The sequence below is a fragment of the Oryctolagus cuniculus genome, chromosome 1, assembly GCF_964237555.1.
Source record: "Oryctolagus cuniculus chromosome 1, mOryCun1.1, whole genome shotgun sequence".
NCBI classification, from domain to species: domain Eukaryota; kingdom Metazoa; phylum Chordata; class Mammalia; order Lagomorpha; family Leporidae; genus Oryctolagus; species Oryctolagus cuniculus.
Window position 1 is genome coordinate 229849556 of NC_091432.1, and position 70844 is coordinate 229920399.

Below are 70844 nucleotides of genomic sequence, written 5' to 3' on the forward strand. Positions count from 1 at the left end.
TCATTTGGGGAGTGGACGAGATGGAATATCTCACTCTCTGTCTTTCCCTCTCTCTGTGTCTCCGCGCACCACTCTGCCTTTCAAGTAACTGATAGTAAGTTAACATTAGAAAGGAAAACAATAGAATTCACATGAAAAATATACAAGTAGGAGTAACCAGAGACACCGGAAGAGATCTGCTGTCAAGGATACGAACTCTATGCTTCAGGGCCCCCAGACCCAAAATGAAGCTTTCTGGTCCCAGGGAAGTAGGTACCAGATGACCCCGAGAACCAGAGCCTAGTCAGTACACAGCTTCAGTCTGAGTTAGAAGTGCCGTCTTAAGCAAAAAGGTGTGATAGAACAGTGTGTGATAGTAGACCGACTATCCGACACATTGTGGGAGACATTTTCAAACTGCTCATAGTATTTCACTTCTCAGATCGCAAATAATTACAAAGATTAGATCAGTATCATCTATCAGTTTATTTTTGATGACTATTCATCTGACATTTTTGCTTCAACAAGAAATATACACACTACTTTCAAATATCCATGAGAAATTTTAAAAAATTAAGAGGATCCAGGGGGCCGGCATTGTGGCACAGAAGATTAAGCCAATGCCTGTGGTGCCGGCATCCCATATGGGCGCAGGTTCATGTCCCAGCTGCTCCACTTCCCATCCAGCTCCCTGCAAACGGCCTGAGAACACAACAGAAGATGACCCGAGTGCTTGGGCCCCTGCACCCATGTGGGAGACCCGGAAGAAGCTCCTGTCTGCTGGCCCTAGCCTGGCCCTAGCCTGGCCCTACCCTGGCCCTACCCTGGCCCTAGCCTGGCCCTAGCCTGGCCCTAGCCTGGCCCTACCCTGGCCCTACCCTGGCCCTACCCTGGCCCTACCCTGGCCCTAGCCTGGCCCTAGCCTGGTCCTACCCTGGCCCTAGCCTGGCCCTAGCCTGGCCCTACCCTGGCCCTACCCTGGCCCTAGCCTGGCCCTAGCCTGGCTGTTGTGGCCATTTGGGAAGTGAACCAGCAGATGATTCTCTGTCCCTTCTTCTCTCTGTAACTCTGCCTTCCAAATACATAAATCTTGCTGGTGCCATGTCTCAATAGGCTAATTCTCCACCTGTGGCGCGGGCACACTGGGTTCTAGTCCTGGTCGGGGTGCCAGATTCTGTCCTGGTTGCTCCTCTTCCAGTCCAGCTCTCTGCTGTGGCCCGGGAAGGCAGTGGAGGATGGCCCAAGTGCTTGGGTCCTGCACCACTGGGGGGTAAACCAATGGAAAAAAGAAAGACCTTTCTCTCTGTCTGTCTCTCTCTCTCTCACTGTCCACTCTGCCTATAAAAAAAATACATAAATCTTTAAACAAAACAGCAAAAACAAGCCGATCCAGTACCTCCCCCAAATGGAGAGATTGTACAGGCCATGTTTTTCTGATCTCAATACAGGGAAACTAAAAATTAATTACAAAGAAAATAAGACAAACATCTTGGAAATGAAAAATCACTCAACCAAATAATTATTTTTGCACAGTAGGAAGCCAGGCTGTGGTCGCAGGGTATTCAGAAAACCAGGCAGTGACAAGAGCACATAAACACTTATGGGATGCAGCTACTTCTGTACCCACAGGATAATTCACAGCTCCAGCTGCGTTTATTACTACGTGAGCAAGGATCAAAATAAATGAGCTAAGCATCCCGTGCCAAACAATTTGAGAAAGAACAGATAGAAAACAGGGGAAGAAAATGAAGAAGGACAATAGCCGTGACTGGCGATGTGGAAAAATTTAAAAGCAGACAATGACTGACAGACTCAAACACTGCTTCTTTAGAGAAATCTCCAGAAGAAATCATTCTCCGTTAAGATGGATCAAGACAAAGGCAGTGTAACAGGTGGGAACGGTCAAACCACACACAGGGAGAGTATTTCCGAATTATAAGAGAATATTACATGAAGGGCTCAAAAGGAGTCCCTTTCTAGGAAAACGTGGAGTAGTAAAACGGAAGCAGAGGCTGGCGCCGCGGCTCACTAGGCTAATCCTCCGCCTAGCGGCGCCGGCACACCGGGTTCTAGTCCCAGTCGGGGAACCGGATTCTGTCCCGGTTGCCCCTCTTCCAGGCCAGCTCTCTGCTGTGGCCCGGGAGTGCAGTGGAGGATGGCCCAAGTGCTTGGGCCCTGCACCCCATGGGAGACCAGGAGAAGCACCTGGCTCCTGCCATCGGATCAGCGCGGTGCGCCGGCCGCAGTGGCCATTGGAGGATGAACCAACAGCAAAGGAAGACCTTTCTCTCTCTCTCTCTCTCTCTCACTGTCCACTCTGCCTGTCAAAAAATAAAAAAAAAGGAAGCAGAAATATACAAAGAACAACCAAGGTGAAGGTTTGGGACGTGGTTAGAATCAGCCGGCCCACGGATGTGGTAGAGTACTCCTCCAGAACCAAGCCGGGAACTTTCTGAGTCGCTGAGTTTTATACTTTTATGCCAGAGTATAAAAGAGATGGAACGCTTCCCCATTCCTGTTATGGAGCTTTGTGCGAGCGCCTTAGATATTCTGGGTACTAGTCAGAGTATGAACTCCGTGGAAAAGCTCTCTTTTGGGATTTTGATGGAACCATATTGAATCCATGTATCAATTTAGAGAGAACTGCTTGGTAGCGAGCGTGGCCAAGTCTGAAATGCATATTCGTCAGGCTTCTTAAAAAGACTTCCAACAACACTGGAAACCTCCTCCAGGACAATGTGGCACCCGTCTTGTTAGATTTCTTGTTAGACCCCTTCCTTCTGGGTCTTGTTGTAATAGGGTTGTTTTTAATGAAAAAATGGGATGGCTAACAAGCACGCAAGGAAGTGCTCCACGGCACCAATCATCAGACGGACGCCAATCAAAGCCGCCACGAGACTCCAGGTCACGTTCGTCGGGATGCCCGCTGTTGAAAGGGCAGAGGACGACACGGACAAGGATGTGGGGAGATTGGAACGCTTGTGCTCTGTTGGTAGGAACGCAGCACGGTGCAGCCACTGCACGGCTATTGCTCAAAATACTCAAAACAGGATCATCACGTGACCCGGCAAGCCTCCTTCGGAGTATGTCTCCAGAATGGAAAGGGGAGCTCAACGGGATACCTGCACAGCCAGGGCCACAGCACTGTCGGACACAGTACCGAGCGGTGGACGCAACTCCAGTGTGTGTGCACAGAGGAAGGGACGAACGAATGTGGCATTTACTCGTCCTTACAACGGAATGCTATTCAGCCTTAACAAGGAAGGGAACTGTTTTTTGAAAAGATTTTTTATGGAATTTTATTTATTTACTATTTTGTGTAAAGGGGGGAGAGAGAGAGAGAGAAAGAGAGAGAATCTTCCACCCACTGGTTCACTCCTTGAATGCCAGCAACAGCTCGGACTGAGTCAGACCAAAGCCAGGAGCCAGGAGCTTCTTCTAGGTCTCCCACACGGCTGCACGGGCCCAAGGACTTGAGCTATTTTCCACTGCTTTCCCAGGCCACAGCAGAGAGCTGGATTGGAAGAGGAGCAGCCGGGACTAGAACCAGTGCCCATATGGGATGCCGGCACTGCAGGCAGCGGCTCTACCTGCTACACCACAGCGGCAGCCCCGGGAGCTCAGTTGAAGGCTCCCACACGAGTGGCAGGGACCAGTGTTCGAGCCATCACCTGCTGCTCCTAGCGTGCACATTAGCAGGAAGCTGGAATCAGGAGCTGGAACCAGGCCTGTAACCCAGGCAGTCAGATACAGGATGCAGGCACCTCAAGCAGGATCCTGACTTCTGTGTCAAATCCTGGCCCAGGGAGGAAATTCAGACCCATGTCACGGCGTGGCTGGACCTGGAGGATGTTACGCTGACGGAAAGAAGCTGGTCCCAGAAAGGCTAGTACCGCGTGATTCCACTTGCAAGAGGCATCCGAAGCAGTCAAGTTCGTAGAGATAGAGGGTAGGATGGTGGTTGCTAAGAGCCAGGAGAAGGAGTCAATTGGAGACGTTGTTTTCTGAGTGTGGCATCTGTCAGAGCGCTAACGCCCCACAGTGTGGATGCATTTAACATCCTGAAGTGCACGTTTAAAAGGGGCTAAGGGACAGGCATGTGGCCCAGTGGCTGGGACGCCAGTTGGATCACAGGACCTGAGTTTGGGTGCCAGCACTCGGTTCCAGCCTCCTATTGCTGTGCACCCGGAAGCAATCGAATCCCTGCCACCCACGGAAGACCAGCATTGAGTGCCTGGCTCCCAGCTCTGGCCCCTACCTTGCCCTGGCTGTTGTGGCATTTGAGTAATGAATCTCTCTCTCTCTCTCTCTCTCTCTCTCTCTCTCTCTCTGGCTCTCAGATTTAAAAATTGGTTGGTGGATTAAGATGGTTACTTTAATACAGTTTTTGCCACAATTCAATGCTTCTGATTACAGGAGACATGCCGAGTTTTGCTCCTGGAGCATAGTGTTTGCATATGGTACAGCCACGGAGCTGCTACTTCGGCTCCACATCTCGTACTGGGGCTCCCACTCAGTCAAGTCCTGGCTCCCCTGCCTCCGGTCAGCGTCCCGCCTATGCACCTGTGAAGGCAGACGATGACGGCTCAAGTGCTGGGGTTCCTGTCGCTCAGCTTGGGAGACCTGGGTGGAGTTCTGGCTCCTGGCTTCAGCCTGGCTTGCCTTAGCTGTTGTGGCCATTTGGGGAGTGAACCAGCAGATGGAAGATTCTCTCTCTCTCTCTCTCTCTCTCTCTTTGTCTCTCTCTCTCTCTCCATGCCTTTCAAATAAGTTTTAAAAAATTTTAAAAAGAAATTAAATAGTTCAGTATATCGGTCTTGCATCACTCAATCCTTCTGCATGTTCTAACAGTTTGTAAATGGATTTGTTTTTTTTCAAATGTAGACAATTATCATCTGCAGGTCACACGAGTTTTGTTTCTTTCTGTTCAACCTTATGTTTCTTTTTCTTGTCTTATAATGTGATCCATAACTTCTAGTACACTATTAAATAAGATTGTATTGAGGTATATCTTTGTATTGCTTCTGATTTTAAAGAGAACATCTCTAACTTTTCATCATTAAATACAATGCTTGCCATAGGTTTTCACTGGTTCTCTATTTCTACCACCAGTGGCAGCTAGCTTGCCTCCATCCCTTTTCACCAAAGGAATCAAGCGTTAGAGCTCAGCGACATGAAAGTAGGGCTTGCAAAGCAGGGCTTGTTAAAGAGCCTGTGCCATCGAGAGGAAATGTGGCACTCTCCTTCCTTGGTTTGGGACTTTATCCCTAAAGTGTGAGGGGCATTGACTGGCGATGTGACCATGATGCTTATAATTGGCATTTTTAAAAATTTATTTGACAGGTAGAGTTACAGACAGTGAGAGAGAGAGAGAGAGACAGAGAGAAAGGTCTTCCTTCCATTGGTTCACTCCCCAAATGGCTGCCAAGGCTGGAACTACACTGATCCGAAGCCAGGAGCCTGGTGCTTCCTCCTGGTCTCCCATGCAGGTGCAGGGCCCAAGCACTTGGGCCATCCTTCACTGCCTTCTCGGGCTACAGCAAAGAGCTGGACTGGAAGAAGAGCAACCGGGACTAGAAGCCGGTGCCCATATGGGATGCCGGCGCCGCAGACGGAGGATTAACCAGTGAGCCACGGCATCGGCCCTGATTGGCATTTTTGATTGGCAAAATTAAAAATGAATTTCATAGCTGGAGCTCTCTGCACATGTGGCTTCCCAGCAAGCACCAGGAATGCTCCCTGGTGGGGGAGGTGTGTGTGTGTAAAACCAGCGATAACGATCATGTAACGAAGCACAGTTGCTCCAACGTCAAACTGGGTCTCACAGCTCATGCGTCGTAAACCAGACTTCTCTGGTTTGGCTGAGTTTCCATTTTATCAGAACGCTTGAACCACAAGTTAAACCACAAAGTGGGCAGTCTTGGGTGGGTCTCCACAGAGAGGAGGGTCCTTTCCCTCCCTTGGTCCTTCTCCAGTAGTTCACTCATGCCTAATTGTGTACCTGCCATTCCCCCCTCAAAAAATAGGAACCCAATTCTTTGGAGCATTTGGGCGATGACCATTCGGCTGCTTCGTGCTGTTTAGGGACATTGTTGGCTGGCTTGGGCTCTCATATTTGCTGCTTGTCAAATAGGGAGGGTCTGTTGATGATTTCCATTCAAGGGTCTACAATGGAATTGATGAGGTCATCCCTCTTGGAGCTGGATGGACGCTGTGGGAAGAGATACAGCAAACAAGCTGGTGGAAGAGACATGGTCCAAACATACAAAGAGGGCGGCACCGTGGCTCACTTGGTTAATCCTCCCCCTGTGGCGCCGGCATCCCATATGGGCGCCAGGTTCTAGTTCCGGCTGCTCCTCTTCCAGGCCAGCTCTCTGCTGTGGCCCAGGAAGGCAGTGGTGATGGCCCAAGTGCTTGGGCCCTGCACCCGCATGGGAGACCAGGAGGAAGCACCCAGCTCCTGGCTTCGGATCAGTGTAGTTCCAGCTGTGGTGGCCATTTGGGGGGTGAACCAATGGAAGGAAGACCTCTCTCTCTGTCTCCTCTCTCTCTCTCTCTCTCTCTCACTGTCTAACTCTGCCTGTGAAATAAATAAAACAAAATACAAAGAATGAATAGGGAAGAAAATAAGGGGATTATAGGGCCCAAGAGAGTCCAGAGCCAGCTACTGACCGACTCCAAGATGGAGCCCAGCCATGAGGATTCAACCACATGTTTGTTAAGATTTTTAAATCTTGATGTGCTCTTTGGGAATGGCGAGATTTCCCCGCATTTGTCCAGAAGCAGTGAGCTTCAGTAAGGAGGGCACCGGTGCCCAGTCTCAGCCGCTGGGCTGTCAAGTGCCTCCTGCTCTGGATGGCCACCTCTGCCAGGGGTTTGGCTGCACTCTTGGGCCTCTGGTGCTCCCACAGTAGCCTTCTGGGTCTCCTGGCGCCAGGGGAAGTTTCTGATGCGCATTAGCAGTCCATATCGCCACAGGCCAGAGAAGACCCCTAAGATGTGACCCACCCAGACCTGTACGTTCTAAGACTGAGTTGTTTGATGCAAGGGTCCCAAGGTTGGGGATGGCAGGGAGTACTGGGTAAGCATCTCTTTTGGCCCAGGAAGGGGAAAAATTTTTCCATAAATGATCCCAGATTGGTACAGAAATCGGAGGACGAGACATTGGACACAGGTGGGGATGGGGTTGCGGTGTCCTCTTCCCTGGGTGGGGGGAGGATCAGATAGCATTGAGAGCCACAGAGAAAGAAATACTCAGAACCTCTTCAGCCAACTCCTGTGGTCCAGCCTCCAAGCCAGACTGACATATGGTCTCTTTGCAGTGGCAAGTGATAGGCCAGTGTGCTAGGGTCCCACAGGCTCCAGGGGTGGGATGAGAAAGGATGGGTCCCTGGAAGGAAGTCCACACACAGGGGTTGTGAATTAGTTGAATGATGAGGGGGGTGCACGGGAGGCCAGGTTGTGAAAGAGTCGAGTGAAAAGGGAATATTGGGGGCCCAGTGTAGTGCAGATTTCCTGGGGTGAATAGGCTGTAAGGTTGATGGGACTGCAATGGGTTCCCCAGGCCTATGAAGGGTTTGATACTTGGTTCATTTAGGGGCAGGAAAGAAGGGTGAGCAAAGTGTCCCAGACCTTATGTCGATTCCCCACCAGAGAGTGTCAGATGCCTTGAACCCTGTTTCATCATTGCCAGGGACCCCCACGGTGTTGTCCCAGAGAAAGGTGAAGGATATGTTGTGCAGACTGACATCCAGAGAAACCTAGGAGGAGCCAACGCTTCTTCGTGATTAAAGCAAAAGGCAGCCCTCCCAATAAGAGAGCTGACAGTGCCCACTGTGCCTGTGGGTTCAGCTTATTCCAGACAGGATCGCTGGGTCATGGCTCGCCCTCTATTCTCCTGTGTCAGACCCCAGGGTATGGAGTGTATGAAAAGCCAGCCTGTCTGCCCAAAACATGGACTGGCTCCGTTACAGTTACTGGGAGATCTGGAGGAAAATCTATGTGGGCAAAGCCAGCATTCCATTAGGTAAATGGTGGAAGCGGGCTTATTAAGGGCAGGTGTTGGTGGGGGTCAAAGGCAGGCATGGATGAGATAGGGTGAGAGACAATAGGAGAATGACCAGCATTTCTGAGAATTTTAGGGTGGTCAGGTTAGCGTCTTGGAGTTCCTCGACTGAGGCATAGCAAAAGTAAAATAAAAAAGATCCCCACCCCAATTGGAAGGAGGATTCCCCCAAATGGGGGCTCACCTGTACTGGGTAGAGGGGAACACGGGGCCCTTTGAGGTGTATGTGTAGCCCTCTCTGCATTACATTTTACTTGACCACATTCTTACTGACGCTACAAGATGCTCCTGGACCATTCTGTATATTTCCTATGCCAGCACTAGAATGAGTCGTTTCTCCAAGAAGTCATTGGAAAAAGGTTGGCGTTAGAAAGTTAAACTTAGCAGCCGGCGTCGTGGCCACCGTGTGAAATGCAGGCACCCCATATAGGTGCCTGTTAGTGTCCCAGCTGCTCCACTTCCAATCCAGCTCCCTGCGAATGGCCTGGGAAAAGCAGTGGAAGATGGCCCATGTGTTTAGGCCCCTGCCACCCATGTGGAAGAACCGGATGAAGCTCTTGGCTTCTGCCTAGCTCAGCCCTGCCATTGCAGCCATCTAGGGAGTGAACCAGCAGATGGAAGATCTCTCTCTCTCTAACTCTTTCAAAATAAATAAATTATCTTTAAAAAGTTGCATTTAAATTATTTAAGCAAATAAGATATTTAGGCACATTGATAATGATAAGTCTCCTCCAAAACCCGAAATGTTTTAACTCTGAATCACTTCTCTGGGTTTACTGGATGCACTCGTCTAGTATTTTAGTCCCATTTTATTTCCTTAATTTCAGAGGCAGAGAGGCAGACAGAGTTCCCATTTGCTGGTTCACTCTCCAGATGCCTACTGTGGCCAAGGCTGAGCTAGGACAAAACTGGGAATAGGGAACACAGTCCAGGTCTCCCACGTGGGTGGCAGGGACCCAACCACTTGAAGCAGCACCTGCTGTCTCCCATCTCAGGATGCAGGATAAGAGAAGTGGGAATTGGGAGTGAATCCAGGACCCAAACCCAGACGTTTGGATAAGGTATATGGGCAGCCCAACCATCATCTTTAAGCCCAGCGCCCACCCCTGTCTTATTTTTTATCCTCCCCGATCCATCATTATTGTGGATCTCCTACAGTCCAAGTGGTGTTTAAACATGTCTTTGTTCACCGTTGCGCTTGCATCCTCTACTGCTTCCTTCTGTTTAGTTTCATTCTACAGGAAGCAGAGCCCCCAGCAGTTCATTTAGAAGTGGTCTGAGAATGGCACTTATTTCATCCTAGACTTTAGTTACAGTTTAGCTATGCAGGCAGCCCTCTATATTTGCAAGGATCCAACCATGATGGAAAGTATTTGCAAAGATTTCTAGAAAACACCAAAAAAGGCAAACTTGAATTTGCTGCATGCCAAGTACTATACAAATCCATGTGAGTGAAGCCGTCCAAGTCTCTCTCTAGCACTCAGTTGAGCATTGTTTGCACAGTATCCCATTTGAGTACGGTGTAGTGAGGTCTGTGCTGGGTGTATCTACTTGAATGGGCTTTTTTCCTTGTCATTATTCCCTTAACAATAGAGTATAACAAATATTTACATAGCACTAGCACTGCATTAGGTATTATAAGTAGTTTAGACAAGATAAGAGTCGGAGAACTCAAGGGGCTTCCATAGCCTTGGAAACTCATGACTGGTGCATAGGGAGATTACTGATGCCATAAACAGGAGTGTCAATTTGTAAAGTCAACAACAGGAGTCACTGTGCACTTACTCCTCATGTAGGATCTCTGTCCTTAATGTGCTGTACACTGAGGCTTAATGCTATAACGAGTACTCAAACAGTATATTTCACTTTGTGTTTCTATGGGGGTGCAAACGATTGAAATCTTTACTTAATGTACACTAAACTGATATTCTGTAAAAAAAAAAAAAAAAAAAAAGAAATTATCAATTCCCAACTTGACTCTCACTGGGATTAAACATGACAATAGGTCTGATCTGATTTCATCATCATTTAAAAAAAAATCATCTATTATTTTTCACTTTATGTTTCTGTGTGGGAGCAAACTGTTGAAATCCTTACTTAAGGTATACTAAGCTGATCTTCTGTATATTAAGATAATCGAAAATGAATCTTGATGTGAATGGAAGGGGAGAGGGAGTGGGAAAGGGGAGGGTTGTGGGTGGGAGGGACGGTATGGGGGGGGAAGCCATTGTAACCCATGAGTCGTACTTTGGAAATTTATATTCATTAAATAAAAGATAAAAAATAAAAAAAATAAGTAGTTTAGAGATGATTTAAAGTATATAAGAGGATGTGTATAGGTTAAAAGCAAATACTATACCTTGGAGCTGGTGCTGTGGTGTAGTGGGTAAAGCCACTGCCTGCAGGGCCGGCATCCCATATGGGTGCCGGTTCGTGTCCTGGCTGCTCCACTTCTTATCCAGCTCTCTGCTGTGGCCTGGGAAAGCAGTGGAAGATGGCCCAAGTCCTTGGGTCCATGCACCCATGTGGGAAACCCAGAGGAAGCTCCTGGCTTCAGATTGGCCACCTGGGGAGTGAACCAGCAGGTGGAAGACCACTCTCTGTCTCTGTCTCTAATTCTCCCTGTGTAACTCTTTCAAGTAAATAAATAAGTCTTAAAAAAAAAAAACAAATACTATACCTTGTTTTATGAGAGAATTGACCTTCTGTGAATTTTGGTATCTGATGTGCCTGGAACCAATCCCCCAAAGATACCAAGGGACATGGCACAGATTTCTATGTCATCACTTTGAAAATATTATTCCATTGTCTTCTGGCTTCTATTGTTGCCAAAAGTCTGCTGTCAGTCTAATTCCCATTCTCATCCATCTTTCTTTTCTCTTTTATTATTTTTGGAGTTCTTTGTTTTTGCTTTAATGCCCTACCCTCTCATCACAGTGTGCCAAGATATGAATTTACTTATTTTTTATATAATCTTCTCAGAACATCTTGGACTTGCTGAGCTGTGAATATGTAAAATTTGTGTTATTATTTCAAATTTTCATAAGATGCAGGTAACATAAGATTTTTTTCATCTCAACTGTTCTGAAGTTTGTGGTTCAGTAGCATGAAGTCTGGTCACACTGGTGTGCAGCCACCACCTCCACCCACCTCCAGAACTTTCCATCCTGCCAAACTGAACTCTGCCCATTCAACAGCAATTCCCAGCCCATGGATCCACCATTTACTTCCTGTCTCCATGAATCTGCCTGCTTTAGGTACCTGTAGAACCCTACAGTACTTGCTGTTTTTGTGGCCGGCTTATTTCGCTTAGCATAATGGTCTCAGGGTTCATCTGTGTTGTAGCAGGCATTGTCATTTCATTTTCCTTTCAGGCTGAGTAATGCTGCATTTTACATTATGTCAAATTTTGTCTGTCTGTCCACCTATTGATGAACACTTGGGTTGCTTCCACCTCTTGGCTATTGTGAATAATGTTGCTATGAAAATGAATGGGGACATCGCTCTTTGAGGTCATGTTTGTATTCCTTTTGGTTTCAAATAACAACTGGCAGTGGCTTCGGGATCACATGGCAATTCTATCTTCACATTTATAGGAACAGCCTTCTTGTTTCCCGTAGCAGCTGAACTGTTTTACTTCCCCACCAACAGCTCACAGGACTGCAGCTTCTCCCTGTGTTCATCAGCGCTGAAGATCCAGTTTTGCGCTAGTAGCCATCCTGCTGGGTGTGACTGGTGCCTCCTAGCTTTGCTTTGCATTTCCCTCATCATTTGTGAATCACGTGCTTACTGATGAGTTGTGAATGTTTACATCAATTCCGAATCATTCTCAACCATTCGCTGTTTCTCTCATTCTCTTTGTTTCTTCTCTTCTCTTTCTGTTCCAAAAAATCCTGACTTTCCCTGGTCTGCCTTTCATCAACCCCTGGATTGCCAGGTCCAGCTTCTCACCCGACTCATTCCAGCGCCTGGTCTCTTGTCCCTGTGTGGGCACGGATTTTCTCGCTTCCCTTCCCTTGGGCAGCTTCACAGTAGTCCAGGCACTTAGCGCTCTGGTTTCCAGTTCTCACCTTACTTCCTGCCTCTGGAATGTCCCTCTACTTTTCTGTAAGCACAGGTGTTTATTACATTGCATTGTGCATTTCTAAGTATTCGTGGCAGGAAGATTTTGGAGATATCTGATCCACAGTATTTTCAGAATTGGAAGCCCTTCCAACTCATTTACAAAGCTAAATAAACCTGACAAAAGATAGCACAAAATACGAAGGCTGCAGGCTAATCTCATTTACAAATATAGATGCAAACATCTTAAATAAAATATTAGCAAATTGAATCTAGCAATATATTAAATGAATATCCCACAATGACCAGGTAGGGTGTATTATTGGAAAGCAAGGGCAGTTCTATTTCCAGAACTCTATTAATATAATTCATCATATTAATAGGCCAAAAGGGAAAACCATGGATGATAAAAAGGCATTTGATAACATTCGGCATCCGTTTCGTAGAAAAACCTCTTGTGGCAAAATAAAAATAGAAGGATTCTTCTTTAGCCTAATAAGAAAGTCTGCCGGGAACACCCCTTCCTTGAAGAGAAGGGGGCCCCACTGGGGTGATTCTGAACCCCGGGGTTCAGAATCAGAGAGGGACCCCAGGGCCCTGTGCAGCCCCCTCCTTGGCCCCATGTTGAGAGCGAATCTCCAGGTTCTGTCTCCTCTGACTCAGTTGGAGCAAAGCGTTCCACTCCAAGCACACGTTAGGGGCCCAGAGAGACCCACACACCTGCTACGCTGGGCAGGCTGCTTCCAGGTGCTGGGCTCCGCCGAGCCTCAGTTCTCAACTTGTGAAACGGGGCAAAGAGCCTCTCTTCCCGAGGCCAGCAAACAGGAAGTGTCTGGCGCACAGGAACGGCTCTGAGGACGTGAGTCACGTGGTAGGGGCACTTGGAGTTCATGGGAAAGTGGAATCCATAGATAAGTTTATTTTGGTGCAAAAAGTTTCGAAACTCATGCATTGTTTTTTTCATCATGTGCATTCTGTGCGCTCCCCGAAAACCCTTCCTACCCATGCGTTTCAAATGTTTTGCATAAAATCAGACTTCTCTCTCTCTCTCTCTCTTTTTTTTTTTTTTTTTTTTTTTGACAGGCAGAGTGGACAGTGAGAGAGAGACAGAGAGAAAGGTCTTCCTTTTGCTGTTGGTTTACCCTCCAATGGCCGCCGCGGCCGGCGCACCGCGCTGATCCGATGGCAGGAGCCAGGTGCTTCTCCTGGTCTCCCATGGGGTGCAGGGCCCAAGCACCTGGGCCATCCTCCACTGCACTCCCTGGCCACAGCAGAGAGCTGGCCTGGAAGAGGGGCAACCAGGACAGAATCTGGCGCCCCGACCGGGACTAGAACCTGGTGTGCCGGCGCCTCAAGGCGGAGGATTAGCCTAGTGAGTCGTGGCGCCGGCCCGCAGACTTCTCTTTCGATTTGCTTTTCCATGAACTTTGAGAAACACCCTTGCCCTTTCCTCCTCCCCTTCTCTCCTTTTGCTCCGTCGCCTCCTCTGCCCACTGCTGAGTCCCCCTCCCTTTTGGGAACTTCGTGACCCCAGCCCCAGCTAGCTCAGTCTCCAATGAAGCCCAGTGGGTGGGGGGACTTGGGGACCCCTGCCCCTGAGTTAGGAAGGGGTCTGGCTGAGGCTGGCCTGGGGGACTCTCCTGAGCGCTGTCCTGGGACAGATCAGTGAACCAGGATCTCTAAGGGAGCCCTGGAGGCCTCAGGCCCACCCAGAGAAGCTGGCCCATGCTGGGGTTGGGGGAGTTCCTGTGCTCTGGCCCAGCAAAGGAGGGCCTGGGGGGGCAGTGGACCCCAGCTAAGGAAAGGGAACTCGGCTTTTGTGGCCTGCTGGCCTCCTAACCCTGTCTCTTCCTTATGAGTTCCTCCTCTTGGGTCACAACCCCACGGCTTGCCAGCAGAGGACCAAAGCCAGACCTTGACCTCCAGGCTAGCCCTGGGGTCCCTGCTGATGGAACCTGCCTTCTGTTCCTCCGACCCCCTGCGCCCCAGCCCTCTGCTCCTCTCTCATCCCCCTCTCACCTCACTTCACCAGCACTTCACACTCTCCCTGCTCCCACGCAGCTCCCGCAGCTCACAAGGTCAGTGTCAATCCTTTCCCTGCACGAACCACGCCTTAACGCTTTGAGGCCCTGGGGCCTCGCAGGGCCCCCTCTAAGGGAGGGCTTAGCTAATCGGAGAGGAAACAGTTGGCCCAGAGTGCCCTTCCAAAAGCAAACCAGCCAATCCGGAGCCCCGATACCCACCCTGCTCCGTGGTGGAGCTCTGACCACCTGGGCCTCTGCACCTGCCCTCTCACCCCAGGGCCGGGGGCCACACAGACGGGGAGAGCCCTGAGCTCCAGTTTCTGCTGAAGTGACTCAGACCAGTCCACGCCAAGCCTGCGGACCTGCCTTACCTGCTCCTTCCCATGGAACCACAATGCTGCAATGCTCTGGAGGCTCCTCCCCCTAGAGCCCATGAAGAGAGTGACCTTCTGTCCAGTGGGGACCATCTCCTATCTGTGGGCCTCACCATACCTGGACAGTAAGCAGAGTATCTGGGTTCCTTCCTGGCTCCACTTCCTGATGCCAGCTCTCTGCTAATGCACACCCTGGGAGGCAGAGGTGATGGCTCAAGTATGTGGGTCCTTACCTCCCACGTGGGAGAGCTGGCTGGAGTTCCTGGCTCTGGTTCCGGCCCCTGCCCAGCCTTGGCCACTGTGAGCATCTGGGGAGTGAACCAGTGGGTGGGAGGGCTCTGTCTCTCTGCCACTCAAACAAGTAAGAAAAATGTAAAGTAATAAAAACTATATTTGAAAACAGTCAGAGTAGGCTCCATTGTGCTGAAGTAACAAGCCAGTCTCTGGGACTCTGGCTGGAACACACGAAGCTGCTTGCTGACCTCCGTGAACCTGGAGGCCCAGGGCGTTCATGCAGCGACTCGGCGACCCGGGATGCAGGAAGGCGCACTTGCTTGCGGCTGTCCCTTGGGAACACAACTCCCACAGGGCAGCCATACGTGAACCGCTGGGGGTGGGGGGCTGGCATTGGGGTGTCGCGGGTTAAGCTGCTGCCTGTTATGCTCCTATCCCACATTGGAATGCCCGTTCTGGCTGCTCCACTTCCAGTCTAGTTCCCTACTAATGCACCTGAGAAAGCAGTGGAAGATGGCCCGAGTACTTGAGCCCTTGTCACCCACATGGGAAACCTGGATGGAGTTCCTGGCTCCAGGTTTTGGCTTGGTACAATTCCAACTGGTGTAGCCATTTGGGGAGTGAACCAGCAGGTGGAAGATCTTTCTCTCTGTCTCTCTGTCATTCTGCCTTTCAAATAAATAAAAATATATATTTTTAAAAAGTGGCTGGAGGGTGCAGAGTGGGGAGCCTTCTTTCTGCCCAGGGCCACGGGGATGTTTAGAACATTGTTCCCAAGCCGTACAAAATTACCCACGTAAACAGTAGCCTGCTGTGGGCTTGCTGAATTTCGAGTCCTGCCTGTGACTGCCTCGGCAGAGCCAGACCAAATGATCTGTGAGCCCTGTGGCCCAGAAGTGGCACATGCCATGTAGGCTCAGGGCCTTTGGGCACAACAAGTCCTCTGGGCTGGCCTAGGAGCAAGGCAGCTGGGGCGGAGGAGGTGCGCTCAGAACAGGGAGGTCGCCGTCCCATCCTCCCTTCCGGGTCGCTGGGCCAGGCCAGGAGCCCTGCCTGCAGCATCCCGAGTCTGGGCTGGTGGGCAGGTCCTGTCTCCTGCTAGGACTGACTTGGTCGGGGCGTGGCTGGGCTGGGAGACTTGGTGGGGGCGTGGCTGGGCTGGGAGAGGTGGCTTTGTTGATTTTATCACCCTCCCCAGACAAAGCAGACCAGCTTCAGGGTACCCATTCAGAACTTTGAAAATATCAATTTCTTAAAAAGAGGCTTATTCAGCTCACAGGTTTTTTTTTTTTAATTTTATTTATTTATTTATTTATTTATTTGACAGGTAGAATTACAGACAGTGAGAAAGAGAGACAGAGAGAGAGGTCTTCCTTCCGTTGGTTCACTCCCCAAATGGCCGCAATGGATGGAGCTGCGCCGATCCGAAGCCAGGAGCCAGGTGCCTCCTTCTCGTCTCCCATGGGGTGCAGGGCCCAAGCACTAGGGCCATCCTCCACTGCACTCCTGGGCCACAGCAGAGAGCTGGACTGGAAGAGGAGCAGCCAGGACTAGAACTGGCGCCCATATGGGATGCCGGCGCCGCAGGCAGAGGATTAACCTAGTGTGCCACGGCGTCGGCCCCCTCACAGGTTTTTAAAAAATTTTTATATGAAAGAGAGGAAGAGAGAGAGAGAGAGAGAGAGAGAGAGAGAGAGAATCTTCTATCCCTGGTTCACTCCCCAAATGCCCTCAACAGCCAGGTCTAAGCCAGGATCCAGGAACCCCATCTGGGTCTCCCAGGTGGGTGGCAGGGGCCCATGTCCTTGAGCCATCACCTGCTGCCTCCCAGGGTACACATGAGCAGGAAGCTGGACCTGAGGTAGAGGCAGGACTAGAACCCAGGCACTCCGATTTGGGATGCAGGCTTAACCCACTGTGTTAAATATCAGAGAGAGAGAGAGAGAGAGAGAGAGAGAGAGAGAGAGAGAGAGAGAGAAACAACTTCAATCCCAACTGGGCAGAGACACAAATAGCGACTTTTAATTATATAATCTGCTTTTGATGAATTTATTTCTGACAGTTTTATAGGTTGACGAGAGAGTGCATTTTAGATGCAAAAAAACCCATTATTCATTCCAGGCTCTTTGAGCATAAAAATTGTCAAATGATTTTAATACAGTTTTAAGTTTTATGTTTATTGTCAAGGAAAAAAAAGTCCACAGCAATTACCGAGTCACATGCCCCTTAAATCTTTATGTTTCTGACAGCAAGAACAATAAAATATGGTTTTGCCCAAACCTTTAACTGTTCAGACTGACGTGCCTTCGGCGACAGCTGCTTTTCTTCCATTGAGAACCGGCGACGTGAAAGTTGACTGGGAAGCACTTCCTGCCCGGGGGGCTGGGCGGAGAGCCCCGCTGCTCGTAGGGACAGACGTTCCTGGGTAGAAGGTTCTGGGAGGGAGGTGGGGTGCACTGATCGGGGGCACCTGGTGGATTTGCGGGGCACCCGGGAGGCTCCCCGTCGGTTGCCTGGTCCGAATCAATGGCTAATCCTCCAGGCAGAGAACCACGGAGGAGACGGCCCACCCCCGCCCCCCAGGTCGGCCCAGAGCCGGACCGGGCAGCTGGATTTGGGTTCCTCCGCAGACAGACGGCGGTCGGGAGGAGCGGGGGGGCTGTGGCGCAGGTTAGGGGACGTGGCAGCGGGCACCTCAGCGCCTGCGCAGCTGAGTTCCGGCTCCGCTTCGGGAGCCTCCCGCTCGCTGTGCCTCATTTGGCACCTGTCCAGGGCTGCTTCCAGGGGCAGCAACTCTAGGCCTTCCTGCTTCCACGGCTAGTGACGGGAATACTCAGGCTTGGGCCTGGCGGGGGGACTGCCTCAGCCACACGGCTGACGCCCTGCCGCCGCTGCCGACCGCTAACCCACGGGAGGCACAGCCGGCCACGCGGGTCCCCCAGGGCCGCCCAGTGCAGCGGGCAGCCCGGGGCTGGGTGGGCAGTCCCGGGTGGGCAGTCCCGCTCCAGCGCCAGCGCCTGCGTGCTGGCTCGGCTTTGTGCCCTGTGGCAACCGGAAGGCGGAGCCCAGCACCTCCACGAGGCCCTGACGTAGGCTTTGCTGAAAAGTCTTCCTGGGGTTTGGGTGTGTGTTAGGGTTCACCTAGGCCCCATGGCCCACACTAGCCCCTCCCTGATTGTTCCTCTGTGGAGGGAGTCTCCGCCCTCCCCTGCCTCACCCAGGGCCAGCCCGGGGGGCTTGGCTCCCTCCTCCATCATCACCAACTTCCCCTCGCTCAGCCCTCCGGGGTCCGCAGCAAGTCCGCTCCACCCTGTTTCTCCCTGCGCCATGTTATTCCCACACCGAACGCGTGCTTACACTGGGAAGCCTGCGGCTCCCTGCTCACAGGGCCCAGCCCCTGCAGAAGACAGCACGCCAAGACCACGCCCCCTGGATGGCACAGCTCCAGAGGGCCCAGGGTGGTTCCAGCCCGCAGTGTGCCAGGGCCGGGCAAGGTGCTGGGGCCCCAGCAGCCCTCCAGGTGTTGGTCAAGAATCCTCCCTGCTAAACCCGTGCAGGTGTAAAGCGGCGGGGGAGGGGGGGGGGTGAGGGGTGTTCGCCCAAGGGGCGCTGTGACTGTGGCTTGGCCTCAGACGGGTCAGCAGGGCCCAGGCTCTCTGGGGTGGGGGTGGGGGTGGGGTGCAGGCCCGCAGTCCTGGTGAGCAGGGGATGGAGCTGGCTCTGGGTGGTGTCCTGTCCTCCTGGGAGCCCAATGTGGCAGGCGTGTGGATGGGGGACAGTTCCACGGAGAACGAGATATAGAGGCTGTAGGGAGAGCCCCAGACACCCCAGGACACCCTGGGGCTGGGGACAACCCTCTTACAGAATTACGTCTGGGCCGTCTGGATAGGCAGCAACCCCAGAGGAAGCAGGAACAAGGATCCTCAGGGCCTTTGCCCTAGCCAGTTCCTCTGCCTTGAAAGCTCAAACCCAACCCACTCAGCTAACTCCTACTCATCCCTCAGGACTCAGCATAAGAGCCGCTTCTTCCAGGAAGCCCACCCGGATTCCTCAGTCTTGCTCAGGCCCCAGTAGCCCATGATTCCACAGCTCCGGTGCTTCTGGGCAGCATTTACCATGTTTTTGCTAAGAATAGCAACAATTTGTTGTGTTTCTTGTTTATTTATTTATTTGAAAGACACACAGAGAGAGCTCCTGTCCACTGGTTTATTTCCCAGATGCCCACAAGCAGCTGAGATTGGACTGGACTGAAGCCAGGATGGAGGAGCTCAATTCAGTTCTCCCATAGGAGTGGCAGGAACCCAACGATCTGAGCCATCATCACTTCCTCCCAGGGCCTGCACTAGCAGGAAGCTGGAGTCAGGAGCCAGAGCCAGTAATGGAATCCAAATACTTTGGCGTGAAATGCAGATATTGTAACTGCCAAGCCAAATGCCCACCCGTGTTGCTTTTAAAAAGTTTCTCTTTTCCTCTGGGCTGTAAACTCTGTGTAGTCAAGTCATGATCCGTTTGGGTCACTGCCCTATTCAAAACATGGCATGGGCCCCAACAGGGGGTAAAACTCATTATAATTTGAGTGGGTAGATGAACGGATGGATGGGTGGGTGGGTGGGAGGAGCAAGCGTCACTTCTTGTGAGATTTCAACAAAGCCACCTCCTTTTCTTCCTTCATTCCCAGATTCCCTTGCAAGCAGACCTGGCCATGTGCCAGAGTCTGGCCAATCAAATGTAGCTAGAAGCAAGGTACCCTTGGTGCTTCCAGGGCCAATGTGTGCAGCCCCTCAGCAGAGAACTCTGAAGTCCCTGGATCAGCAGCTCCACAGACAGAAAGTGCCTGGGTCGCTAAAGGACCCCCTAGAGTGGAATGCAGCCTGCCCCACCCCCACTCAACTTCATTCTTGTCCCCTAATGGGAAACCCATCTCTGCGGTGCTGAGCTCCTGTGGTCTGGGAGTTTCCTGGTTACAGTAGCAGGTGCAAGGTCTTCCAGCTGACACATCCGGGGGCGGGGCGGGGCGGGGGTGGGGCATGAGGGAACAGCTGTGCTGGTTGCCCTGCTCTCAGCGTCTCCATCTGCCCACCTGTAACCAGGATGGGCTGGCTGGGGAACAGGGTCATTTTCCAGGTCAGTTCCTGGGAGCCACCCCTCCTGGCAGGTGCGGGGGGCTGGAGGACTTGGTGACCATGGAGCAGGAGAGACGTTTGGACCTGAAGTCAGGCAGTTGTGTGTTCAAATCCTGCTCCTTCCGTGGCCCCTGGGTGGTCACTGGTCCTTTGGAATACCAGTGTCTTTCCCATGGAGAACTGCGAGCCCCTGGGAGAGCCTGGCACCGGGCGGTGCCCCGATGAAGGCAGTCGGCTTGACTGCGACCGTTCTGGGGTCTCCTGGCTCGGGCACAGGAAGTCCCGGTGAAAACCTTTCCCAGCCAGACAGCCCCATTTCTCTCCTGGCTCTTGAGCAGCGCTGGTGCCTGTTACCCAAACCCCAATGCATCTTTGAAGTTAGCAGCTAATTATGTTCCGGGAAGTTATAGATCTGGAGTTTTCCACGTGCCACAGGCAATTGCCTGCCCAGGCTCTCATTTTGCAGAGCCGCCAGCCTGATGGAGGTATTCGCTGGGACGCCCTCCCCCGACCCCAGGGGCCTCCTGCAGCCAACCCCTCCCTTCTCCACCTCCCAGATGCTAGGGGCTCTGGGCCTCCCCCTGCAGTCCCTGACAGCATGGGGGTTGGGGGGCAGCGCTGTCCATTCTGGAGGAGGGGACAGGATCTAAGCTGTACCGGGGCTAGGGAGCCTCTGAGAAGTGCCCCCCACCCTGGGAAGGCACAATGGCTCCTTTGTTCTGAGTGATAGTGGGTTTCCACTGTAGACAGAGCTGTTTTGATGAATAAGGAGTTGCCTGCTTCCTACCCCTTGCCCCCTGAGCTGCCTCTCTTCACTCTGACCTGTTCATCTCTGCTTCCCCCTGCAACCAGAGAAGCACCCAACCCAGGGCTAGGCCCCCACACTGGGCTGTCCCCAGAGACATCATTCCCTAGCCAGGACATGAGTGGGATGTGTAAGGTGCAAACTGGAAAGAGGTGCTCACACCTGGGTGCTGTCCATGCACAGGCAGGCCCCTGGGAGCAAGAGCCTCCTGAAATTAGCACCTACTGCCTTCACCTGGCTTGGTCACTGCTCCTGAGACCCTGCTCATCTCTTTGGAAAATGAGCCCCCACATGCACCCCTACTCTCAAAACCCAGTCAAGCCTGCCTTCTGCTCGAGCTGACCCGTGGGCAGTATGGGGGGAGAGGCCAAGGCTGTCCTGTTCGCTGTCCTTGCCCCATCCTTAGCACATGACCTGGCACACAGTGCGTGCTCAGTCAGCATGACACCCACCCATCAAGATGAAATCTAGATGGGGCTGGTGCTGTGGTGCAGTAGGTTAATCCTCCGCCTATGGTGCTGGCATCCCATATCGGTGCCGGTTCTAGTCCCGGCTGCTCCTCTTCCAATCCAGCTCTCTGCTGTGGCCTGGGAAAGCAGTAAAAGATGGCCCAAGTGCTTGGGCCCCTGCGCCTCTATGGGAGACCAGGAAGAAGCTCCTGTCTCCTGGCTTCAGACTGGTGCAGCTGCAGCCATTGTGGCCATTTGGGGAGTAAACCAATAGAAGGAAGACCTTTCTCTCTGTCTCTCCCTCTCACTATCTATAACTCTACCTCTCAAATAAATAAATAAAAAGATGAAATTTAGCAATGATGTTGGCAAAGCTCTGAGCTAGTGTCTGGGCACACAGTAGGTGCTCTGTGAAGGTGAGAGCCATGTGAATCAGGCATCTTCCATGAGCATGCACCCATTCACCCACCACCCACCCGCCCACCCATCTATCAGTCAATCTATCCACTCATCCAACTATCCACCCGTCCATCCACATATCCATGCACCCTCCCACTCACCCATCTACCCACACACATCCATCTACCCATTCATCCACCCACTCCCACCCACTTATCCATCTGACTACTCTCACTCATCCATCCATCCTCTCCCATTCACCTGTCCACCTACCCATTTCATCCACCCATTCATCCACCCAACCATCCATCTACCCACTCCCACCTGCCCATCCACCCACCCACTCCCGCCCACCAATCCGCCCACCCCCGTCCATCCGTCCACTGCGTACCAAGCCCAGCTATGTGCAAGGCAGTGTGAGCACTGAAGGGCAGTGATAAGAACGCAGCCCTGGCCCTGCCCTCCACAAGCTTCTCTTTAACATTAACAATCCTTCCATCAGGAAAAGGACCAACTCCTAGGAGGAGTTAAAATCCGGGTTATTTGGTGGCAGCCTGCCAGGCCCTATGGGTCATCCAGTTCACTGACAAAGACACAAAATGGGATAAACTGCAATCTGCCCACCCCTGCCCCGACAGGACTGCGGGCATCTGAGGAGAGACTCGGAGAAAGTTCAGTGATTGAGAGTGGAAGAGAGGATGGACGGATGGGCGGACAGAAGAATTACACAGCCAAGGTCAGAAGGCCTGTCCGACTGTAACACAATGGAAATGGACATTCAGAGCCCACCCTCTCCCCGGCCAGCAAGAGGCTCCACCGGGGTGCTCCACTGTCTGTGGGTCCCAGGCCTTGACCACCTTCCCTGGACAGTGCTCGCTAGCCACAACCCACACGGGCCTGGCAGGTGGCCTGGGCTCAGAGCGGTGCCTGCAGCGTTGCCAGCCGCCTCACTGCGCTGGGTCTCCAATTCCCTCCAATGGTGGCTGCCCGCCCCCTTTTAATGGGAAGATCGATCCCCTCAATGGAGAAGTGGGGATCAATAGAGGAGCTGATTAGTTCTGTGTTCTCACTGCCATCTGTTACCAGCGAGATGGTGTCAAGGAAAGGGCACAGCCGGGTGTCGGGGGGCTGGCGTGTGCCTGCTCTCTCCCAAGGCACATGCAGCAAAGCATGGTCCCCTCTCTGGGCCTCAGCTTTCTCACCTCGAAAATGGGTGACACATTGCCTCAGGGATTTGCTGTGAGATTTTCAAATGTGTAGCTCAGGGGTTGGAAGAACAGAGTGATGGGGACAGCAAAGGCCAGCAGACCTTTGGCCCGAAGCTTCCAGTCTCCATGAAGGCAGCAGACTCCAGAGGGGCTGCACACACGGCTTTGCAAGCTTTGAGGGAGTGGGCGGCAGGAAAGGGCGCTCAATCAGGGGTAGACCTGTTTTTTTTGTTTTGTTTTGTTTTGTTTTTGTTTTTGTTTTTTTTTTTTTGACAGGCAGAGTTAGACGGTGAGAGAGAGAGAGAGAGACAGAGAGAAAGGTCTTCTTTTTTCTGTTGGTTCACCCCCCAAGTGGACACTATGGCCAGTGTGCTGTACCGATCTGAAGCCAGGAGCCAGGTGCTTATCCTGGTCTCCCATGCGGGTGCAGGGCCCAAGCACTTGGGCCATCCTCCACTGCACTCCTGGACCACAGCAGAGAGCTGGCCTGGAAGAGGAGTAACCGGGACAGAATCCGGCGCCCCAACCTGGACTAGAACCTGGGGTGCCGGCACCACAGGCAGAGGATTAGCCTAGTGAGCCGTGGCGCCGGCCCGGTAGACCTGTTCTGTAGAGGGACTAGTGGGTCCTCCCCACCACTTGGAATGGGGCCAAAGACTTAGGCGCCCCATGTGTGGCTCACAGCTCTGATGTACACACCCACACCGAGACTGGCAAAGTGAGGCATGGGTGTCCCCAGGCTCAGCCGCAGCGAGGAGGGTCCCAGGAGTGACGGACCCCTCCTGGGACTCGATGGTACGTTCTGTGATTTATCTGGAAGTGAAGTGGTTACTAGTTCCTGCTCATAAAGCTGGGTCAGACTCAACTAATGCAAAACAACAAGAAAGTGAAGCTCCTCCTTAGTTCTACCACTTAGAGCAAACCACACTCCCTCCCCCCTCTTCCTCCCTTCCAGAATGACACAAAGAGCTGTGCTCCTTTCTTGCTGGCTCATAAGATGGTGCCACACCCTGCATGGCCCGTGTCGCAGCATCTCTTGGGCTAATGATAAAGCAAAGGATCCCAGGGCTGGGGGTCCTTGCCCAAGGTCACGCAATGTGAGAGGGGCCGGCGATTTATTCATTCAACAAACGTGTGAGTTGTATGAGTTCATTCAGCAGGGCCAGCAGAGACCTAAAGCAGGCTGACTTGATAAAGAGAAGAGGCTTATTTAAATCCCAGTTTTGGAGGCTGAAAATCCAAACAGCCCGGTGCCGGCAGGTGAGGGCTCCAAGGCCGATGGCGGGAGCGTGTGTAGAAGAAATCACACCTGGAAAGCGGAAGCCACAGAGAGAGAGAGAGAGTGGGCCTTGCCTCTGAAAGGCCCCGCCTCAGCTCCCAGTGCCACACGGGGATCCAGGCTTTCAACACACGCACCTCTGGCCACACGCTCAACCCGGGTCCAGCCGCAGCGGGAGTGAGGGGCGAGGTGGACGAAGTCCTCACCCTTGGGCAGTTTATATCTGGGGTGGGGGGTGTATCCTCAGGGCTGTCTGCCACTTGCTCCACCTCTCTGAGGCCCCCTCTGCCTGGCTCTCAGGGGGGTGTGATGCGGGGACTTGCATGCGCCATCCCCCCTGACACTCTGCTGTGAACCCTTCCCCACGTCACCCGGCGTCCCCAAACAGCAGCCCGGTGGGTGAATGGGCCTCAACCACAAATGTCCATGTTGGGACCCCTGAGAGCTGCGGCCGCTGTGCGCCCATGCCCCGCAAGGTCGGCTGGAGCTCTGGACGCCGTGATGGTCTCGTTCTCGCTGGTGCATGCCCACCTAGGACGTCAGCTCTTCTCACCACCCTGGGGTCACCCCGTCAAGTCAGGAGGAAAGCAGGTCAGAGAGATGCCGTCTCTTGCCCAGGGTCACACAGCCATGGTCCTTCTGAGCTGTTTAACTGCATCAGCTCAGGCGGGGGCTCCCCTCTGCCCTCAGCTGCAGGTGACCCCTGACCGGTGGCTGTCTGGCGAGTGGTGGGCGTGGAGGCTGGTCCTGGGGCCCCAGCGTCCTGTGCGCTGTGGAAGACATTTCACAAGAAGCATCAAAGTTAAAATAGTTTCTAGGTGCTGACGGCCTCGCCTCTGTGGCCCATGTTTGGGCTGGAGGGTGCTGGAGGCATGTAAGGGCTGCGGTCACTTTTTTCTGGCCCCATCATCTTCACTCTCGCAGACGGGAGTGCACACTCTCGGGCACACGCACACACCTGTCTTCCCAGGCGGGTTTCTGCAGCTCCCATTCGCTCTTCCCTCCTGTTCTCTGCTCTCCCTCACTGTGTCATGCCCCAGCCCCATCGTTCTGCGTCCCTTTATTCTCCACTCTCTGCGTGTCTCTGCGTCTTCCTCTCCCCTCCACACCCCCTTCTCCCCACCAGCCCCTTGGCCCCAGCCCACCCTGCCTCTCTCCCTCTCCCTCCCTGATCTGGATCCGAGCTCCTGGGACCCCGTGGCGTGGAGGGGCCCCCAGCCCACGCTCCGAAAGGTGGTTCTCGGCACTCCTTCTGGCGTGGGTGCCATGATTCCATCTGCCTTTGCATCTGAAACTCAAATTGCACATCAAAAAGGATAATGCATCTTTAAGCTGTTACAACGACTTCTCAATTTTTCATTTCCTGTCAGGGTGGGAGCGGCAGGAGGCAGGGGCCGCCACGGAGCCTGTCTCCTGCCAGCAAGTGTCTGCCTGGATTTGAGCAGTAGGAAACCCAGGGGTGATAAATCGCTATTTCTAAGTAAATTTCATGCATTTGCCCTTTGGTTAAAGTCTCCCCTCTCAGCACTTTCCCTGTGCACACAGCCCGACTAATAACGCGCCGCGCGAGCTCTCTGCGCGGTGACAACTGATTGCACTTTGAAGTAATAATGGCTGATTTCATAATTGGTATAATTTTTCACTGGTACCTGAATGTCATCGGTGCACAAAATAAGCTACCTGGACCCATGGCTGCAGCTCTTTTCCTTCTTGGGCAAATCAATAGTGCACCAGCCCCCACCCCAGGACACCCCGCTGGAGGCCCCGCCCCGGTGGAGGCTTTTGGGGTGGGGGGAGGGAGGTGGCTTGGGAGCCACCCTGCTGAGAGCAGAAGGCTAGACAGAGGTCTGGGCAAGGCTGGGTCTGTGAGCCCAGCCAGGGTGAGGAGCAGAGACAAGGAGGTGGGGGCCCCTCCCAGGCTCAGCCCGCCCGCTCTCCCAGGTCCGCCACTGCAGCCCCCTCCTCCACTCTCTGAGGAGCCGCCCTCCCGGGGGCCCTACATGGGCCTATGCCGAGCTGTGTGCTTGCTTGGGCATGGATATATCGATATTTACAGGGTGTCCCTGGGAGCCAGGAACAGTGCTGGGGACGGGGCGGTGAGTGTGTAGGTGCTTTTGTCAAGGTGGTGGGAGCTGTGTGCCTGTGCTTCTCTGTGTGTGCATCTGACTAGGTCCGTGTGCCTGTGAGATCAGGGGCAGGTAACCCGTCCCCTTGCCACACCGTCTCCTAGCCCAAGTCCAGGGTTCGTTCTCCCTGTTGACTGAGCTGAGCGGGAGTAGGGGTGCTACAGGGAACCTGCTTTGCCGGGTCCAGACTGACTGCACCTCCTCACTGCTCTCAGCTCTATCTGTTTCGCCCCCCACCCGGGAGGAGCCCGCCTTCCTGCACAGGGCCCAGGACACAGCCTCTGCAGCCAGCCTCGGACGATGCAGGCACTCTTGTCTCTGGGCCCATTTTCCCACTCCAAAAGGGGGCCCAAGAATCCCAAGCTCACAGGTTCTGTGAAGACGCAGTAGGGCTAGGGATGCAGGCGCTTTAGCCTGCACACAGTAGGCCCCCTGTAAACATCAATCCTGATGCACCTTCCTGGCTCCAGTCAGCTCTTGGGAGTCCCTAGAGGATGGGCAGTGTGTTTTCTTCAGGTCTGGAGGCCCAGGGACTAAGACAAGCCAGGGCGGCACATAGTAGGTGCACAGCAATGTCTGTTAAGCAGACGCATGGGTCGTTCTGCCAACCGTTAACATGAGATGTGAGTACAAGAAGCTTTGGCCATGTCCACCTCTGAGGTGTTGACTCGGGCTGTCTCCCACCTACTGTGCAATTTGCCAGAGTTTTGCAGAGTCTTGGGGTCGGGGGTGTTCCTTGGGCCAGGTGGTGGGAGGGACCTTGCCCAGGCCAGAGGTGGCTGGACCTAGGCCGGCCCAGATGTCCCACCTCCCCCAGCCCTCTCCCCTCCCGCCCACTGCTGTCTGGCTGTGAACCGGGAAATCGATTTCAACTTCATCTCATCTCAAGATCAAACATCTTAAGTGAGATTATTCACGTTCCTCCATTGTTTCTAACTCATTTCCTATTTTCCAGTTGAAAAACCCTGCCAGAAGCATTCCGTGGCAGAGATTAAAACAGCCTCGGAAGCCGGCACCCAATTCTGCTCTTTGGATGGAGAGCAAATTGGATGCCTGGGAGAAGCAAGCAAATTTTATTATGAACACATAGTTTGAGACTTAACTATCCTTAGGACCCCCGGTGCTGGAGACCTCAGCAGGAGGGCTGGGGGGGCAGGATGAAGGGTGGGCGGAAGGGGAGGAAGGGACCCCCCACTGCGCCCAGCCTTTTCCCCCACAGTGGGGAGCCAGCCGTGGATCCTCATCCACCACCCATGCAGACACAGTCCCCAGCCTTCAGGGACAGAGTGGGAATCCAGGCTTGCTGCCCCCGCCCCACCCCAGCCAGGTCCCAGGCTCCACGCTAGGGACTCCAAGTGCCTGGTGGCTCTGAATCATCACAAACACTTGGGGAGGAGGAACAGCCTTGGCCATTTCCTGCTGAGGACACTGAGACTCAGAGACAGGAGGTCACTCCCCAAGCTCACACAGCAGTCATAGATGAGGCGGAATGAGAGTTGAGTTCATGATCTGAATGGCCCGGTGGTAGGTGGGTTGCAAAAGCCGCCACTGTCTGTCCCTTGTCCTTGATCCTCAGAGTGGGCAGTCTAGTTCCCCATCCCTTGAACCTGGACCAGCCCTGTCTCTTACGACAGAATCTGATGGAATTACAACTGTGACTTGCGGTAGAATGTGATAGAAAAGCCATGTGACTGTGCTTTGACAAGGACAAGTTCAAGCTAGCTTGTACAAGAGGAGAAACCACTGCCGGAGAGCCCTGTTGCCCCAACCAAGGATTCCTAGACCTGCCTGCAGCCAGCCAGGCCCCAAACCCATGAGAGAACCTGCTCAAGGGAGGCTGGGCTGCCGAGCCAACGGTCCACCTGCCGTAAAGCCATGAGTGACCCCAGCTGGGACCAGAAGACCTGAACAATGGAAACAGGAACCTCCTCTTTTAAGCAATATCAGCAGCTGGGTTTTGGGGTGTTTTGGGGTGACTTGTTACGTAGCAACAGCCTTTCTGCACCTGTCCCCTGAGCCCACCTGGAATACCTGTGCACCTGCCCTGGGGAAATGGATGGAAGCTCTTGTCACTGCTCCCTTTGTTTGGGACTCGTGGAACAAGGCATGTCACCCTCCCCTGCCCTGGGCACTCCCACTGACTGCGCCGCCACGCTGTCACCATCTTAGACGTGTCCGTCTCTCCCATCAGACTCCTTAACACCAGCAATGAGCCAAGTTCCGTGCCCAGCACTTTCTGCGCATGGTTACCCACCTCCTCACACAAACCCATGAGAAACTTTTCCTCCCCATATTATAGATCAAGCAACTGAGGCTCAGAGCGGCTGAGTAACGTGTCCCACGGCCAGGCAGTGGTGGAAGTGGGCTATCCCCACTTCTTTCCATCTGCCTGACTTCCTGTTGTCCAGGGCCTGGGGCTTTCCCACAATCACGCAGAGGGTCGGAGAGACCCCCACCCTGGACCTTCTCAATAACTGCATTTCTCAGACCAGTGTGCCCACACGTCACAGCCACCGTCTGCAGTCCCCCAGGAGGTCCCAGTCTTGAAGGCAACCAGGAATACTTGGTTCTGATCCTGCCACACCTTTGGGAAAATCACCCGATGGGCTGAGAACCACGACTCAGCTTGGCTTTCCAGGTTCGGGCAGCCTGGATGTGTGGAGTTGGAGCTCACAGGTGGGCAGGGTGGGAGCAGGGACAGCAACTGTTTTCCGAGCCACGGCCTGTGCCCAGGCAGGTGCTCTCATTACCCCCTTACCTGGATGGCACCAGCTTGCCCAGTGCCAGGAGGGCGCTACTGTCAGCCGCACCCCTCCCCCCAGCCCCTCTGCTCCAGAGCCCTTCACCCACGCTCCCCTTGGGTGTCCCTAATGGACACACAGTCCCCAGCCCAGCGCTGCCCTGCTGAGGAGCAGCCCACCCCATGCAGTCAGAGCAGGGTCTCGGCCTCCAGGGAGGAAGCAGCCTAGACACTGAGGGGCCCCCCGTGGCGGCGGCGGCCGGGAGGTGGGGTGACTGCGTGACTGCGTCTTCTCTTCCCAGCTCTTCCCAGGCGGTTCCCTTAGCAACGGGCCTTGCTTTGACAGCCACCCTCGCAGACAGTCTGCTTCGGGGGCCGGGGGGAGCTCTTCGCGCCACCCCCACCCCCTGTTCAAGTGGGAATCTTTGCGGGGGGTGGGGGTTGAAGCAGAGGCTGGGAGCAGTCTCCTCCCGACTCTGGGAGCCCGGGGTTCCTCCGCGATCGCACCCCAGTGCGTCCCGCCCCTTCCTCCATGTCCTGCTTCCTCCTGCTCCTGCGGGCCCTAATTAATTTCCTCTCGTGTTTCTCCGTCCCCTGCCTCTCCACCGCCTCCTTGCTTTTCTCTACGACCTGACTTCTCTCTTTCCTCCGACACACCTGCGCCCCACCTGCCTTTCTCCGCACGTGAGCAGCTAACGCGTCTGCGCTGGCATTTACTGTTCTTAATATAGGCATCGGTGACAGCGGAAAAGGAGCAGAGTTCCCACACAGCCGGGGAGGGGGCTCTCCGCCCCCGGCCTGCGGGTAGAGGAGGGCGTGGCTTCAGCCGAGCCCACAGACCTGCGGGCCCTCGCTGGCTTTCCTGTCTGTTCTTGGGACCCCATTCCTGCAGGCTTCCGGGCAACCAATAAGAGCGATAATAGCCGGCTCAGAGGATTCGGTTCTTGCCGCTTGTCAGGCCCTGTGCAGGGAGCGCCTATCCCCATATTAATATTAACATCCTAATATTAGTATTCCCACTTCACAGGTTAGACGATGGAGCATCCGACAGGCTAGATGGCTTAGCGAAAGGCATCAGTTAATAAAAACAACATGCTTTTTTTTGTCTCCGAGCCCCCCACCTGGTGGAAATGCCGGTCCCCTGCATCCCTGGACAGGATCCTCATCAGAGGATGAGGGGAGGGGGCTGGAGCCTGGCACCCACCTGCACCTGCAGCACATGTCCTGGGAGTGCCCGGCCCGGGGCACAGCTGCCGCTACGGGTGCTGGCCCTGCAGCTCGAGCCTCCCCCCAATGGGGGTCCTTTCTCAGCTGCTCTCACTGATGTGACGAGAAGGGGATCCCCCTAAAAGACGGCCTGTTTGCAGCATTGATGAGCCGGGGCTCCATGGGTGGGACGAACAGCTCCTCCCTGCTTCCCAACCCACAGAACCTTTTCCCAGCATCCCACAGTCTTAGGGCCAAGGCCATAGCCTGGTGACGGAGGCCTGGGGCCCCGCCTCTTCCTCCAGCACTGTGATCTCATCGCCCTAGACCTCCGCGGCCGATAGTCCCGGCGCCCCGTCACTGTCGTCACCACGGTGATGTCTCCCCTGAGGTCTGCCGAGTACCACTTCCAGATATTTGTGCTGGGCTTGGGAGGGGCACCAGCCAAGGAGGCTGAGCAGTAGGGAAGGGGGAAGAAACCAAGAGTCACCGGGCAGGGAGGGGAGAGTCGGGGGTGGAGTCCGCGGAATCAGCCAGCCGCAGGTGCACGATGTTTGAGGAGAAAGTTGCCTCCGCGCTGAGCGAGAACAGACTTCGCCCTCGCTGTTATTCCCCAAATAAGACCGTGTGAAGCTATTGCTGTGGCACTTACATCATGTTAGGAGTTGCAAGGTACTCTGGACCTGATTTAAAGTAGACAAGCGGGTGTGCATGCGTCGGACACAACACTACGCCATCCAATAAAAAGGATCTGAGATTTGGGCACTCGCAGGTGTTCCTGGAACACCCACCAAGGGCACTGGGGCGGGGGGCGGGGAGGCAACTGCACTGACAGTGAGGGCCCCGGAGCGGTGAAGGTGAGGGATGGCTCTCCAGGGCTGAGTGCTAGGAGCCGAGGGAACTGAGGGAGGGAGTGCTCTGTGGACCCTGGTCCCAGGCGCGCTGGGCCCAGGCTGTGACACCTTCAGCTCAGGGGGAGGAGAGGATAAGAGGGGACAGCGAGAGCAGAGAGCCGGAGAGTGGAACCAGGACACAGGAGGAATCTCTCGTAATGTTGGGGGACCTGTGAGGTTGGGGACCTCGAGTTTATCACGGACCAAGTGATTCAGCCTATGTCCCCCGAGATCACCACTGCTCAAATAAATTGGAGAAACACATCCCAGGATTCCTCAGTGACTGCCCCGTTCCCTCGTGCCGTAGCCTGCCGGAAGCGCAGAGTGTTCACAAGGGGGCTCAAACATTCGCGGAGGCTGGCGCTGCGGCGCGGCAGGGGACGCTTCCATCTGTGGTGCTGGCCTCCCACATGGTGCCCAGTGTGAGTTCTGGCTGCTCCCCTTCTGATCCAGCTCCCTGCTGCTGGGCCTGGGAAAGCATCGGAGGAAGCCCAAGTCCTTGGGCCCCTGCGTCCAAGTGGGAGATGTGCAAGGAGCTCCTGGCTCCTGGCTTCAGTCTGGCCCAACCCTGGCTGTTGAGCCCTTTTGGGAAGTGAATGAGTGAATAAAAGATTTCTCTCCCTCTCCCTCCCCCTTCTCTCCTTCTCCCTCTCTCTTTCTCTCCTCTTTGTCTCTGCAAATCTGCCTTTTAAATAAACAAACAGATAAATAAATCTATCTCTTAAAAAAGTGTGTGGATAATGAAATTAAAAGATAAGTTTATTCTGGTGCCAAAATCTTTGATCCATGCATAGTTTTTTTCATAGCACACATTTTACATGAACTTTTTGAAGACTACATGTGTGTGTACACTGTCCAATTTAAAAAATGTTTTTGAAAGACTTATTTTAAAGGTAGAGTCACAGAGCAATAGAGAAAGGGAGACACACACACACACAGATCGTCCATCCACTGCTTCACTTCCCAAATGGCTGTAATGGTGGGGCTGGGCCAGGCTGAAGCCAGGAGCCAGGAACTCCATCCAAGTCTCCGTGTGGGTGGCAGGGGCCCAAGCACTTGGGCCACCTTCTGCTGCTTTCCCAGGCCATTAGCAGGGAGCTGGCCTGAAAATGGAGCAGCTGGGACTCAAACCAGTGCTTATATGGGATGCCAGCCCCACAGGAGGTGGCTTGACCACTGTGCCACCACGCTGGCCCCCAGTTTTACTTTTGATCACAGTATTGTTTCTAGATGCCACCTTGTGTGTTAGCGCCAACTCACGGCTCATGGAGCAAAGATGCCCATTTCTTTGGAACTCCACGTCCAGTGACATCCTGCTGGTGGCTTGAATTGGCCGTAATAGAAGTGTTTACACCACAAAAACAAGCAAACGTCACAGATGAGGGCCATTGTCCCCTGCAGAACTGCTTGTTAAACACTCCCCATCCGACCTTGGCAATCTCACACCGAGCCAGTGCAACAAGAACACAAAGACCAATAAGAGGAGAAGTTACAAGAAAGAAAGAGGTAAATTATATGATTATTTACCAGGAAATCCCAAAGATCAGCCAGAAACCATTACAATTAATCAGAGATTCAGGAAGATGCTGACTTAAAAGAAATATTCAGCAATCAATGCCTCCCCTATGTTCTAGCATTAATCATCTAGAACAGATGATGAAGAGAATATGACATTCACCATCACAACAAAAATAGAAAATATCTAGCAACCGACGCAATAATGAATGTGTGAGGCTAAACGGAACATAAAAATAAGCATTGACTATATGGAAACGCCTGCTGTGCGCTCATGGAAGAGAAGATTAAAAATTGTCAATTCCATTAAGATTAATCCATACATTTAATTCAGTTCCAATTAAATCCCAAATGTATTTTCTTACTTGCAACATTAGTTCATTGGGAGTTATAAATAGGCAAGAACGTCTAAGAACATCTTAATAAATAAAATTGATCAGGGCAAGAGTAGCTTCTAGGTCAGATATTAAGATGCAAGGGCCAAAAGGTGACGCTGTGTAGCTCACTGCTCCTCCACCCACTGTGAAGTTCAATTTTCAGGATAGCACCTGCTGTACAGAACTGCCTGGGAGATGGTGAGCGAAGTGTGTGGGAGAGACAGTGTAAACTGGCACAAGTAAGTAACTCAAGTGTCTAGAACTACCTATTATATGGTAAAGGTGGCATTTCAAGTCAGTAGGGGAAAACGTGAATTATTAAAAAAGTAGTGTTGGGATAGTTGATTAAGCATTTGAAAAAATAAAGCCAGACAGTTGGACGTATACTCACAACAGGATTGGTGAAGCAAATTACGTTGCATTGAGAGACTGGGATATTCTGGCCCCACGAAAGTGATGTCACACGGGAGAGTTGTTGGCACGTGTCACTGCATTGCGAGGTGGGACAAGGAAGGGGGAGAAGCAGCAGTGGGGTCAAAAGGACAAATGAAGGAAGCTGTGCGACCTTCAGCAAGTTCCCCTGGCTCTCTGAGCTTCAGATACTTTTTTTTGGAGCTTCCTGCTTATTTGCATTCTGGGAGGCAGCAGATGATGGCTCAAGTACTTGGGTCCCTGTGACCCACATGGAAGACCTGGATTGAGTTTTTGGTTCCTAGGTTTGGGCTGGCCCAACCCCAGCTTGTTGCAGGCATTTGAGAGTTAACCAGCATATGGAAGCTCGCTGTCGCTCTCTCTCTCTCTTTCCTTTTCAAATAAAATTAAAATAAATGAATTTAAATGTTTTATTATTATTTATTTATTTGAAAGGCAGAGTTTACAGAGTCACAGAGAGGGACACACACACACACACACAGAAAGAGAGAGAGAGAGATTGTCCATCTGCTGGTTCACTCTCCAAATGGCCGCAATAGTTGGGCTGGACCAGGCTGAAGCCAGGAGCCTGGAATGCCATCTGGGTCTCCACATGGGTGCAGGGACCTAAGCACTTGGGCCAGCTTCCACTGCTTTCCCAGGTGCATTAGCAGGGAGCCGGATCTGAAGTGGAGCAGCCAGCACTCCAACTGGACCCATGTGCGGTAGCCAGTGTCGCAGCTTTACCTGCTACACCACAACGCTGGCCCCAATAAATAAAAATTTTAAGTGACAAAATGCATGCAAAGTGCTTGGTATTGTGTGTGGCACATAGTAGTTGCTCTAGGGCAGCATTTCTTGTGTCCTCCAGTAGGACTGGAGGTCCAGAGAGGCATGGGACACAGTGTTTGTCTTGGAGGTGCCCCAGGCTGGGCGGGGAAGAGAAGGGGTTGGTGCCTTCTGTGAGCAGAGAAAGGTGTGGCAGGTGTGACCGGCTCTCCAGCACGGGAGAGCCCTGATACTCAGGACAAGTGAGACACCCAGCCTGACCAAAGTCGCCGGAGGACCATCACGTAGCCACAGAACAGGGGAGAGGGGAGCATGACAGACGGGAGGGACAGTGTGGACAAGTGACCTGAGGGCCAGGCGTGCTGGAGTGCAGATGAGGTGGAAACAGAGGTGGGAGGCAGGAGCCAAGGGTCGTGGCAGCCGCCTGCGGTCCACAGTCCACTAGCATTGCAGATGGGTGGCCTGCCGCTGCTGGGTAGACTGGGTGGAATGGAGAAGGCTGGAGTCAATGAGACAGCGGGGAGGCTGGGGCGGCCATCCAGGCACAAGTTGGAAGTGGCAACAACAAGGAGGCGACCCAGGGGTACATGAGTGCCTGACGCCAGCAGCAAGGACCAGGCAGCAGGGGGACGTGGCAGGCGTGAGAGGGCAGAAGAGGACGAAGCGAAGGGGAAATCTGTTAGCCCTGGACAGCTGATGGACCACACAGCTGCCCTCAGAGAGAGCTGGCCCAGCACAAGGAGCGTGCCCACCAAGTCCTGAGTCCTCACCAAGCCACCCGTACTGGAGAGACACACCTAGGAGCCCTCACCTGGGACAGTGCAGGGAGCCAGCGGCCAGGAGGCAGCCCTGGGGGGACGTGGGGCAGGCACAGCGGGGAGGTCAGCCAGCTGCCCAGGGGCAATGGGCAGAATAGAAGCCAGAGGACCAGGGCCTCCTGGACACAGCTCTTGGAGGGTTGGGGTCGGTGGGAGGGAGCTGGGGCAGAGGCAACCCAGTGTCAGGAGATGGGCAGTAGGGAGGAGCTGTGGCGCAGGAGAGGAGCTGGGGCACAGGAGAGGAGCTGGGGCGCAGGAGAGGAGCTGGGGCGCAGGAGAGGAGCTGGGGCGCAGGAGAGGAGCTCGGGCGCAGGAAAGGAGCCGGGGTGCAGGAGAGGAGCTCGGGCGCAGGAGAGGAGCCAGCGTGCAGGAGAGGAGTTGGGGCGCAGGAGAGGATCCGGGGTGCAGGAGAGGAACTGGCGTGCAGGAGAGGAGCTGGGGCACAGGAGAGGAGCTGGCATGCAGGAGAGGAGCCGGGGTGCAGGAGAGGAGCTGGCGTGCAGGAGAGGAGCTGGGGCACAGGAGAGGAGCTGGCATGCAGGAGAGGAGCCGGGGTGCAGGAGAGGAGCTGGCGTGCAGGAGAGGAGCTGGGGTGCAGGAGAGGAGCTGGCATGCAGGAGAGGAGCCGGGGTGCAGGAGAGGAGCTGGGGCACAGGAGAGGAGCTGGGGCACAGGAGAGGAGCTGGGGCGCAGGAGAGGAGCTGGGGCGCAGGAGAGGAGCCAGCGTGCAGGAGAGGAGCTGGCATGCAGGAGAGGAGCCGGGGTGCAGGAGAGGAGCTGGGGCACAGGAGAGGAGCTGGGGCACAGGAGAGGAGCTGGGGTGCAGGAGAGGAGCTGGGGCGCAGGAGAGGAGCCAGCGTGCAGGAGAGGAGCTGGCATGCAGGAGAGGAGCCGGGGTGCAGGAGAGGAGCTGGCGTGCAGGAGAGGAGCTGGGGCACAGGAGAGGAGCTGGGGTGCAGGAGAGGAGCTGGCGTGCAGGAGAGGAGCCGGGCACAGGAGAGGAGCTGGGGCACAGGAGAGGAGCTGGCGTGCAGGAGAGGAGCTGGCGTGCAGGAGAGGAGCTGGGGCACAGGAGAGGAGCCGGCGCACAGGGCTCTCAGGAGCAAGACCTTTCATTTAAAATGTATTTACTTATTTGAAAGGTAGAATGAGAGAGGTGAGAGGAGAGAGAGAGAGAGAGAGAGAGAGAGAGAGAGAGAGAGACCACAACAGCCAGGGCTGGGCCAGGCCAGAGCCAGGAGCTTCATCCAGGTCCCCCACATGGGCGGCAGGGTCCCAAACACACTGGCCGTTATCTGCTGCCTTCCCAGAGAAGCTGAATTGGGAGCAGAGTAACTGAATTTGCCGTTGTCTCAAGCAGTGGCTTAACCCATTATGTCAAAACACCGGCCCCTGCCAGTTCTGTCGCAAGTCCACACTGCACTTTAGAATAGATTTTGAAGGTCAAGAAGGTCATACAGTTTCCACATACCCTATATGCTGTTTTCTCTGTTAGTAGACTCTTCCATCCCTAGGATCCATTGGTTACAGTGAACAGACCCTAAGTGAGCCATGATTACTTTTTAAAAAAGATTTATTTATTTGAAAGGCAGAGATACAGAGAAAAGAGAGAAAAACAGAGAGAGGCTGGTGCTGTGGCGTAACAGGTAAAGCCACGGCCTGCAGTGCCGGCGTCCCATATGGCCACTGGTTTGAGTTCTGGCTGCTCCACTTCCTATCCAGCTCTCTGCTATGGTCTGGGGAAGCAGTAGAAGATGGCCCAAGTCCTTGGGCCCCTGCACCCACGTGGGAGACCTGAAGAAGTTACTCCTGGCTCCTAGCTTTGGATTGGCCCAGCTCTGACCATTGCAGCCATTTGGGGAGTGAACCAGCTGATGGAAGACCTCTCTCTCTTGCTCTCTCTCTCTGCCTCTGCCTCTCTGTGACTCTGCCTTTCAAATAAATAAATAAACCTTAAGAGAGAGAGAGAAATCTTCTATCTGCTGGTTCACTCCCCAAATGTTCATAACAGCCAGGGCTGGGCCAGGCCAAAGCCAGGAGCCAGGAGCTTCTTCCAGGTCTCCCACATGGGTGCAGGTATCCAACCACTTGGGCCACCCTCCACTGATTTCCCAGGTGCATTAGCAGAGAGCTGGAGGGGAAGTGGAACAGCCAGGACTCGAACCAATGGCCATATGGGATGCTGGCGCCTCTGGTGGAGACTTAGCCTTCTATGCCACAGCACTGGCCCCACGAACCATGATTATTAACCCACATCCGTCCCGTGTTCAGATCCCCTTGTCTTCCCCTGTGACCATCTCCCCTGGAGGACCCCACGTTACATTCGGTCCTCTCGCCTCTGTCGGCTCCTGTCAGCTGTGATTGTTTGCCGGAGCTTTCTTGTTCTTGGTGACCTTGACGGTTTTGAGCAATGCTTCTCAGCAGACTGTCTCTCTCCCCTGGGACTTGTGTGATGTGTGCCTCATGGTGGACTGGAGCTCGGGCCCTAGGGAGCCCACAGAGGGGTGACGCTGTGACCGCAAGGCTGCCACTCACTGTCACCACAACTCTTCTCTGGCCACGCTGACCCTGGGCCCCAGCCACAAGGCACCTGCTGCACGGACATCACCACACACAGGCACGTGGACGTGGGGGGCTCTGCTCTACCTTCTGGTTGTTCACATCAACCCAGCTTTGGCCATTGGCAGCTCTTTCCATGGGTCCGGGAGCCGATTCTGGATGGGCTTTTGTGAAAGCAGACCTCCTGTAAACGCTGTTCTCCACGTTGGGCTCTGGGCTGCTGGGCCAGGCCAGCTGCGCAGTGAACCAGGCTGCTGGGGTGGCGGGTCGTAGAAGGCAATCCCGGGGCCTCCCGCCAGCAGCAGCCCCAGCCCTGTCTGCGCCGTGTATGGAGGAAGAGAGGGCACCCGCTGGGGTCACTGTCCTTGGAGATGACAGGCTGAAGTCTCCCAGTGCTGTGACAGCGGCTCTCACAGGCAGGTACTAAGTTGGGGGCCTGGCCAGCACGACCGGAAGTGGGGTTTGGGGTGTCCAGCGCTCTGCTGGCTGAATGCGCCACTTGGAGCAGCATGCTTGATTTTCCTTTCTTTTCCTTCCCACCCTCCCTCCCTCCCTCTCTTCCTTCCTTCCACCATAAGGGCCCTTGACCTTGGGCTGTCAAGGGCTGTGTCCACCAGAGCCCAGCAAAGGCAGGAGAAGGACTTCCCTGAAGCAGCTCTGAGGTCGGAGGGAGCCCCGCAGCGAGGAGCCGCACGTGGCCGCCCACCGCCGCCCTGTGTGTGTTGTGTCTCCTCCCGGACTCGCCCCCTTTGTCTGTACAAGTGTTATTTCTGAAAATGTAATGAACCCCTGTGTGCTCCAAGCACACCCTGGCTCCCCAGAACCACCAGCTAAAATGAACGCTAACGGGGCTAATGAGGTGCCCTTTGTTCTGAGCCAGAGGGACCACAAGCAGCAGGGCTGAGCTGCTGATGGGGCAGGGCAGGGCGAGTTAACGCCACGGTGCCTGCGCTGGGCTCCTGCCCTCCCAGCCCCACTGGGGAGCAGGGCAGCTTCTGCCTCACCCTGAGGCTTGAGACCTGCATGGGGACTTCAAGAAGAGAGCACTGGGCTGAGGCCAGGAGATCAGAGGCCCTGAGTGGACTCCCATCCCACCCTCCATCCACCATGGTTTCTGCGCAGGGCAGGGAAGCAGGCAGGAGTCAGGAACCAGGGTCCTGCTCCACCTCTAACGCATGGGGTGATCCTGGGAAAGTCAGGTAGCCCCCCGTGAGCCTCAGTTTCCCGAGCTGTAAAGTGGATGCAGTAATGCCTCCCCCACTGTGTTGTTGAGAGGTTGGTTAGATGCAGTGATGCAGGGAGAGCCACAGTACAGAGCTGGGAGCTGAGTAAAGGGGAGCATTGATTCTAAGCATCTGTGTTCAGTCTCCACCACCCAGCCCGGCCCCAGCGGCATCCTGCCCCGCTCCATCCCCTGCCTCCTGCCACCAAGGTGGGCGACAATGGCTTCTGCATTCCCTGCAGGGCCTGCCTCCTCAGCCTCCCCCTGGGCTCCAGGCCTGAAAGACGGTCTCCTTGTTCTCCGCTGGGTCCTCCTGTCCCCTCTGAACAGAGAAGCGAGAGCTCAGAGGCCACAGCACCGGACCTGTGTGACTGAAGGGTGGGCAGGGGGGGTGGCCGCCCTGATGCCTCTGCCCACAGAGCTGTAATAAAAACAGCGGCCTCCCAGCCGTCATCGCTGAGTGCACTGGGGCTCCTGGGGCTGCTCCCCCTGCGCTCACTTCCTGGCCACATCTCTTAGGAGCTCTGTAACCTTGGGCTCCTGGCTAGTCTCTCTGCACCTCTATTTCCTCACTCTTATGGGGCTGGTGGCCCAGGATTCCTTTCCTCGCAAAGCACTTGGAGTAGCGCTGGGTGTGGCCACGTGCCATGGACGTGCTCTGTGCTCTGTGACTGTCCTGATAGCTGTTTCTCTAACTGCCGTCACAGTTATTTACTGGGCTCTGAACTACATGCCAGCCCCTGGGCCCAGCATTGTACCTGCCGCATCTCACTGAACCCTCATGCAAACTCCAGGACGTGCATGGCACTGTACCCATTTCACAGAGGGGTCCCGGCCCAGGCCCACACAGCTCTCCACCCTCTGCTCTGCTTCCCCTTATTTACACAGTTGTAGGTTTATTTCTCATTTTAAGCCTCAATTTTAAAACGTAATTTTACACTTATAGAGAAATTGCAAGAATTGAACAGTGAATACCTGTACACCATTTACTCGTACCAGTCTTACTTCACCTCTTTGAATATGTCACTGCGTGTATACACATATGCACACACATGTCAATACACACATGTATATACCCATGCATGCACATGTGCATACACACATGGATGTAGGTATATATAAATATATGCACACATGGGTGCCCACATATGTACATACATATAATCGTATTTTTCTCTAAATTTGAGTATTTTTAGACATGAGGCCTCTTTGTCCACAAATACTCAGAGTGTATTTCCTAAAAACAAGGTCAGTCTCTCACATACTGAAATGGAATGTGGCATCACCACAGTGCTCTTATTTATTCCCTTTGAATCTCACCAATTGTTCCAATAGTGCCACTTGTAGCTGTTTTATTTATGGCCTGGGATCTAACCCAGATTGGCTCTGTGTATTTATTATCGTCTGCTTAGGTTACTTCGCAAAGGTCACAATGCTTGTAAGTGGGGAAGCCAGAACTTGAACTCTTCCTTGCTTTTTATTTTTTAACTGAGATAAAGTTTACATTACACAAACTTTAAATTTTAAGTTAATAAAATTAGAAGGGAAATACTAGAAAATCCATCCTTTCCCCTACCCCCCAAAAATTTTAAATTAAATATGAAATGGTGATATTAACATTTTAAAGTATACAATTCAGTGGTTTCCAGTATATCCACAACATGGTACAGCCATTACCATTGTCAACTCTCCCCATCCCAAATCCCACGTCCATTAAGCAGTCACTCCCGGTTGCCCCCTCCCTCAGGATCCTGGCAAGCAGGAATCTGCTTCCTATCTCTAAAAAAAAAAAAGCATCTAAATCGCTCAGCCTACTGAACATAGTTTAGTCTCACCCACCTTCAATGTGCTCCGACACTGACCTCCTAACACGAAGCCTATACTATAACAAATTATCGAATAGCGCATGTACACACACAGATGGGCATTTTGTAGACAGGATGAGATTAAAACACAGGATCTGCTGGTTACACAGTACACAGCAGAGTATTGGTTGTTCACCTTCACGATTGTGCGGCTGAGTAGGGGCTGCTGTTACTGCTGCCCAGCCTCACAGAGCGTCGTGGGCGTCTTGCTCTCCAGCCCCATGTCAGAGTGTTGACTGGATACCTACCTGTGGCTCCTGACTCCAGTTTCCTGCTGAGGAGGACCTGGGAGGCAGCAATGATGGCTCCAGCCACCCACAATGGGTGACCTGGATTGAGCTCCTGGCTCCCAGCTTTAGCCTAGCTCAGCCTTGGTAGCTGTGAGCCTTTAGGGAGTGAACCAGCAAACGAGAACTCTGTCCATCTCTCTCCCTCTCAAACAAATATATACGTTTCCAAAGCCCAGGAAATGATCAAACATCAAAACATGGCTTGTCCTGAATGGGTATTGCCTTCTCACCATTGTGATATTGAAAAACACTAAATTGAAAAGCCCTAAGTCTGGGACCATCTATACACAGACAACCAAGGAGCATGGGAAAGAAGAGCAGCATCCCGAGTCCCTAGGGAAATAAAAAATCACCCCCAAGGAGAGATGCTACTGCACACGCACCAGCATGGTGCCACCACCTTTGGTCGCAGTAGACAGACAGCAAGTGTTGGTGAGAGTGTGGAACGACTGGGATCCTAACACATTGCCATGGGGCAGCCGCTGTGCAAGGAGCCACTGTGCAGCTCCTCAACAAGTTAAATCCACAGTTATCATATGACCCACAAGTTTCACTCCTACACAAAAGCCAAAGAGAATGGAAAACATGTATTTACACACAAACAAGTGTGCAAATGGTCACAGAAGCAGCATTCACAATAGCCAACTCAAATGTCCACCAACTGATGAATGGATAAACAACTTGTGGTACATCCGTACCAGGGAATATTACTCAGTCATAAGAGGGAATGAAATTCTGATACATGAAACCATTTGGATGAGCCTGAAGACATGATACTAAATGGAGGAACCCAGAATCAAAAGACCACATTATACACTTCTATTTATATGAAATGTACAGAATAAGCTGGGTGCATTAAATGCATTTTTAAAAGATGTATTTATCTATTTGAAAGACAGAGTTACAGAGAGATAGGGAGAGACAAAGAGAAGTGATCTTTCATCCATGGATTCACTACCCAGAAGACCTCAGTGGCTAAGGCTGGGACAGGCTGAAGCCAGGAGCCTGAAAATCCATCTGAGTCTCCCACATGGGTGGCAGGGACCCAAGCACTTGTGTCGTATTCCACTGCTTTCCCAGGCGCAGTAACAGGGAGCTGGATCAGAAGTGGAGCAGCCAGGACTTGAACTGGGATGCCGGCATTGGGCAGTTTAACCAGTTGTGTTACAACACCAGCCCCTTAAGTATATTTTTCACTTAAAATCTTTTCAGGCTGGCAGGGTTATATCCTCACAAACCCACTGTAAGTTGAGCAGCATCTGTAACTGCCTTGGATAAATGTCTAGTCAAATCCATTGCACATTTTTTAATTGGGTTGTTTATGTCTCCTTTTATTCTTGGCTGGTGCACCTGACAATTAACCAATTTCATTGTGTTTGTCTTTTCTTCTTTATTTTCTCTTTTTCTTTCTTTCTTCTTTGTTTTTGTCACAGAACTACTTTTGATATTTTCCCTGTGGTTTTTCTGTTCTCTTTTACTGATCTCTGATATTATTTTTCCCATTATGTTTGCTTCGGATTATTTGCTCTTTTTCTAGAGTCTTAAAGTGGAAGGTTACTTCATTGATTGGATATCTTTATTCTTTTTGATGTAGATGTTTGAATTTCCCTCTGAGCATTGTTGCATTTTGATTCTCAATCTTTTTTAAAAAACACATTATTTTATTTATTTGAAAGGTAGAGTTAGAGAGAGAGGTAGAGAAAGAGAGAGGTCTTCCATCTGCTGGTTCACTCCCAAAATGGCTACAATGGCTGGAGCTGGGCCATTCCGAAACCAGGAGCCAGGAGCTTCTCCTGGGTCTCCCATGTGGGTGCAGGGACCCAAGGACTTGGGCGATTTTCTGCTGCTTTCCCAAGTCAGAGCAGAGAACTGGACCAGAAGTGGAGCAGCTAGGACTCGAACCAGTGCCCATACGGAATGCCAATGCTTCAGCCTAGGTTTTTAACCCATTGTGCCACAGTGCCGGCCCCTCTCATTCAATCTTCAAGTGTTTTCTTTCTAATTTTGTTTGTAATTTCTTTTTGATCCCTTGGTTTTTAGGAATTTGTTTAGGAATGTTTAAATTTCTACATATTTGTGTATTTTCCTAAATTTCCCTCTGTTATTGACTTAATTTCATCCCATTCTGGTTATATGATTTATATCTTTTAAATGTATTAAGACTTGCTTTGTGACTAAACACGTGATTTTTCCTGAAGAATATTCTACTTGTGTTGCTGGATGGAGTGTCTATGGATGTCCGTTCATCTTGTTGGCTTCACATTAGTGAATTTCAATCCCCTGTTTTCTTCCTGATCTTCTGTGCAGTTGTTCTACCCATTATTGACAGTGGGATAGGATATGTCCTGTTATCACCTTCAATTTTGTCAGTATTTGCTAACGTATTTTGGGGTCCTGTTGTTAGGTACATGTATATTTATAATTCCAATGTATTTTTGATAAATTGGTTCTTTTATGTAATGTACTTCTTTGTGCCTTGTAGCAATTTTTGAAGTCTGTTTTGTGCGACATTAGTCACTCTAGTTTTCTCTGAAAAATTTTTGCATAGAATATATTTTTCCATCCTTTTACTTCCAACCCATCTGTGTCTTTCACTCTAAAATGAGTGTCTTATATACAGCACATAGTTGAGTCATTTAAAAAAATCTACTCTGCCAATATCTACCATTCAATTGGAGAATTTAATCCATTTACATTTAATATACTTACTGATAAAGAATTACTTCCTTTTGTCATTGTACTACATCACTGCCTTATTTGGTGTTAGACATTTTCTAATTTACCATGTTAATTCTCTTTTCATTTCGTTTACTATATTTTTAAATATCTTAGTGTTTGCCCTGCAGAATACAACTAACATCTTACTTTATAAGAAAATAATTTGGATTAATGCCTTATTTAAATATTATATAAAAACTTTGACTCTAGGCCGGCGCCGCGGCTCACTGGGCTAATCCTCCGCCTTGCGGCGCCGGCACACCGGGTTCTAGTCCCAGTCGGGGCGCCGGATTCTGTCCCGGTTGCCCCTCTTCCAGGCCAGCCCTCTGCTGTGGCCAGGGAGTGCAGTGGAGGATGGCCCAGGTGCTTGGGCCCTGCACCCCATGGGAGACCAGGAAAAGCACCTGGCTCCTGGCTCCTGCCATCGGATCAGCGCGGTGCGCCGGCCGCAGCGCACCGGCCGCGGCGGCCATTGGAGGGTGAACCGACGGCAAAGGAAGACCTTTCTCTCTGTCTCTCTCTCTCACTGTCCACTCTGCCTGTCAAAACAAAAAAAAAAAAACAAAAAAAAAAAAACAAAAAAAAACTTTGACTCTATATAGCTTCATCTCCATGCTTTATGCTGTTACTATTATAAATTATATCTTTCTATAAAGTGTGCTCATTAACATAGATTTATAACTGTTATAATAAGTAATTTATAATTACTGTTTAGTGCAATTGTCTTTTAAATCTTATGTGGAGTGGATGTTTGGTGCAGCAGTTAAGATCCTGCTTGGAATGTTCACATCTCATAAATCGGAGTGCGTTCATTTAAACCCCAGCCCTGTTTCTGACTCCAGCTTCCTGATAACACACATCCTGGGAGGCATCAGATGATGGCTCAAGTACCTGGATTCCTGCCACCCTCTTGGGAGACCTGGATTGATTTCTGGGCCCCTAGCTTCAGTTGGTCAGTCCTAAATGTTGTTATTTGGGGAGTGAACCAGAGGGTGGAAGATTTCTGTCTATCTCTGTCTCCTCCCTCTGCCTTTCAAACAAAATGAAAATAAATAAATATTTAAACAAATCTTATGGAAAAATTTAAAAATGGTTTTTATATTTACTTATGTAGTTAATTTTTTAAAAGATTTTATTTATTTATTTGAGAGGCAGAGAGAGAGAGAGAAAGAGAGAGAGAGAGAACCAGAATCTGCTGGTTCACTCCCCATAGCCACAATGGCCAGGGCTGGGCCAAGCTGAAGCCAGGAGCTTCATCCAAGTCTCCCTTGAGGGTGCAGGGACCCAAGCACTTGGACCATCTTCCCCTGTTTTCCCAGGCCCTAAGCAGAGAATTGGATCAGAAGAGGAGCACCGAGAATATGAACTGGCACCCATATGGGATATAGTGCCACAGACGAAGGCTTAGCTTATCACATCACAGCATTGGCCCCCTTATGTGGTTACTTTTACCAGTGTTCTTTATTTCTTGGTAGGACTTTGTGTTACTGTCTAGCATCCTTTTATTTCAGCCTAAAAAAATTCCCCTTACTATTTCTTGTATGACTGATCTACCAGCAATGAATTCCCTTAACTTTTTTGTTTTTGCTTCGTAAATATTGAAATATCTTGATTTCTCCTTTATTTTTGAAGAATAGTTCTGATGAATATGGAGTTTTATATTGAAAATTTTTTTCCTCTCAGAACTTTAGATATTTTTGCTTTCTGACCCCCAAGTTTACTGATGAGAAATTTGTTGTTAATATTATTAAGGATTTCTTGCACATGGCTAGTCACTTCTCTCTTGCTTCTTTTAGGATTTTCTCTTTGTCTTTTTTTTTTTTTTTTTTTTGACAGGCAGAGTGGACAGTGAGATAGAGAGAGACAGAGAGAAAGGTCTTCCTTTGCCTTTGGTTCACCCTCCAATGGCTGCCGCGGCTGGCGCGCTGCAGCCGGCGCACCGCGCTGATCCGATGGCAGGAGCCAGGTGATTCTCCTGGTCTCCCATGGGGTGCAGGGCCCAAGCACTTGGGCCATTCTCCACTGCACTCCCTGGCCACAGCAGAGAGCTGGCCTGGAAGAGGGGCAACTGGGACAGAATCCGGCACCCCGACCGTGACTAGAACCCTGTGTGCTGGTGTCGCAAGGCGGAAGATTAGCCTATTGAGTCACGGCGCCGGCCTTGTCTTTGACTTTTAACAGTTCGGTTATAATGTGTCTCCGTGTGGATGTCTTTGAGTTTATCCTGCTTAGAGTCCACCGGGCTTCTCAGATGTGTGGACTCATGTGTTGTTGTTGTTGATGTTGTTTTATCACATGTGCGAAGTATATTACCATTATTTCTTCTAAGATTCTTTTTTATTTTTAGTTTTTAAAGATTTATGTATACAATTGAAAGGCTGAAAGAGATCTTCATTCCGCTGGTTCGTTCCCCAAACGGCCACAACAGCCATGGGTGGAACCCCACCTGGGTCTCTCATGTGGTTGGCAGGGACTGGAGCACTAACTAGGACCAGCTTCTGCTGCTTTCCCACGTGCATTAGCAGGGAGCTGGACGGGCAGCAGAGCAGCAGCCAGGACTCTGACCACTGCTCATGCAGGGTGCTGGGGCCGCAGGCAGTGGCTTAACCCAGCGTGTCACAACACTCACCCTCATTCTTTTTTCTTTAAGTCCCTCAGACGGAACGATGGCAATGAACCTGTCTTCAGTTTCGCTGATTCTTTCACCTGCCTGCTCAAAGCTGCTATTGCTCCCCTCTAGAGAGTTTTTCATCTCGGTTATTGTACTTCTCAGCTCTAGAACTCCTACCTGGTTCCTCGTCTGTCACTCCTGCTTCTCTGTTGGCGTTAGCTGTTTGGAGAGACGTTATTCTCGTGATTCCCTTTGGCTCTTTGGGCATGATTTCCTTCAATTCTGTAGTCGTACCTGGAGTAGCTCATCTGAAACCTTTGTCTGATAAGTCCGAGGTCTGGGTTTCTCTTCCTTGCTTCTCCCCCTCTGTAGGAGCTGTACTCCCGTGTTCTCTGCATGCATCCTCCCTGGCCTTTTGTGCTCCAGACACCTGACCCTATTTCAGGTCTTAACTGTTACCCTCTTCCTTCTTCAGGACTTTAGTGCATGATCCCTTTGCTGGCATGACCAAACACCCTCCCCACACTTAACGAGTGCCTCTGCATCCTTTTAAAATTATATATGTGTTGTGGGTTTACAATTTAAAAAACCTCCATTTTCTGTCTCTCAACATTTCTGAGCTCCCACAGGGAGAGGAGAATTCCATCTCTCTCTGGCTTCACCCCCACCCCTGCCCCTTTTCCGGTCAGACATGGAGTGTGCAGACCTCACCCTGCCCCACACGGCTGCCTTCCTCTGGCCTCGCCTTGTTTCACCACTGCTCATGAGGACTAACCCCTGCCGTTCTGGCCTCGAAGACTCTGTCCTTCTTTTGTCTCTCCTTCCACTGCCTGCAACTCTCGTCTGGACGTGGGAAACCTGGGTTTCCATTCTTATCTTTGTTTATGCCTCACACCTGTGCACACATCAATGTTTGGGGTTGGACGATTGAAGAATGGAGGTGAGGCTATTAGCCCTCAGGTGAGCAAAATTGACTCTGGGAACACCCCCCTGCCATTCCCTTGGGTCTCCTGGAGTTCTGAGGCCTTGAGTGGACAGAGGGAGGCCAGGAGGGATGGCTTCTCCTGCAGGGAGAGACCGAGGGGCTGTCTGGTGGCCTAGATCGGGGACTGGGCAGCAAGAGGAGAGAGGGTCCTTGCTGCCAGCATCTTCAGACGTGGTCACCTCATTGTGCTTATCGCAAGAGAGACTGACTGAATGAATGAAAGGAAGGAGCACATAAAAGTGCTACAGAAATGTCCAGGGGACGGCCTCCCGAGGCATTGTGGGCATCCGTGGTCAGGGCCTTAGCACATGGGTTCTGTTGTGGGGGCGAGAGCACCCAGGATCAGGGAGCCCCAGGATATGTGGGATTCAGGGCTGGCTGGGGTGACTCGGTGCTCCTACCTGGCAGGGAGACCTTAGGGTCGTCACCCCTGCACATAGTCAGGACTCTTGACTTTGCAACCTGGCCTTGGGCTGGTGAGAGTTGAGGATCTTTGGGTTCCATCTAGAAAAAGAATAGGGAGAAACAGAAAGAGAAAGCAGAGAGATAAGTGCAGGAGGAGGTTTGGAGGAGGCTGGGGTGGACAAAGACGGAGGGAGGAGAGCGAGAAAGAGGAAAAACAGTTAGCAATGGATACAAGTTAGAAGTGAAAGGCATCTGGCAACCTTGCATTGCCTATGAAATGATATTAACATTTTATTATTGTAAGGTGAGCTTTTTAAAACGGAATTTTAAATGTTACCCTGCTGTTCCGGAACACAAAAACCTTTAATTTTATGCAAATGAACAGCGAGGAGCTGAGCGCTTAATGTAAACGAACACTTTCTTTGTAGGAGAGGTTGGGAGAGAGAAAAAAAAAATTCCCCAGGATTCTTTAATTGCTGTCTGAAATTATGTAAATCCCAGCACCAGGCAGAACACAATTACCCGGCGGCCCTCCCTGCCAGCGCCGCTAATGTCTAACAAAATATCGGTGGGTGACATTTAGACGAGGGAATGCAAATGAGAATTAATTTTTTTCCAAGACAAAGGGCAGCTGAAAGATCACCTCATTCATATACAGGAGCCAGGAAAGCTCTCGAAGGCTGGGATGCTAGGGGTGGGGCAGATGGGGGCCTGGGGGCAGTGCTCCCCCCTGGGCCTGGGTCCCTGGAATTCTGGCCTCCTGGAGCCTGGGGTCACTCACCCTCCAGCTGCAGGTGCCACAGAGTTCTTCGTGGAAATCAAGTTAACAAATGTAAACAGTCGTGAAAATATCTACATTCCTGCACGCAGGGGTGACCCGGGCTCAGTTACTTTCATCAACTCGCTCTTGCAAGGCGGTCAGAGTCCTCCTGGCTGGATCTTCTTAGACAGAGCAGGGAATTGAGACTCAGAGAAGTCTACGGACCCAGCCGGAGACGCCGGCACACGGCTAACGCCAATGGCGAGAACAGGGGCAACGTGAAGAGGGCCGTGTGGGTTTACTGTTTCTAGTTCTCTCCCTCTCCCCTCCCTCCCTCCCTCTGTCCTCCTTTCCTGCTTAATGTTTATCGTTTTTAAACCAAGGGCCCCGACTTAGCCCCAGCTCCACCCCAGGATTTTTTTTTCTTGCTTGGAATAACCTCCACACATGTAACCAGCCTTGTCAACTTTTGCTCAGTCTATTTTTTTATTTTACTATTTTTAAAAAATATTTTACTTTCATTTTATTTGAAAGGGGAGAGAGAGAGAGAGAAAGGATCTTTCATCCACTGTTTTGCTCCCCAAATGCATACAATGGCCCGAGCCAGGAGCCTGGGACTCAGGCCAGGTCTCCCGTGTGGGTGGCAGGGACCCAAGAACCTGAGCCATTGCTGCCTCCTTCCAGGATTCCGGAATCTGAAATGGAGCCAGGACTGGAGCCACGGTATTCCCACGTGGGGCACAGGTGCTCCAAGCAGTGGCTTAGCTGCTGGGTCCAAAGCCTGCCCCCATCTTTGTCTCAACACAAATGTGATTTCCTTGAGGGGAGCACTCTCTGAACCACTGCCTGCCTCAGTACCCATTTCTCTGGCTTCCAAATTAGCCAAAAATTGCAGTACCCGGTCAAGCTCGCTTCTCCCTGCGGGATCCTAAGTTGTGATTTCTGGGAGGGCAGGGCAGGCCCTGTTGCGGCTGTCACTGCTGCTGGTGTCGGCAACACTGGCTGGCACTGCTTCCGCTCCGTGAATGTGTAACAACCTCATGCATAAATGAGTGATCTGCAACAAGAGTGTTGATTGGTCCAGGTGATTTCACCGTGATGCCTTTGACAATGGGGAGAAGTGGTCGTGATCGTCTTAACGATCGCGCCTGGAATTCTAGAAGTATGTTGAGCAGCAGGGTGGTGGAGAAGAGATCAGGGACGGTGCGGGTGAAGACAGCTCTCTGCCACTGGCTCGTTCTCAAGGCCAGCACAACGCACATCTTATGTACAGCAGGCCACTGTAACCCGGGCTGGCCACCTCTTCAGGGCTCAAATGAGTCTTTTAACCCTTGGATAATTCTTCTAGTTTCTCTGAAAACACGTTGGGCTTGACACGAATCTGGAGGCAGGCAAATCTCCCATCAAAAACAAACAAAGGGGCCTGGATGTGGTGCAGTAGTGTAAGCCATTGCCCACCTCGCCAGCAGCCCCTGTGAGCGCTGGTTTGAGTCCCAGTTGTTTCGCTTCTGATCCAGCTCCCTGCTAATGCACCTGGGAAAGCAGCAGAGGATGGCCTGAGTGCTGGGGCCCCTGCCACCCATGTGGGAGACCCAGATGAAGCTCCAGGCTCTTGGCTTCAGCCTGGTCCAGCCCTGGCTGTTGTAGCAATTTGGGGAGTGAACCAGTGGGTGGAAGAGTGCTCTCTCTCTCTCTCTCTCTTTCTTTCTCTCTCTGTAACTCTACCTTTAAAATAAATAAATCTTAAAACAAAGAACATTCTATGTGTATTTTTAATGGTCTACTTTAAAAATATGTTATCTGTACCTAACTTTTTAAAGATGTCCTCTTATTTAATGTTCCTCTTCTTTAATAATAATGTAAAACCTGTAATAATATATTGCATTAATATATAACCCACCCATAATAATGTAAAAACAGCGACAACCATGGGACACACTGGGACATTTTTCTAGCTTCCTGCTTCAAATAGCTTGAAGATCAGGTGATTTCAACGGTGAGTTCAGTCACCTTCCTGGCCCAGACCCTACGAATGCTTTTAAATGCTTTTTATTCTGGAGCATAGCTTTAAAAACTTTTTCTTTTTCTTTTTGATTAAAAGCAACACCCATATAATACTTCCCACGATCCCAGAGAGGGAACAAGAGCTCGCTGTGGGAATGAGAAAGAGCTAATTTAACATGGCAGTGGTTGCCCGTGTGAGAGGAGGGAGCCAGTGAGGAGAGGCCGGCTTTGGCAGCAGCCGGAAGCTGTCGCCACGGAGGGCGAGGGAGACGCATGTTGCTGGGGAACGAATGGGCAGAGGTCACAGGGGAGGCTGGAGCCAGGGCCATATGCAGGGGGTGACGAGAAAAAACTCCGCTGGGTAATGGGCCAGTGTCTTCCACAAACACACTTTAGAAAAAAGAGTGGGGGCTTAAAGACCCAGGACGACTTTGGTTGATGAGATGCATCAACAAATGCAATGATTGGACCTTGATCTTTGTTTAGATCCTGAGTTGCATAAATTGTGAACAAAACACTTTTGAGTCGATCAAGGAAGCTTGAGCACTCACTGGATACTTGATGATATCGAGAAATTATTGGCGTTTAGCTGTCAGGGAGGGAATGCTTTTTTTTCCTCCAAAGAATCCTTGTCTTTAAAAACATATTTTGAAAGATGTTTTTTCAAGTGAACTGATTTGATATCTGATATTGCATTTAAAAATAGTGAAGGCTTGGCTTGGAAGATGGAGGGATAGATAAACTGGACACATGTTGATAATTATAGAAATCAGGTGATAAGTAGGTGGAGATATCCAGTGCAACTTTCTCTAGTACTTTTGTGTATATTTAGATTTTTCTGTGATGTAAAGTTTTAAATGTTTGCAAAAGAAAATAATAGACCAAAATAACAACGAATTTTAGCAAACAGTGACTTAAATATATATATTTATGACCAATGCAATTAGATAAGTAAAGAAAATGAGAAATGCATACACGTTTGGAGGTCAGGTTATGATTATTTTTAGATATGCTTTTGTACTTAGAACATACTTCTGGGAGCTGACGTTGCGACACAATGGATTGAGCACCGCCTGTGACACTGGCATCCCAGATTGGAGCTCTGATTAGCGTCCCAGCTGCTGGGATCCAGCTCCCTGCTAAGGCACCAGGGAAGGCAATGGAAGATGGTCCAAGTGCTTGGGCCCCTGCCGCTCACATGGGAGGCCCAGGTGAGTTCCAGGTTCCTGGCCTACCCCTAGCCATCACAGCCATTTAGGGAATGAAGCAATGAACTGAAGACTCTCTCTCTCTCTCTCTGCCTCTCTTTCTTTGTCACTCTATCTTTCAAATAAACAAAAATAAAAATCTTTTTTTAAAAAGAAAATCCTTTTAAAAAACACTTTGAAACTCTTAGAAGCAACAAGTTAATGTAGTGGCTAGTTACAAAATTAACACATGAAAACAAACAGCTTTCCTCTATACATGATAACAAGCAAAGGGGAAATCAAATTGAAAACCTACCCATAAAAATAATAAATAAGACATAATAACTTGGAAAAATGTTAAAAAAGAAAGATGTAGAATCTATGCAATTAAAACACTGACTCATGAGGTCTACGAAATAATAACTGATGAAACAGAAATTCCTCACTCTTAGACAGGAAGCTTAAAACAATATTTTCAGGACTCCATGGATTAATCCGTACGTTAAATTCAATCCTAACCAAAATGCTAGCAGGGCATTTTTGAACTTGACAAACAAATTCAAAGAACACCACTCCATAAAGACCAGATGATGGTGAGTTTCCCACAAAAATTGCTGAAACACACAAACCAAAGCACCAAGCCTGGGAGGTGACAGTGACGCGGGGCTGCCATCCTTGGCAGCGTTGGCCAGAGATGAGGGTGTCCAACAGGCCTGCAGGAATACGGAACTAGTGAGGCTTAAACAGCAGGTGGCAGAATTTGTGGGACTAAAGATTTATTTATTTATTTATTTATTTATTTATTTTAAGATTTACTTGTTTGTTTGAGAGGTAGAGTTAGAGAGAGAGAGGAGAGCCAGAGAGATCTTCCATCTGCTGGTTCACTCCCCACATGGCTGCAACAACCAGGGCCGGCTAAAGCCAGGAGCCAGGAGCTTCATCTGGGTCTTCTACATGGACGCAGGGGCCCAAGGACGTGGGCCATCTTCTGCTGCCTTCCCAGGCACATTAGCAGGGAGCTGGATCAGTGGTGGAGCAGCTGGGACTTGAATCAGCGTCTATATGGGATGCCAGTGTTGCAAGCCACGACTTTAACCTGCTGACCCACAGCACCAGCCCCAGGACTAAAGATTTAATAACTGAGGTGGGAAATTCAGTGAACAAATTCAATGTAGATGAGACATGGCGCGAGTAAAGAACTTCACCGGAGACAGAGCTGACCAACTGCCTGTGCTGAGCCGTGGAGAGAAAGGCGGCAGAAGACAAGAAATCACAGTCGTGGCCTATCAAGGATGGAGGTGTTAAGTCTAAAAGCATTTTGCTTTCAAAGTAACAGAAGAAGATAAGAGAAGAAGAGCGCAGGTGACATTGGAAGAGACAGGCTCGGTGTTCAGGATTCACGAGGGACACAAGCACTTAGGGTCTGGAAACCTGCTGTCACCATTGATGGTCTCCTTTCTCTCTGTGGCTGCCTTTTAGATGGTCTCCTTTCAAAAAAAAATCTTTGTTGTTCTTCAGGTTTATTTTAAAGTGTCTAGGTGTGGACTTCTTCCTGCTCAAGGTTTGCTCTTGGGGCTGGTGTGTGGCACTGCAGGCTAAGCTGCTGCGGGGGCCACCCACACCCCGTGTTGGAAGGCCCGTTCAAGTCCTGGCTCCTCACTTGTAATCCAACATCCTACTGATGCACCCGAGAAAGCAGCAGAGGATGGCCCAAGTCCTTCAGTCCCTGCCACCCATGTGGAAGTCCCAGATGGAGTTTCTGGCTCCTGGCTTTGGCCTGGCCCAACCCTGCCTATTGTGGGCACTTGGGGAGTGAACCAGCAGATGGGAGATCTCTCTGTCTCTCCCTCTCTCTGCCTGTTGCTCTGCCTTTCAAATAAATTAGTAAATCTATTTTTTTTAAATCTAATGGGCATTATTTGGAAATATAAGATAAAATTTTTCCTTGAGTTTATTTACCTAAAACATTGAGCCAGCTTCTCTCACGCCGTTAGCTGGACAGCTGCGCCTTCCTCCTCCTGGCTCGGATGCTTTCCGTGGCAGACCGTGCTGGTCTCCTGCACTAGTGATCCTTTCTTATCAAAAAGGAGCTTGACTAGGTTAGGGCAAGTAGTGTGCTCGCCTGTGTTCCAGAAGCTGCTTCCCCCACTTCCCGTGCAGCTCCAAGCAGCCGCAGTGCAAGGCAATTCTGGGGGATGAGCTAGAAGCGGATGTGTGTTAGGGACGCGAGCAGGAGGAGGTCTGCTTCCGGAGAGCCTGCGCCTTCTCTTGCTTCCCTCCTTCCTCCCTCTTCTGGAGTCTACAGTGTGGGTGGGTGTCTGAAGGTGTAGCAGCCATTTTCCAACCTCAGGATGAAAGACACCCAACGGGCAGGATGGAGGAGGACGGGTGGTGCTCCCACATCATCCTTGAACTGCCCTCCCGTGGTCAGCTGCTTTCATAACAGCAGCGATGCCCTTACGTGCTGGTGAGACACCAAGAGCCAGGCTTCCGGGAGATGAGGTCAATGCACCTTGTCTTAGATGTGAACACAAGTTCTCATAACTGTAGTCTGTTCCAAACTCTTCATCATATGCCGTGGAAGTGTCAAATAAAGTGACAGGGACATTCTTTTTTAAGTACTACATTGATGTGCAGTAAGTTTCCTTATTGAACGGATCTAGTGCCCCCTCATTAACCTTCCTGCTTTCCAAATAGCTGTACTCAAAAATGTATTCTTCCTAATGAACTCTAGAATCACTTAATCAAATAGGTTCAAGCTATTTTGTGTTTTGAATGGAACTGCATGAAACCTATAAGCTAATTTGGGAAGGATACATACCTCGACAATATCTCCCTGTTGTTGAGTATGGTCTACATGTCCATTTCTCCAGTCCCGTGTAACTCTAAATTAAGGTGTGTAGGAGCACAGCGGGTTAAGCTGCCACCTGCGATGCTGGCATCCCATTATGAGGGCACCTGGGAAAGCAGCAGAAGGTGGCTCAAGTGCTTTGGCCCCTGCCACCCACGTAGGAGACCCTGATGGAGTGCCAGACTCCTGATTCGGCCTGGCGCAGCCCTGGCCATGGCGGCCATTTGGGGAGTGAACCTGTGGATCAAAGATCTCTATCTCTCTGACTTTCCCTCTCGCTCTGTCACTCTGCCTTTCAAATAAATAAATAAAATCATTTTAAAAATAAATTAAGGCATGTAGCATTCTTCACGTAGAATTTCTGCACAATACCTTTTATGGCTACTGCTAAATATTTTATGTTTTTATTGCTATTGTAAATAGACTCTATTTTCTATTATATCTTATAACTGGTTATTGCCAGCATATAGAAAAACTATTGATTCCCAAACATTATCATGTATTTGACTGCTCATTTATCCTAAGAGTTTTTGAGTTGATGCTTTTATGTTTTCTAGATATGTTATTATATCATCCACAAATAAAGATGATCTCATCTTCTCCTTTCTAATAAACTGTGTATCTCTGCTTATATATTTTATTGCATTGAGCAGAACAATGTTGAATAAAAATGGAAGTAGTCATGCTTGTTTTGGTCTTTGTTTTAGAGGGAATGCTTCTATTGTGTCTCTATAAGTACAATCTATTGTACTTTTAGCAGAAGTATTTTTTATTTTGTTGATGAATACTTTCCTGTTTCTGGCTTTAAAAATCAGTAACGAGAATAGAATTTTATGCTATGTCCTTTTTGTATTCATTGAAGCTCTTTTTTTAACTTAAAAACATTTATTTTCATTTCCTTGAAAGGCAAACAGACAGGAATAGAGAGATAGAGAGACATGCAGAGATCACCTTCCATCTCTGATTCAGTCCTTAAATACCTGCAACAGCCGAGGCTGGGCCGAGCCTATGCTAAGAGCCCAGAACTCAATCCAGGACCCGTATGGATGGCAAGGACCCAAGGACTTGAACCATCACCTGCTGCCTCCCAGGTGTGCATTAGCAGGAAACCGGAATCAAAGCAGAGCTGCGACTCCAACCCGGGCACTCCAGTGTGGGTTTTGGGTGCTTAACCGCTGTGCCAAATGTCCACACCCTCCCTTCAGATAAGATCAGGCACGTTCAGGGTGGTATGGCCATAGACACCCTGCCTTCAAAAAAAGCTTATTTATTTGTTTAATTTGAAAGGCAGAGAGCTACACAAAAAGAGGGGGACAGACAGAGATCTTCCTGGTTCATTCTTCAAATGCCCACAACAGCGGGGTTTGGGTCGGGCCAAACCCAGGAGCCCAGAACTCAGTCCAGGCATCTCATGTAGGCAACAGGGACCCAACTACTTGAGTTATCACTGCCGCCCCCCAGGTGTGCCTTAGTAGGAAGCTGCAATAGGGAGGGAAACCAGGACCCACACCCAGGCACTCTGATCAGGGATTTGGGCATCTCAACTGCTATGCCAAAACCCACCCCTCTTTTCTTTCTGGTTTGTCTGATACGATGTATTGTGTTATTGGGCTTCTTACATATAAGAAATCCTTGATATCATGAAATAAATCAAAGCTGGTTATGAAAGGTGATCTTATGAATATTGCTGTTGATTTTAATTTACTAAGTTTAAAGATATTTTCATATGTTAATTCATAAATTTGAGTCATGTATAACTGTCTTATTTTTTGTGCCATCTCTGTCTAGTGTTAGCTTCAGATTCCGGCTCCACAAAGTGACACTGGTAAGGTAGATTGAATCATGAGACCCAATTATTACTCTTCTCCAGTAGAATTAGGCATCCACACCCTTGCCATGTCCTCACAGTGTGTAGAGTGTGTGTCCTGCCCCTTGCATTGGGTTCACCCAAGTGACTTGCTTTGGACAACAGAAAGTGACAGGATGTTTCAAGAGCAGAAGTTTAACACCTGCTTCCATGATGTGCTTGCTTCCTTTCAATCCTGCTAGAACCATGGGCAGCGCGTACCAGAGACATCTGGATCCTACCTGCAGCTGAGAGCTAGGTCCAGCCAAGCCAAGACGACATCAACCAATGCCCAGGTGACTCCACAGGCATGTGCGCAAGCATAAATGATTATTGTTTGAAACTGTGTAATGGGGGGTGCGTGTGATTCGTTACACGGAGTTATTGTTACATAGAGCTGACTGATGCAATAAGTAGCTTTCTACCTTTTCCTGGGGTTCTGAAGCAATCCCTTATAGCATGGAAATTGTTATTTTTGCTGGCAAGATTAGAGAAACTCACCGGTAGAACCAACTTCTTTGTCTGGCTTGATTTGGTGGTGGGGAGAGGAGGGTTGAATTTGTTGATTTTTTTTCTTGTTTTTCCTTCAAATTTTTAACAAATGAATTAAGACAAGACAGATAGTAGACTGCTCCTCTAAATCCTTCTGCGGTGCTACCCCTTGCCTTCTCTTCCTACCTAAAACTACGACCTTGAGCTTGAGTGTATTCATTCCTCCGACTTTCTAAACTGCTGTTGTGCAGGGCCTGCATCTTATTAAAGCAATAATGATACGTTTGCCCTCATCGGACATTATGCACATATACGTATACAGAAACATCACATGACACCTGTCAGTCACTATGATTTTTTTTTTAATTTTTTGACAGGCAGAGTAGACAGTGAGAGAGAGAGAGACAGAGAGAAAGTTCTTCCTTTGCCGTTGGTTCACCCTCCAATGGCCGCCTCGGCTGGCGCGCTGCGGCCGGCGCACAGCGCTGATCTGATGGCAGGAGCCAGGTGCTTATCCTGGTCTCCCACGGGGTGCAGGGCCTAAGCACTTGGGCCATCCTCCACTGCACTCCCTGGCCACAGCAGAGAGCTGGCCTGGAAGAGGGGCAACTGGGACAGAATCCGGCACCCCGACCGGGACTAGAACCCGGTGTGCCGGCACCGCAAGGTGGAGGATTAGCCTAGTGAGCAGCGGCGCCAGCCTAGTCACTATGATTTTTATATGTCATTTAAAATACAATATAAAGAATAAAAGTAGAAGTAAACAAAAATGAGAGGCCATTTAAAATATCCATTATTTACTCATTTTAATTTAAAAGATGTTAAATCTTCCTAAGTGAATAAATGTATCCAATAAGAGCATAACGAATGTACACACAGGACTTTTAAATAGACACGCCAATTTAGAGATTCTATGGAAACTAAATACATAATAGCCAGCAACAGCCTGAAAAAGTGGAGCAAAAGGCAAGCACTAGCTCTATCATACAGTATGCTGAAGTGTTACACTTAGAAATTAAATTGCTGTGGTCGTGGTGCCAGAGTAGAAAACTGGCCAACTGGTCAAATAGAGTCCAGAAATTTATCCAGTAAGCAATGGAATTTAATATATAATTAAGGCAGCATTTCTTTTCTTTTTTAAAAAAATTTTTTATTTATTCGAAAGTTACACGGGGCGGGGAGGGGGGGGAGGTGATCCACTGGTTCATTCCCCAATTGGCTGCAATGGCTGGAGCTGTGCCGATCCAAAGCCAGGAGCCAGGAGCTTTTTCCAGGTTTCCCACGTGGGTACAGGAGCCCAAGGGCTTAGGCCATCTCCCACTGCTTTCCTAGGCCATAAGCAGAGAGCTGGATCAGAAGTGGAACAGCCGGGACTCGAACTGGCATCCATGTGGGATGTCGGCACTGTAAGTGGCAGCTCCACCCACTATGCCACAGCACTAGCCCCAAGACAGCATTTCTTATCAAAGGGAAAAGATGGTAGTTGGGACAATTGAAAAAAAGTTGTCAAATCCCTACCTCACTCCTCACATCAAAAGCATTTCGTACAGTTCAAATACTAAAAACTTTAAATATTAAAAACTTTAAAATGTGAAAGTATTATAAAAATGGACATAAAAATAAGAATCATGTTAAAATAGAGGGCTTTCTAAATAAGACACAAAACTCAGAAGGAAAAAAAAAATACCTATTATTAAATTCCAATAAGGAGAAGACTCTCGCTGGCTCTGGGACTGGCACGCAGGTGGTGACTTCTCAGCTGGGGCCTGGCCTGCCCAGGCAACCAGAGAGGGCATGAGCACGAGGGGCTGCTCAAGCCCAGGGTGGAGCTGAGGCCCACAGGGCCCTGTGTGTGCCTGTGGATGAGGAAGAAAAACGGGAGCCAAAGACATTGCCTTTTGGAGAAAGAGACCATAGACATGGGGAAGAAAGATGAGCAGGCAGCAGAGAGGCCAGGCGGAACTGAGGTGTGTAGGGCGGGGCGGCCAGGAAAACAGCAGACCCCGTCTGATTGTCATCACAGGGGTAACTCTATGCCCTTCCCTGCCTTCCCTCCTCCCCCCACCCCCAAGAAGGGGCAGGACCTCAGATATCAGCCTCCTAGGTCTGGGACCCTGCATATTGCTTAGGTGAGCCTGGGTGGCCTCTCATAACCCAGGTCATCAGTGGTCCTCAAACTTGAGTCACACCAGGTCAGCGTGGGGAAGACTCAAGAGTGTGCATTCCTAACAGGTCCTCGGGTGGTGCACAGCTCTCTTTGAGCACATTTGACCTAGGGGTTAAATGGAGGGATTTGGCATCACACACCCCAAAGTTCTGGTTTGACCCATCACTGATGTCCTTGCAACGCCAGACAAATCACATAATGTCTCTGAGCCTGGACCTTCTTGTCAATTAAAGGTGATCATTATCATTTCCTGCCCAAGGCTTGCTCTGGGAATGAAGTGAAGAGATGCACTTGGTATGACTGGCATTTAGGGAGCCCTCGAAAATGTGCAAGTGATTATAGTCAGACTCAGGAGACTCTGAAACCCACAGGCGACATTTGGGCTGGACTTGACTGGCCTATGGCATGGAAGAAGGGGAGACTTTAGCCTGAACCGAGGGAGAGGACAGCAGATTGGTCGCCTGAGTCTTGAACTCCAAGACACATGCCAGCCGCTCCATTTGAAATGGAGGCGTGCTCCCCTGCTGCTCCCGTTGCTGGGGTACCGTTCAAGCCCGGAAGTCAGGTTGCGCAGAGACCCAGGACAGGTGTGGAAACCCAGTATGGAAACACGGCTGGCCACACTCACGTGTGTAAGCAGAGATCGCAGGAGCTGCTCCACCCAAGAGCTGCTGGGGGGACTGCCGAGGACGTATGTGTTCCCAGCGTGCCCAGCACAGGGCACGGGGCTGTCAGCGGGCTGGGAGAATTAGCGCCTGCCAGTAAGTAGGTGCCCCATCAAGATCTGTCTAGTAAGAGGGAGCTGTGGTCTTCATTCCTCGTGGCCTCATTCCCACCCCTCATGTCACTCTGGTCCCCATGCACCTCGGATCACAGCGAGCAGACCTGTCAGTGCCCAGGTCCCACGGAGTCCACTCCCAAGAGCCAGCCCCTGCTTGAAGCACCTGAAGCCATGATGGGCGGTGCTGAGTGGGGGTGAAAGCTCCGGCCACCGCGCTCTGATCCGGACACCTGGTGTGACCTATACCGTCCCAGGCGCTCTCCTGCTGGACGGAGCCACCCTGGCTGTCAACTTGGCTGGGCCATGGGGTGCCAGACACTTGGGCAAACATGGTTCTGGGTGTGTCTGCGAGGGTTGGTACAGGTGTCATTCACAGAGTGCTGGACTGAGAAGGGCACACTTCCCTGCCCAGCCAGTCCACCCAAGGCCTGGATGGGGAGAGAGCAGATCCTCCCTCCTGCCCAACAGCTGGTGCCGCGATGCCGGGCTCTCCCTGTCTCAGACCTGCACTGCTGCTGGGTCTCCAGCCTGCCGGCTTTGAGACTGGACCTCGCACGACTCGGCTCCCTTGCTTCTCTGGCCTGCTCATCAAACGTCCGTAACTCAGCTTGCATAACTGCAGGAGCCAGTTCCTTGTGATGAACCTCTTCTCTTCGCCTCTCGCTCTCGCTCTCGCTCTCTCCCTGTTGGTTTGGTGCACTTGCCTTTTCCAGGTGTCACAGCCTTGCCGGCCCCTCCTTTCCTGGCCCACTCCCGTTTCCCCTGGGGAAGCCACCTTGTCCACCTCATCCCCTGCCTGCTCTCAGCCGGTTCACGCTCACACACCCCTCTCCCCCATTGCCTGTGTCCTCCTGCCCCTCCCAAGGTCCCAGCCGACTCAGTGGAAAAGTGCAGCCAGCTGAGGGGAGTCCTGCCGGGGATCCCAGCATGTCCAGTGGGCTTCCTGGGCCTGCCGGTCAAGCCACCAAGTGCGTGGCAGGGAACCTGCCCGCCCCAGCGTGCACGTGAGCCTGTGCTGGGGGCAGCTGCTGCCCTCCCCACCAGGCCCCACTGGCAGGTGCTGGGAGCCGGCTGCAGGCCGCCCTCATTAATATTTATGACAGGGAGAGGAAGTTGCATAAATCTTCCCTGATACTTAATTAAACCAAACTTCTTTTGATTTCCCCTCTTTCTGCCTCACTGAGTGTGGCCAGCATGCCTATTAGATGTTTATCCTCCCCCAGGCCGGGAGCTGGACAGAGCCCACCAGGTACCCATGAGCCATCAGGGGGGTACATCCTCAGCAGACACCGTGTGGACGGCTTTGGCAGAAGCCCCAGCAGAGGCCTGGGAAGAGTTGGGTGCCCCCCACCCCTGCAAGATGTCCTTCTGTCTGAAAGAGGCATTGGACAGCATTGGGGAGGAGACGCTCAGACAGGTGGAGGCTCTGAGTCCCAAGGCCTCTGAGGAGTAGCTGAGGCCCACGGAGAAGCTGGCTTCGGCTGTGCTACCCTCACCCCTCCCCATTCCCACACCTGCACCCCGGCTGCAGGCCCCAGTCGGGGCGGGAGGCCTGCCGGCGCTGCAGGAGCTGGTTAGCGGCCGGCTGACATATCTTTGATATGGAATCATATCCAGGAAGCAGCTTGACCCCTGAAGGCCCCTCTTAGCGTGGGATTGACACCGAGCATTGACTTTGCTTCAGGCTTATCCACAAATCTCAGCCCATTTTATTAAAGAGCCGCGTGTGGTGTGGAACATGCCAGAGAGACAACTTTATTTATAGATCTTGATCGGCAGAGAGGAGCCCACGCTTGATGCCGCCGCGCCCCGGCCTGCCTCGCTCCTCCTCAGGTGGGAGGGGGTGATTGGCAGGTGCGGCTCCTCGCTAGCCCCCTCCCAGCCCCGCGGCAACGGGAGACACACAGACACGGGTGCAGACAGACAAAGGACTAAGCAGGGCCAGACCCATGCCCGGTCCCAGGAGCAGACCCACACACGCAGTCCCGCAGTTTCACGTTAAAGCCCTAACCCCAGCGTAACTGGATTTGGAGACCGGCCCTGCAGGGAGGTAACGGGGGTTAAATGAGGTCATGGAGCTGGAGCCCAAGAGGCAGACCCACCGGAGCGCTCTCGGTCAGCCAGTGGTGGACAGACCGCCCGTCAGACAGGAGACCACATTCGCCGGCGCCTTGCTCATGGCCTTCTGGCCTCAAAACAGGGACGCGCCGTGTAAGCCACTGGGCTGTGGGCCAGCACACAAAGGGACGCACCCATGCACAGACACACGGACGCGTGGAGACACACGCACAGGGGCGCAGGGCACCTGGCCGGACCAAGGCAGCGCCTCCCAGGACTCACAGGGGCGGCTGGACGTCATGGCCTTGGGACTCTGCGGACAAAGGCGGGCCGTGACGGACAGGTACGGAATTCATGATTAACAACGGCAATCACTAACACCTACAAAGTTGGCTAAATGCAGTCGGAATCTGGTGGGTGTTCACCGAGAGCCAGGCATGTCACACGCATCTTGGTTTTACCGTTACCACGGCACCGACTCGGACCACGCCTCTTGGGAGAAGCCCCGCCCCGCGCTGCTCGCTGGCCACACCCGCCGCACGGGGCATGCGCAGTGACCTGACGCCCCACTGCACTTGCTCCCACGTGCCCTCGGGGCACCTCCCAGCACCGGAAGTTCTCCCTCCCTTCCCAAACTGCCGTCCAGTGACCGGGGTCATCGCTGACCCCACACAAGCAGGGACCCAGACCAGCTCACTCCGTCAGGAAGGGGAGAGTCAGGGAAGCCGGGCAGCCGCTCTGCCATCCCGGCAGCCTCGGGGCCCCCCTCTGCCCCAGCCTTCGTTCCCGGCCTCGCCATGATGGTGGCGTGGGCTCCACGGCCTAGGTCAGGCTGAAGCTCTTTCTGCCCCGAAGCTTCCCTGCGGAGACAGAGGGCCCTGAAGGGACTGTGGCTTCCTGCCACTTCCGGGACCTCACAAGATGGACTTCCCGGGAGCCTGCGCCGGCTCCTTGTGCCGAGCCGGGGCACGGAGCGCCCTGGGACTGGAGGGGCGGCAGTGGCGTGGGGCTGAGGTGGGCCCGGGCATCATCTCCTGCGCCTGCTGGGCCGATGCCTGTGAGCTGCAAGCTACGTGGCCCTGGTGAGCCTCAGGCTGCCCTGGCGCCTCGGACGTTCCATGACTGACCGCAACTGCTGTTGATGGGTGGAGCAGGGGGACCACGCGGCACAGCCCCGGACCCTGCCTGGCCTACCACGGGATCCCGAGTTCCCACTTCTTCCCAAGAGAGAAGAGGACCCCGACTTCCGTCTGCCTGGCCCTGGTGCCCCGCGGAACTCCAGCAGACCCGTGAGTGGGCAAGGAGGAGTGAGGGCGGCAGCAGCTACCCGGGTCATGCGCCCTGGGGCCCCCTGGGGCAGGCCTCGAACAGCAGAGCAATGCCGGGCCTGGGCGGGAAACGGAGGCACGTGTTTTATCCGTTAGGGCGCGGCACAGAGGAGGGCGCCAGGCCTTTGAGCTCCCGCGGGGTGCAGGGCGGACCCAGGGGCTGACCCAGGAGGTGGCTGGGAGAGCCTCCACTAAGTGGCCGAGGCGGGCACGGGCTGTCAGGGCTCCCCATCCCCACCCCAGTGGCAGCAGGGCCGGCAACAAAAGTGGAGCTTCTAGCGTGACCGAGAAGGAGTGGGTAGGAGCCGCGCAGAGGCAGGTGGAGTGACTGCTCCTGGGTTTGGGGTTTTCCTGGGGGAGTGCGCGGGAGCTAGACAGCAGTGACGGCTGCACAGCCTGCGCTGTGCGTATACCGGATGCCACTGCCCTGTGCGCTGGTGAATGGTTGGTTTGTGCTATGTGCATTTCACCGCAGTTTAAGAAGAGAGAGAGACAGCATGGGCTCTTGGCTCTCTGCGCTGCCCCTGAATCCCAGCTCGCTCACCCGGTGTCGCCTCTAGCTGGGCAACCTTGGGAACGTTTCTGTCACCTCTCAGAAGGTGTTTCCCTGTGTTCGTCTATAGAATGGGCTAATAGCAGCACCTACCTCACAGGCTTCTGCGGGTGAAATGATGGTCTGACTCCGTGAGCGCCTGGGACACAGTGGGGACTGGGCCACTTTGTCAGATGCACCCGGAGACTTTCCACAAGGTCTTAGGCTCCCGAGCCCCTCCAGATGCAACACGGTGAAAGGCAGGTTACAGCGGACTTGGGCCGGCGGTGGCTGAGCAGAGATGGAGCTCTGAGCAGAGCCAAGAGGGCAGGCGGGGAAGGAGGGCAGGGACTCCACCTCCCCCATCCTTGTCCTGGCTCCCTGGGGCCTTCACAGGTGAGGAGGAAGCCTCCCCTGTGGGGCAGAGACTTCCGGGCAGCCAGCACTGTTGTGAGAAACCCTCAGTCACCTGCTCTCCTGTCCCTCTGCAGCCCAGTTCCTGGTGAAGAGAGCTGCTGGGGGCCAGCACCTTGGGTTCAGGAAGCCCTGGAGAAAGAGCCAGAAGGGAACGGTCAGAACAGTGGGGGGTGGGGGTGGGGGTACATTCCAGGGGCTGTGGCCACCCTTGGTTATGTGGTTACTTCCTGCGGTGGGGGAGTGGAGCTATGGAGAGTTCAGAGCATCCTGGAAGGCACCTACTCCCCGTGGCCGTGGCCGTGGCCAGCAGCTCTGCCAGGAGAGGCCTCCCTCGGTCACAGCAGCCGCATCCGGTGACAGAGTTCAAGAACGCCCTCGGGATGGTGCCTGGGGTCGGTTTGCAGCATTGACATCCAGGAGAACGCTTGTTCAGTGGTAAACAGGGAAGGGGGAGGCGGCACTGGGGCATCAACACTTCCTGCTGTGAAACATGGAGACCGCAAGGGAAGCACAAGCCTTCAGAGGAATTCTGCCGTAGGAAGCAAACGTCAGTTTTAGGAAGCATTCGCTTTGTTGCCTCAAAAGTCGGGAAGATGGGGCCAGTGTCGTGGCACAGCAGGTATGGCCGCTGCCAGCGACGTTAGCATCCCATATGGGCCCCACTTTGAGTCTCAGCTGCTCCTGTTGCGGTCCAGCTCTCTGCTAATGTGCCTGGGAAAGCAGTGGAAAATGGCCCAAGTCCTGCTGCCCATGCGGGAGACCTGGATGAACCTCCTGGCTCCTGGCTTTAGCCTGGCTCAGCCCTGGCTGTTGCAGCCATCCGGGGAGTGAATCAGCAGATGGAAGACCTCTCTCTAAATCTCTCCCTCCCACTCGGTAGTTCTGACTTAAAAAGAAAAAGTCAGGAAATAACAGCATTGTGAAAACAGAAGATGGTTGGGTTGGAGAGGAACTTATCATTGAGGATGGCAGACATAAAAGTAGGGTGGCATCAGGTGTAGAAATGGCCCCCGGATTTAGCATCCCAGAGGTCACTAATGGCTTGGATGTGAGTGGTTTCTAAGGAATGGTGTGGGTTTTTTGTTTGTTTTTATTTTTTATTTTAAAGATTTATTTATTTATTTATTTGAAAGGCTGAGTTACAGAGAGGCAGAGGCAGAGAGAAAGGTCTTCCATCCACTGGTTCACTCCCCAGATGGCTGCAACAGCTGGAGCTGTGCCGATCCAAAGCCAGAAGCCAGGAGCTTCTTCCAGGTCTCCCACATGCCCATATGGGATGCTGGCACTGCAGGCAGCGGCTTTACTCACTTCGCCACAGCTCTGGCCCCAAAAGGTGGGTTTAAGAAAGAATGGAAGGGAGAGAAGTGGAGGAAGTGGGTACAGCTAGCACTCTGGAGGGCTTTGCTGCAAAAAGGAATTGAGAAGTCGTGGAGTAGCTGGAGAGGGAGGTGGGATGGGGAGAGGCTCTTTGTGTCCTATGAATGCAGGAGAAATCCGAAGTGTTCCTGGGACAGCGGGAATGATCTGCTGGGAGGGGAACCTGGGCTGCATGACAGGGGAGGGAACTGCTGGCCACAGCCCTTGAGTGGGAAAGCAGGGTAGGTCACCCAGCGCTCAAGGAGACGGTTGGCTTTGCAGAGCTGGCTTACAGTGTGGGAAGGGACCCAGAGATGAGGGCGAGCGTTGGTGTGTGCGCGCACGTGCTGGTGGGATCTGGGAGAGAGTGAGACGGGCAGGCGGACGCGGTATTGAAGGAGGAAAGAGGAGAAGGTTTTGAAAGAATCTAGGAGGTGGGTTGGGGAATGGATTGGGGAATGGAGTAAGTGGCTGGACCACATCGAGCCCCACTCAGATTCCTGGCGTCCACTCACGTTCAGCCGGCTGGTGGCTGGGAACAAGTTGCATTTAATTCAGAATGTGGTCTGTCATGAGTTGTGACAGAGTTCACTTCCAGGTGTGTGTCCCTGTCGGCATTCTGGCTGAGCACCCCAGGGTTCCGCCCGTCCTGTGTGTAGGACCCAGTGCTCTCTGGACCTCTGGCCAGCTGCAGTCCTTCACCTCCCCGGGTGGGGTGGGGGGGGTCTCTTGTTTCCTGGACCCTCTGGCCTCCTCTTTGCTGTGGATTCCTCGCCCATGTAGCCTGTTTCACATATGGTTGGCATGCTCCCCCTAAGGGTTCACACGCTGGCAGCCTGGTCCCCAGTGTGGCAGTGCTGGGGCTGGGCAGAACCTCACACAAAGTGATTAGGTCAGGCGCACGCCCCTCAGAGGGATGGGCGCTGGTCTCCTGGGGTGGGTCAGTTCTCAGGAGCCTGGGTTGGTAAAAGGCGAGGCCACTCCACACCCTGGACCCCTTTTGCACGTGGCTGGCCGGACTGTGCTCCCAGCTTTGGCCCTCCTGGCCATGGTGGGCATTTGGGGAGTGAACCAGCGATGGAAGGTTCAGTCTCTTCCCCATCTCCCTGACCCCGCCCCTACCCAGCCCAGCCTGTGTTCCTTTCAAATAAAAAAGAAAAAACTCACTCCCACTCTCTCTCTCAGCTTCTGATCTCACATTTCTCTTCCATTTAGAGAAAAACTCCTTGAATGATTGTCTCTGTCCAGTGTGGAGTGTGGTCACTGCTGGCTACTCGTGACTGTTGTGCACTGGGCATCTGATTAGCCAAATTGGGATGAGTTGTGAAGATAAATAAAATATACACCAGATTTCAAAGTCTTAGTATGAAAAGGAAAACAGAGTATCTAATAAATTTATATTGATTCTTATGGAAGTAAATATATATAAATAAAACATACCAATAAAATTAATCCCACTTATTTTTTTTTACCTTGCCAAATGTGGCTACTTGAAAGTTTCCTATTGCATACTGCACTCTGCTTGTGTGGCTGGGCGGGGCTGCATTCACAGCCAGCTCCGCCCCCCCACGCCCACCTGACTTGCGCTGAGCCAACCCTTCAGGTTCACTGGCAGTGCGGCTGTGGTTGACTCCACTCCCTGACCCCATCTCTCCGAGCGTCTCAGGAGCACCCCCACAGCTAGCCGTGCTCTTCCTGGGACACTGTCTTGTTGAACCCCAGGACATCGAGCTCTCCTGGTTTCCTTCTTCCCTCTCCGATCCCCCTCCCCAGCCCCCTCTGCTGGTTTCTCCTCCTCTCCTCACCTTTAATGGTAACACACCCAGTCCTTGGTGACGTCATCCACTCTCACAGTGTTAAATCTGTCCAACCTCCTCTCCTCTGCCACCAGCCTTCCCCCGACTCAGTGCCAGCCACACCGGCTGCCTGGATGCATTCTAACCTCAGTGCCTTTGCACTGACTGTTTCCTTCGTTGGAAGCAGTCTTCCCCAGCTTTCTGAATGACTTGCTCCCTCTCTTCCTACAAGTCTTTACTCATTTATTGCCTTCCCTGGGGGGTTTTCCTTGGCCCCTCCCCAGGCACTACTTCCTCTCCTTGCCCTCTTTCATTTCTCTCCAGAGCTCTCATCACCATCCGGTATCCAGTGTGTTTCACTTATTTGTAGTCTGTCTCCCACTACATTGTGAACTCCACCAAAGCCGAAATCTGGCCACGCCCAACACCCAGCCGTTGTTGAATGGGCAGCCAATCGCCTGCCTCAACCCCATCTCTGTCCCTTCTTCCTTGAGAGCTGGCGCTGCAACTCCGACACCCCCGGGGTGCTGGACTGAGCCTTGGGGAGCTTGTTGGCGTCCCCTCTCCTGACTCGCGTGCTCATCTGTTCCAGGTTTCCAGCTGTTTGGCCTCATTCCATTCACCGTGTTCCTGTGGACTTAGGCCGTATCTATTCCTTTTATCTTAGTGGGGCTTCAGATGAAGCAGAAATAGAGACATTTAGCCAGAAGTCCCACTGCCGTGTGTTGCGAACGCCTTTTTCCCTTCGCTGCATGGGGTGAGTTCTTACCTGTGTGTTGTGTGCGTAGTCACTGTAATTGGCTGCATGCGATTCTACGCTGCAGATAGACTGTAACTTACTGCAGAGCTCCCCAGCCCTGGATGGTTACCGTTGTTCTGGTTTTTGTTATTATAAGACAGTGTGATTCACATTATTGTATCTCCTTCTACCTGGGTGATTATTTAGGTTCTAAGGAATGGATTTCCAGAGGCCAACAGGCATGCATCTTTTTAAGCCTCCTGATAACATTACTTGGTGACCCTTTGAAGAAGCACCCCACTGCACCCCCTCAAAGCAATGATGGTTTGGGACAGCCTGTGCACGTCACCAGTGGGTGTTAGCATTATTTTCAATCTTGAGCCATTTGATAAGTGAAAATTTATGTCTCACTGTTACCATAATTTGTGTTTTCCTTAATTACTAGTGAGGTTGAGCATCTTTTCATATTTATTAGTCTTTTATATTTCTTCACATGTTCATGACATATTGAAAAAGATGAAAGCAGGTTACCAAACAGTGTGTCTAAGTTTGTAAAAAAGAGATTAAGACTGGCAGGAAATGAGACAAATGTGATCTGTGGCCAGCACCTGGGCAAGGGGATAGCAAATGAGTCTCCTTTTTCATGTTCAAATGCACGTATTTTCCAAATTATTATACATTTAACATGCATTATTTTTGTAACCAAAAATGTGATTTTAAAAGTAACAATTTCCATATTAAAATAGCCTGAAGTTTTCAGAAGGGAGCCGCATGGTCAAAGCAGCCCACAGGTTCATGAAAAAGCACGGTCCAACCAGACCCCCGAGGACATGGGATTGCCTCCTGTGCTGCTGCAAAAGGCCACGTGTGATGGATTCTGCCTCCGGAAAGGGCAGAGGTGGGCCACGGGGCAGGGCCCAGGCCTGGATGTGGCCAGTGGGTACCGGCACCCACGGGCATCATGGGTAATTACATCTCCTTTTAACGCATGCAAATTGTATCAGTATTATTTATATATTCAAAGCCACGGATGAATAATATATGCATTTATGCAGAGGTAATTGCCTTACCCAGGTTCTTCCTGGGACTTTTATTGTCTCCCCAGACACTGAATATTCAACTCTCCTCTCCTGGCCAGAGCTGGGGGTGCAGTGGTACTGCCTGTAGCCTGGGCCTCCCCTGCAAAGGGGAGGAGGCCAAGCAGGCACGGAGGCCCTGGCAGGGCAGTGGGGCTTCTAACTCCTGCTGATTCCTCTGTGGCATCTTTGAGGACTGGGAGCCTGGAGCTCAAGGTCAAGGCATGGGTCTGAATCCTTCAGCCTGGTCCAGGGTGACACATGGCTTCTGGCTTTGGTATGAACTGCAGTACTGCACGTGCCTCGGTTAACCAGGGTGTCCACCTGTGTCCCTGCACATTGCAACACCTCAGGGCCACTGCTGCCTCTGTCCCAGTGACAGCCTTTTTGCTGAGTCTCTTCCCTTAGGCTGCACCTTTGACAAACCACTCCGGACAGACCCGGTGTCAGCTTTAGACTGTGAACCTGGTGGGCATGTCTGGTGTCTGTCGGGGTGTCCTGGACAAACACCCTGTCCATCTGGTCTTGCCTTCTCCACTTGATGCCAAGTGCACTGTCCACTGTGTAGCCAGGCCCTGAGTGCAGGAGGGACCGAAGAACATCTTGGTTGATGTTGCTCAGTGAAGAGATGGCAGCAGTGGAACTATGGTGGTGACGGGCGCAGTGAGGCCTGGTACCTCCCAGTCCAGGACGGCCCCACAGCCAGGCGTTGCTCTTTGGCACTTCCCTGTGCATCTTGTGTCTTAAAAGGTGCCCCCTGCCTCCCTTCCCAGCATGCCTTGCACCAGGCCGTGGGCCCACAGGGGAATCAGGTGAAGACCATTTTACAAATGCCAGCAGAGGAAGGAAACTGAGAACTCTGGAACAAAGAGAAATATACTAAGGGAGGAACGTGGAAGACAGGACAGCATGTATGCCAGCGGGGGAGTTGGATGGGGCCCAGAGGCGAAGGGGCCTCGAGAGATGAGACAACAGGACCTGGTGGCAGTGTCCAGCAAGGGGAGAGATTTCTTCCTGCAAGGTGGGGACAGCAGGGAGGAGGCCGCTGTGGTGCGGGGCAGACAGGCTGGGCTTGGACCTGTGCTTCTGTTTTTCCGTTAGCTGTGAGGCCATATACATTCCTGCATTGAGCCAGGGGGTGAGGAGGAGCAGGCTTGGGAAATTGGGAATTACAGCTGAGGGCTGGGGAGGGAGGCCAATGTCCCCTGGGGTCCCCGCTGGTCCCAGGCTTTCGCTTTGCCGTCGCAGTGTGATGGCTGTGACTCAACTTGCTGGCCTCAGTCCCCTCAGCCAGCGTGTGGCATCTCGTGTGGCATGGCCATCTCCCGCCTCCTCAAAGCACTGTCCCTCCCCTTCGCCCAAGATGCTCTTGCTTGTCCTTTGGCCTCCCGAGCCTCCCCTTCTTGGCTTCCTTGGCTGGCTGCTCCTGGTCTGTCCCGAAACGTGTGTGCCAGGTCTCAGCCACCTCCTGCGGCCCGCTCCCTCCTCAGGTGGCCCCTTGCTGCCTCGCAGCTGGGATTCGGCAGGAGGCTGTCGCCCATCCCTGGGTCTGCAGCCAGGTTCCCTGTGGACCAGGCGCCGTCTTGGGCTGTCTCTGTAGCTGTCACCAAACACCACAGGCCAGGCATGTACAGCAGCCGCAGTTTGTTTGGTTCCTGGTTCTGGGACTGGGATGTCCAACAGCAAGAACCTGGTGTCTGGCGCAGGCTCTAGTGCTGTGTTCTAACAGGGTGGAAGGGCAAGCAAGCACACACAAGGCCAGGGAAATGGTCAGATTAACCTCTTGATTGGGAACCGCTTCCCAAAAACACTGAGCCTCTCCCACAGTAACGGCGTAAGTCCGTTCAGGAGGGGCTGGCATTGTGGTGCAGCAGGTTAAGCCCCTTGCTGCCATGGGCATCCCATATGAATGTCAGTTTGAGT

The 70844-nt window shown here is 52.0% G+C and overlaps 2 long non-coding RNA genes across 6 annotated transcripts in view; one reads left to right on the forward strand and one right to left on the reverse strand.

Moving 5' to 3' along the window:
* Positions 1-21872: 21872 nt before the first annotated feature.
* LOC127493128 (uncharacterized) lies at positions 21873-30344 on the reverse strand. The gene is made up of 3 exons (XR_007923176.2): positions 30072-30344; positions 24139-24771; positions 21873-24031 (listed from the first exon to the last, which is right to left on the reverse strand). It is a non-coding gene; the product is annotated as an uncharacterized lncRNA (long non-coding RNA).
* A 31611-nt stretch (positions 30345-61955) lies between these two features.
* The window catches only part of LOC127493126 (uncharacterized), a 58982-nt gene continuing 50093 nt past the window's right edge, over positions 61956-70844 (forward strand). Inside the window, exons 1-2 of one of the 5 annotated variants that reach the window (XR_011385355.1) lie at positions 61959-62966; positions 67699-70844. The exon at positions 67699-70844 is cut by the window's right edge and continues 9398 nt beyond it. This is a non-coding gene — a long non-coding RNA (uncharacterized lncRNA). The other 4 variants (XR_011385354.1, XR_007923171.2, XR_011385353.1 and 1 more) reach the window with 4 other exon arrangements.